General features: G+C 41.8%; 2 protein-coding genes across 2 annotated transcripts; one reads left to right on the top strand and one right to left on the bottom strand.

Moving 5' to 3' along the window:
* Positions 1–38,202: 38,202 nt before the first annotated feature.
* Positions 38,203–55,336, top strand: LOC307023312 (uncharacterized protein). Its single transcript, XM_079656517.1, has 10 exons — positions 38,203–38,264; positions 44,473–44,560; positions 44,925–45,028; positions 49,737–50,009; positions 50,090–50,183; positions 52,118–52,185; positions 52,296–52,442; positions 54,397–54,480; positions 54,581–54,710; positions 55,252–55,336. The coding sequence occupies exons 2-9, from the start codon at positions 44,473–44,475 to the stop codon at positions 54,674–54,676; spliced, it is 954 nt and encodes a 317-aa protein (XP_079512643.1). The 5' UTR covers positions 38,203–38,264; the 3' UTR covers positions 54,677–54,710; positions 55,252–55,336.
* LOC307023384 (general transcription factor II-I repeat domain-containing protein 2-like) lies at positions 38,917–41,587 on the bottom strand. The gene is made up of 2 exons (XM_079656613.1): positions 39,519–41,587; positions 38,917–39,322 (listed from the first exon to the last, which is right to left on the bottom strand). Exon 1 carries the CDS (start codon positions 41,480–41,482, stop codon positions 39,542–39,544), a length of 1,941 nt encoding a protein of 646 aa, XP_079512739.1. The 5' UTR covers positions 41,483–41,587; the 3' UTR covers positions 38,917–39,322; positions 39,519–39,541.
* Positions 55,337–72,089: the final 16,753 nt, after the last annotated feature.

The raw sequence follows: 72,089 nt of genomic DNA, 5'->3' as shown, positions 1-72,089 counted from the left end.
ATTTAAAAAAAATGTAAGGAACGTCCGGTGGCTGCAGAATCAACCCCCGGTGGCACCAGCAGTGAAACTTCGACCAGCACCACTGAGGAGCCCTTCCACTTTGATGCTGAGCCCTACACTCCCCTGGCAGAATCCACCATCTGCACCACACCAGCACCGCTCGGAGAGAGGCCAAGCACACTCAGCACTTGAAGGCTTCCGGCGAAGCGCAGGATGATGCAGGATTCGCAGGAGGAGTCCGCCGTTGAGGCGTCAAAAACATTGCTGGAGGAGATCAAAATAAGACTGGCACAGTTGGCCCCGAGTGGACTTGAGGATGATATCGCGGCCCAATCCAAAGTGTTTGAGCACAGACTGTGGCTGTTGCCACCACATCAGATGCGACGCTTACTGAATCAGGTTCAAAATAGCTTCTTCGATTGCTTAGAGGAAAATGAAACCTCAAGTCATTTCACTTGCCCTGTTTTTTTGTACATAAAGTTCACTCATTTTTAAAGATGTGGCTAATTTTTTTTTTGCAGACAGTTGTGGCAATAAAAAAGTTTATTGTATTGTATTTTTATTTAATGTTTACTTTTTGTATTATTATTGTTTATTTGGATAATAAACCACTTTTTACCGATATTGCAAAATGCAAAACTTTATTTCGTACCTTCATACATTCATACTTCCATACTGTGGTGACACGTTATTGGACATAATTCACCTCTCGTATTGTGTTACCACACGGACCCTTTAGTGGGAACACCTGTAGCTTCAGCTGTCATTCCTGTTAGCCCATCAAGCAGAGCAGTCATGTGTTAATCTCTCTGTTATTAATGGCTAATAAAGATTGGAACTCCATTCTGAATACACCGCCTCCGACTCCCTTTTCACGGCACTACACTGGTGACCCTGACGTTTCCGAGAAAGTTTCCGGGAAATTAACGAGCATGGCTGAACGCGATGTGTTCGTAAAGCTGCCGGAATTCTGGGAGCACGCCGCGGAGGCATGGTTCGCCTGCCGACAGGTCTGTGACGGGGACCTGAGATACTACCATGTGGTGGCAGTTCTGGGAAGCTCCGCGTCGTCCAGGTTGGTGGGATTTATCGCAGCCCACCCGCACCATGGCAAATATGAGGCGATTAAGGCCCTTCTCCTTAAGACATTTAGCTTATCTGCTAAGGAGAGGGCCCGCCAGATACTTGACATTCAAGGCCTAGGAGACACCAAGCCATCTCAGCTAATGGAGAAAATGCTAAATCTGCTAGGGAGGGAGGATCCCCGGATTTTATTCACGGAGATTTTCCTGCGTCACTTACCTCCCCGGGTCCAGACGGCGCTGGCTAACATGCCTGTCACGGAGCCCCGTGCTTTGGCTGAGGAAGCGGATCGTTTTTTCCTGGCTACACAACAGCCAGGTGCAGAGACGTTAGCCGCGACGCTCAGCGGCCCATCTGCAGTCAAGAAAGCGTGGCGGAGGCCGGACACGGCTGTGTCGAGCCGGCGTGGAGACACCGGAGAGTGCGTTTACCATGCACGTTTCGGGACAAGGGCGAAGAGATGCATCGCTCCGTGCAGCTACAAACCCCCGGGACACAGAGGTGCCGGCGTTCAGTAGTGGCCGTGAGTGTCGGCGGCACGTGCAGGCTCCTCTTCGTTAGCGACAATGTTTCGGGGAACCTGTTTCTGTGTGACACGGGCGCTCAACGGAGCGTGGTTCCAGCGTCGAGTGAAGACGTGGTGGGCAAGGCCCGCGATTAACGACGGCTAACGGCGGTCCCATTCGCATGTACGGCGTGTGGCCTATGTGTTTGTGCATCGGAGGACAGTGTTTCAGCTGGGATTTCGTGACAGCGGACATTTCTTTTCTCCTCCTCGGAGCGGATCTTTTGTGTGCTCATGGACTCTTGGTGGACGTTAAGAATAGGCGTTTGGTTGATGCCTTAACGTTTTCTTCCCTCGTGTGCACACTTGGCAGCGCAGCGTACGACGGGCTGTCGGGCTCGATGTCGGGGGAAGACACGTTTCTCAGACTGTTGGCCGAGTTTCCGGACCTGTCGCTACCCACCTTCTCTGCGCTTACCACTAAGCATGGCGTGGAACACCACGTCACTACCGAGGGGCCTCCTGTCTACGCCAGGGCCCGGCGGTTGAACCCTTCTAAGCTGGCGGTAGCGAGGGCGGAGTTCGCAGCCATGGAGCGCCTGGGCATTGTCCGCCGCTCCGACAGTCCTTGGGCTTCCCCCCTGCACGTCTACTTCTCGTTCCCAAGCCGAACGGCGGGTTACCGCCGACTCAACGACACCACTACGCCTGACCGCTATCCGGTGCCGCACATTCAGGACTTTTCGGCGCATCTGGCCGGTACGGGGGTGTTTTCGAAAGGTGGACCTGGTGCGTGGATACCACCAGGGTGCCACCAGGTTGCGGCTTTTCCTCGCCCGCTCACAGCACGGTCGCTCCGTGAATTTCTGGGGATGGTGAACTTCTACCACGGTTTCATCGACCGGGCCGCACACATCATGCGGCCGCTGTATGAAGCGTTGAAAGGCAAGACCCCCGTCCAGGCAATCGACTGGACAGCAGAGGCGGACGTCGCTTTTGCTGAGGTCAAGACTGCGTTGGCTGAGGCGGCTTTGCTGGCTCACCCATCATCTACGGCTCCCATCTCCATCACCACGGACGCGTCGGACTACACGGTCGGCGCAGTGTACGAGTAGTGGGTGGAGGGAGCTTGGCAGCCGCTCGCCTTTTTCAGCCGCCAGCTGACGCCTAGGGAACGCAAGTACAGCGCCTTTGACCGGGAGCTCCTCTGGCTTTATTTGGGCGTGCGGCACTTCCGTTTCATGCTGGAAGGCCGTGAATTTACGGCGTTTGTCGACCACAAGCCGCTCACCTTCGCCATGTCAAAAGTGGCTGAGCCTTGGTCGGCACGCCAGCAGCGGCAGCTCTCCTACATATCGGAGTTCACTACGGACATTAAGCACGTGGCTGGCAAGTCGAACCTGGTTGCTGATTGCCTCTCCAGGGTCGTCATCGGTGCCGTCCAGTTGGGCTTGGACTATGCTCGCATGGCGGCGGACCAGGTCACGGATCCCGGCGTCCAGGCTCTGGAGGTGGAAGGCGCGTGGCTGCGCTGGGAGGACTAGGTGTTCGGCGACGCAGGCATTACTCTCCTTTGTGACGTCTCTAAGGGCCTGGCGCGGCCTGTCTTCCCTGCCAGCTGGAGGCGTCCTGTGTTCGAGGCTGTGCACCTGCCTGAGAGGAGGTTTGATCACGTCAACATTGACCTAGTTGGCCCATTTTCTTCCTCTCAGGGGTTTTCCTACCTCCTCACCATGGTGGACAGAATGACCCGTTGGCCGGAGGCGGTTCCGCTGGTTTCGACATCCGCCGCAGACGTTGCCCGGGCCTTCATTGCAACGTGGGTGTGTCATTTTGCCACCCCGTCTGACATTTCCTCAGACAGGGGCTCTCAGTTCACGTCCGAGCTCTGGAACGCTGTGGCAGGCGGTTTGGGGGTTAAGCTGCACAGGAATACCGCTTACCTCCCTCAGGCTAACGGCCTCTGCGAGCGCTTCCATCGCTCCATGAAGGCGTCTCTCAAGGCCGGCCTTACGGACGGTAACTGGGTCGACAAGCTGCCCTGGGTGATGCCGGGCCTGAGGACCGCAACTAAGGAGGATCTGCAGTGTTCTACAGCGGAGATGGTCTACGGTCAGCCGCTGAGAGTTCCGGGGGATTTCCTCCCAAATACATCAGCTCCCTGGTCTGCCACGGCCCAGCGAGTATTTCTGCGAGACGCAGCGGAGGCTTTCGCTCCAGTCCCGACTACTCAGCACGGTGCGCCGGGGTCTCAAGTTCCCGCGGAGCTGCGCTCGGCTGGGCACGTTTTCATACGTCACGACGCACACAGAGGCCCCCTGCAGCCCCCTTACGATGGACCTTTCCGGGTTTTGGAACACGGTGACAAACACCTGGTGGTCGATAGGGCTGAGCACGTCTCGCTGCTCACTTGGACGTGGACCGGCCGGTGGTGCTGGCTCGGCCGCCGAGACGGGGCCGACCCCCGGCTTCGATTCCTGTCAGGGAGTGTGGGCCTGTTGTTCCGGTCCCTCCTCTGTCGGGGGCCGCACAGGCGGAGGTCACTGCACCGACTCCGGTGCGCAGGTCTTGTGGGGGCAGGCGGGTTGTTCCTCCCCGCCATACGGATTTTGTTTACACGTGAATTCTGGGGGGGCTTGTGTGGTGACACGTTATTGGACATAATTCACCTCTCGTATTGTGAGACACGGACCCTTTAGTGGGAACACCTGTAGCTTCAGCTGTCATTCCTGCTAGCTCGTCAAGCAGAGCAGTCATGTGTTAACCTCTCTGTTGTTAATGGTTAATAAAGATTGGAACTCCATTCTGAATACACCGCCTCCGACTCCCTTTTCACGCCACTACAATACATTCAATTTAGCAAGAAGTGTCCATTATTCAGATGGGTGTTTCTGCAGGATAGGCAATGCAAAACTTTATTTCGTACCTACTACAGCTATTACATAACACAACATAGAATTATTTATTTCTGCTTCAGAGAGCTGAAGTGGAGGAGCTGATTTAAATTACATTATATGAAATTCACCATGGGATCAATAACATTTGATCTTAACCTATAATAATACATGATAAAATATGTCTTATATTTTGTAGTGTTCTGAATCTTCAAAGTTGACTGAAGTTATCAAATAAATGTAGCGCGGTATAAAGTACACTGAATGGGAGTGGATCAGTAATATAAAGTTGCAGGATTAGTCTCAAGTACCTCAACATTGTCCTTAAGTCCAGTGTCTAACTAAATGAGATACTGTCTACTGCTGTTCATTGTTCAAGATTGAAATGCGCAAGCCAGGTTTCTGCCCCTCTATTCACATATAGCCTTTCATACGTGATGGTTTCTTCATTCTCGAACTGTTGTGGAGCAGAACTATAAAGTTGCAGGATTAGTCTCAAGTACCTCAATATAATTATAGTATGTTTGCACTTATGTGCTCATTTCATCATTCATGTATTTTATATTCTACTAAAACAAACCATAAACAAGGTATATATATATATATATATATATATATATATTATCCCACTTTATGCTTTGCTCTTGCTGCTTATTTTACACTTTACATTTGATATCTTATTTCTTACTGATGTAAAGCACTTTGAATCCCTTGTAGGAAAGGTGCGATACAAATAAAGTTATTATTATTCATATGGATGTTTCTGCCCCTCTGTTCATTCTCCCATAATCTTCCTCAATCTGCCTAGAAGTATTTTAATGTTGTAGCTGTTACTCAGAGCTCTCAAGTCTCACTCATTTGGCGTGAGACACACGCATTTCACTCCATTCACACGCTCACACGCCACACCTTGTATTTCTCACGCAGAGATTTCTTTCCCACCAAGTTGCGATTGCAATTTTGTACTAGGCTTGTTTGAGACGTGTGCACTCCACTAGCACCCCCCCCCCCCCCCCGGTGACATTTGCGATACAGAGGGCTTCATACTCCACTAGCACCCCCCCGTTGACATTCGCGCGGTACAGAGGGCTTCATGGGAACTTTGAGGGGAGCCAGAAGTTGGAGTACCAACCACCGCTGCCAAAATCTCACTCTGAACTCTGTTCAAAACTTGAGAGCCCTGCTGTTACTATAACCAATACTAATGCTAGGGCTGCAACTGACAGTTATGTAGGCAGATTGTTAATGTTTCTTATCGCTAACCCCTCTTATGGCTGATAGCTCCAGTGCCGCACGAGACATGTTTTCGATGGACGAGAGGGAAAATGGAACGCACGCGCTATTTGTTGTTTGTTTATATCATACAGTCTGTTCTTCTTCTCTGTCTTCCGGTTGTTGCCTCTTTTGAATGACGAATACACACTACCGCCGCCTGCTGGTAAGGAGAGTTATTGCCACTCACGCACTGAAGTCTTTGCGGTGTGTTCCCGTGCGACACATGGCCAAGACGTAGGAGTACACGGCGACGCAACAGTCGGCGTCGGCTTCGGCGAGTCCTCTGGTGTGTGCTTGGTGTGTCAGGGCCTTAAGGCATACTTGCCAACCCTCCCGATTTTCGCGGGAGGCTCCCGATTTTACCGAACCGGCCTTGGAACCGCGTTGGTGTAAAAGGGGCATTAGTGTGTGTGTTGCTCCGCTCACCGGTCCGTCACAGCGGGCGGAGCTGCAGGATTTCTGCTTCACAAATGTTGCATACAGCTATTTTATTGTCATTTTCGGACACCTTAAAATACTGCCAGATTGGTTAAGCCATTTTGGTGAGCTTGTTTTACCGCGCACAGAGAAAAGTGTCATGTATTTTACGTCATGTGATCGGCTCTCCCGATCGGCCTTAATAGAGAGCACCGATCGATGGGCAGAGAGTGAATATCGGCCGATATCGATCGGAGCATCCCCATAGCCGCGGGAAGTAGGGGTGCTGGGGGTGCTGCAGCACCCCCTGTTGGCGAGTGGTGTACATTTGAAAAACTGAGTGACCACCTAAATAACAATGATTAAACTACATAAAATAGTTATGATTTTACTTAAAATAAAATTAGCTGTATACAGTAGCATATAATAGTCATAGTACATATTTGTATCAGTCAGGTGGCTTGAATTTATTTTCCAAATAAATAAAATCCGAGTCATCTAGGTCGTAGGTCGTGGGAGAGTGACGTAATTGACGCGACACACACACTGCAGAGTGACAACTTTCTAGAAAGGCGCAAAAAAGGATTTTGCATTTTTTTTCTCCAACAAACAACCCAATAAAAAGAGTGGACCACCAGCTACTCCTCAGCCCACCACCTCTACAACTAGAGTAATATGACACAGAAGAGACTGACACATCTGACTTTGATGCATGTCCTGTTGAGGCAGAACCTCTGCTCCGCGCGTTCCTCTATGAGTTTGTTTTACAAGAAGGAAAAGTCAAAGCACCAGGATAAGGGTTAAACAATAATCTGCTTTAATGGTGGAACATACAATACATCACAAAACAATTCAAAAGGGGCCCCCCTTCGGGTGCCCCTGCTCTGGTCCTCTCCTAGGAGAGGTCTTACCCCTCGGCCGTATGAAGAAAAGAAGAGAGCGAACCAAAGGAAAACACAGGCTTTCATAATAAAAAAACAGGAGGAGGTGTGTGAATGCTTCCCCCAGAGGTCATCTCATTGGGAGAGACCAACACATAGCCTGTCGTACCCAATCAGCGCTACACAGCAGAAGAAACCCGGAAACAAAAAGTCTCTTTCAGTTTGACGAAAACCAGATACCTTTTGGCGTCTGGAACGAACCTGCTCTAAATAACAAGTTTCCTTATCTTATTTCACATCTTGCAGCCAGCATACACACATATTCCTTTATGGCTCTTTGTCTCTGTGGCCATCTTCCCCCCCTCAGTTGTTAAAGCACCTTTCGTTTCACCTACTCTTGGCATCTTTTAAGATATAATTGGATTAAACAAATATCACATGTGAGTTACCTTAATATCCACAATACCGAGGAAAACATTACTGCTATTCTTGATACAAAGTAAGGAAACAGGAAAGAACAAAACAAAGAAATCAAATAAAACACACACCCTTATCGTTTCTTAACTAATGCATGCTGGACATGAATCACTAATTAACAGGACTTTAACTGCATTATCTGAAAATGTATATGGGAATTCCCCTGTTAATTGCAAGGACTATTGATAATTAACAGAGAGACCCTAGGGGCCTCTTCTTGGTATCTGCTAGGCAGAAGTCACTCAATGCAGAAATCACAAGTTTAACACACATTCTATATAAGGTGACATTAAAATGAATATACCAGATTGAACTTTCCTGCCATAACACGTTACTTTAATCGTTCAAATAATTCAAATAATACTTCAGTCCATAGTAACATTTTGGACAATGTGTATGTATCTGCTCTAATGAGGGTCTTCATTAGTGCCACCCCAGGCTACATTTGGAGTTTTGTGAAGCCCCAACACAAGGTAAGACGATATTTTTCCTTTAATGCTGCTGCCGCTGTGCAGTGTTTTGCCTTGTCAATCAGTTAAAATTGAATTCATAGTTTTATTAATATTGTAAATAATATTTTCTGACTATTTGTAATGTTATGTAGGTTTGTAAGACCCATAGTTAGCATGTGAGCATGTGCAGCTGTTGCTAAGTGATGTAGGTCTATAATGATTTATTAAGCCTAACAGTTAAGGCGAGACACCCCAGGTGAATAGGGTAATTTTTTTAACTTAAAGATATCAGCTAGAAATTTCTCCAGTTAAATACCTACAATAAGGCAATTGTTTCTTGTATTACAAGTTTTCTGAGTATGCAAATGAGCCATTATCTCATAAAATGTGTGCATATTTTTAACACATTTCAGGAACCGAAATCTGAACTTTGGATAAAGCCAGGTTAAAAATTCTCGTTTAATTTTGTAGTCATATTAGCATCCAAGGCTTTTACAGAAGGGATTTTGTATATCTCTTTTTATCACTCCATAAATCAGAAAATACTGTCAACAGCCCTAAAATATCAATTTTCGCCACGTTTCTAGGTATACAATCTTCCATAATTCAGGCTATGAATGACATATGAACAAACCCTTCTGTAAAAGCCTTCAAAAATATTGATAGGAATATAACTTGAAGGTTTGGTGTATGTAAGTGCAACTGAAGTGGACATTTCGGACTCAAGAGTAGGAGAAACAACTCATTTTGAGAAAACAACCTTTAAAGATTGCAGTGTGGCGCTAGCTAAACCCTCCTGTTCTTTGGATGACAGCTTGCGCCTCGACGCACTCCGTGAAGGTATTTCATGTTCGGGGTCATTTGTTTTTTGTATAATCTTGCTTCGTGCAAGTGACAATTGTTGTTGTCTTCTCTGTGAATGTTTTTTTCGCCATTCTTTTGCCATTTTGAGATTTACATTTCTAGCGGAAAGCTAACCAGGAAGTGTTTTACCACAACACGTGACGCATCTGAACGAATCACGTTGTCAGAAGTTGACACCAGCCAATGAGATTTCGTTTCTTGGTTTAAGACCCTTTTGTACTTTCACGATTGGTTGTTTATACAAAAGAAATGACCATATTTGGATCCAATGAGATTGTGCAGGAGAGACCAAGCTTTCCAACGATATCTCTGATGACATGGTGCAAACAGCGGTCGTGGTACTTTATGTTACGTTAGAATGCTAACTTTTGGTGAATTTAGGAGAAATATACAGACGGAAATAGACAAACTATAGTAAAATGAACACTTAAATGTGTATTTTGTACGTTTTACTTCCAAAAGCCTGAGAGAAAACATGTTATCGAATCAAAATAGCACAACATCTCAAAATTGACCAGTGCATGAAAAACGATGTTTTTGCCTGCCGTGTCTCGCCTTTAACAAACAATTTATGCGGCTCGTATCACTGACAGCCGGGCACCGCCTTTTTTCTTTTTTCTTTTAAGCGGCCCCCTCCCCACTTTTGGCAGCACCCCCTGAGCAAAATGACTTCCCGCGGCTATGAGCATCCCTATTACATATAGTAATAATTAAAAGTATGGTAAAAACACACAATTTGCCTGACTTAATACTGGCGGTTGGTGGAAAATATTTTTGGTGGGGCTATGGAAATGGTGACCAAAGCATAATAGGGCGGTCCAGGGGATCGTCCCCCAGAAGAAATGTTTGAGAAATGACCCTTAAATTATTACTTCTGGTGATGTTAGATGTGGGGGGAAAATCTGATTTACTCACGACTGTTTCCACTCGGACTTTAATACAGCTACACCATTGTTTGGTTTCCATGGTAGCGCATCTCTTTAGCAGCACGCGCAACTCAAAGTCTGAGAGAGTGAGGAAGATGAAAACTGAACAAGAATCAACAACTCGTCTCTCTGCTCATTCCTTTCCTGTAAAATGCACGTCCAGCCCACACATATGCTCCATGGTGCCACAGGCATTGCCCTTACGACGACAATAAGCATGTAAATGTTAATCTACAGCTCCGGCGATCCACTAGCACCGGAGTCTCCACCTGCAGACGCAGCCATCCTTGACAACTACTGTAGCGTCACCTTGGATACGAGTCTAAACAACTCAAAGACACACAGGCCAGGGCGCTGACAGGGCGCCCTTTGAGCATCAGATCTGACGACACTGATTGGCTGAAATTATGTTTCGGCGGCATAGTTTACAGATAGCAACAATCAGCTTGTTGGCTGCTGCTGCTCTGGCTAAGGGCTCCTTTCTTACCGCCCGGACGAGAGAGGTAATGAATACACGCTGCGGTACAAAGTAACGCGTTACTGTAACGCCGTTATTTTTGGCAGTAACTAGTACTCTAACGCATTATTTTTTAAATTCAGTAACTCAGTTACCGTTACTACATGGTGCGTTACTCCGTTATTTTTTATATAGTCTCGGCTCCCAGACGTTGGTGAGCGGCGCCAACAGCGAGGCGAACAGAGATGAGAACGGTGTGTGAGTAAATGTACTTAGATACTTCCTGTGTCACATGTGGAGACGCGCTGTGGGCGTGTTTGTGTTTACTAACAAGACTATCATGGCGGCGGAGGAGCTCAAGTCGAGTTTCTCCGCCTGGAGATATTCTCACTATTTTACTTTTGTCGAGCACAAAGAAAAGAACGTTTTAGTTAAATGTTAGTTGTGTCTTGGCGGGTCAAAGATCCTATCTACTGCCCAAAACAGCAATTCAAATCTGTTGAAACATCTGCAGAAACAACATGCTGGGACGAAGCTAGTAGCTAAGACCACAGACCCAGACTCATCCGACGCCACTCCACCTCCACCTAAGCAACAGCGGCTGTATTTTAATCGAGGGACTGCTAGCCAGGGAAAACTTGATAAAGCCATTGCACGGTATGTTGTAGAACACATGCAGGCTATTTCTACTATTTCTATTGCTATTTCTTGATCAACAGATTGTATTATTCTCCAATGCAATAACAGTACTGAAATGAAGGCTATAAGGGCATTAATGGGACCCTTTTTTTTAAGTAACTAATGCGTTACTGTTCACAGTAACGCATTAGTTTTGGGCGTAGGTAATCAGTAAAGTCACTGAGTTACTTTGGAAATGAAGTAACTAGTAATGGTAACTAGTTACTGGTTTTCAGTAACTAGCACAACACTGCTTATCAGTAACTTTAGACATCGTAAAACAGTTTTAAACAATATTTTATTGTAGATTATACATTTTACTGATACCAACTATATAATATTTACCTTGTTCATTAAAAATAAAAAATAAAATAACAAACAAATATTTTTTTAAATATTTTTTTTAATTTATTTTAAATTTTTAATGACAATCAAACATGTGGGAAGAGGGGGGTGGCGCCCCTAGCGCCCCTATGGGCCAGCCGCCACTGATATGTGTATGGTCGCTCTGCAATCTGAGCACCGCTGCTTGAAACAACTTTCTTCTCTTCCCCGTTCTCACCATGAACAGTGTTGGGTGTAACGCGTTACAAAAGTAACGGAGTTACAGTAATATATTACTTTTTGCTGTAACGAAGTAATGTAACGCATTACTAATGGAATTTGGGTAATATATTACCCGTTACAATTCTCAGTAACGCAGTTACTCAACACATTTGAACCCGAAATTAAATGGTGTTTTGTTTTTTAAGAATTTACAAATATCGCGAGACATTCCGACACCAGAGAAAAAATGTGCGGGTAGATTAATAAACCTGATGCATTGTTTACTATTGGGTTAAGATGGCGGGAGGAACTTTTGAGCGATGGGTGTTCTCACATTATTATCAGTTCATTAGAGAAAAAGATAAAAACATAATAGTCAAGTGCAATCTATGTTCGTCGGCAGCAAAGGAATTGTCTACATCAAGAAATAGCACTAGCAACTTAAAGAAACACCTGGACCGGTGCCACGCTAACACTAAGTTAGTCGAGAGATCTGCCGGCTCGGAGAAAATAAAATATACAGAAGACGTGAGTGCAGGCACGCCGAAGCAACACAAGTTAACATTCTCTCGGTCTTCTATGATTCTGGAACCCCGAGAAGTTAAGAGACTCGTGGCAGAGTATGTTGTGGAAGACATGCAATCTCTGTCAACTGTGGAGTCGCCGGTGTTACAGTATAAGTTGAGTCATGACAACTGGCGACATTCTATTATTTTCGTCATAGGAATCCGGGGCGTGTACATTGAGGACCCATTGTTGACTTACCAGGAAAGAAACATCGTTTGTCGTTTACGTTCATCTTTTGCTATATCTGCCTTCCTAAGATCACTTTGCTGCACATTCAGTACTCGTATGTGAGGTTGTGGGTGAGAGTCCGATATCGTGACGCTTACAGGGAGGTATCGAACATTACAAAGTAGGTGACTGTGTGGATGCCTGTTCAAAACATTGCAAACTTCAATAAATCATTTAAATTATATATTTGTGTCCGACTTTCATTTGTTCATCGTTCTTAATGTGATGTATAGTAGCTTTGATAGCTGTCCATACCTTCAGACAGCCTAAAAGTAAAACACAAGTTGTTTATTCACAGCCCGAACGCTCATCGAGATGACTGGATCAGTCATGAAACTTGTGATCAGCTCCGATTAAATTGTGATATCAATTCTGTAGCTAACCTCCAGGGAGCACGTTTATTTTATGAAATACCTGTATCCCTCTCATCACAACAAGACTCTACACTGTGCAGGAAAAACAATTACATACATGAAAATAACCTTGATGCATGGGAATTAAACACACAAACTATCTTCCGTGGCTATACTGATATGTCACAGTAACGGTAAACGACAGAAAAGTAAGTCCAGCGGGGCACAAGTTGAATACATATAATACGGTAGTTCTATTATGCCTTTAAGCCTATACGTTTAACGTTTATTTCATAAAATAAACGTGCTCCCTGGAGGTTAGCTACAGAATTGATATCACAATTTAATCGGAGCTGATCACAAGTTGTCATGACTGATCCAGTCATCTCGATGAGCGTTCGGGCTGTGAATAAACAACTTGTGTTTTACTTTTAGGCTGTCTGAAGGTATGGACAGCTATCAAAGCTACTATACATCACATTAAGAACGATGAACAAAGGAAAGTCGGACACAAATATATAATTTAAATGATTTATTGAAGTTTGCAATGTTTTGAACAGGCATCCACACAGTCACCTACTTTGTAATGTTCGATACCTCCCTGTAAGCGTCACGATATCGGACTCTCACCCACAACCTCACATACGAGTACTGAATGTGCAGCAAAGTGATCTTAGGAAGGCAGATATAGCAAAAGATGAACGTAAACGACAAACGATGTTTCTTTCCTGGTAAGTCAACAATGGGTCCTCAATGTACACGCCCCGGATTCCTATGACGAAAATAATAGAATGTCGCCAGTTGTCATAACTCAACTTATACTGTAACACCGGCATTTAGAAAACTTGTCAGCAAAATCCCTGTCAACACCACCAATGACAAGGTAAGCTAACGTTGCAATAGAGACTTTTTAATACAGTAGATTATTGGGCCATACCGAGGCTGTACTACCATGTTAGCGACCAGCGACGTAATTGTAATGTTGTTATTTTGTGTGTTTGTGTTTGTGTGTGTGTTTGTGTGTGTGTGTGTGTGTGTGTGTGTGTGTGTGTGTGTGTGTGTGTGTGTGGACTCGCATCTTATTCCACTCGCTTTGTACATGGTTAGCTTAAATGTTATACTGCTGCCTGGTGGTAAAAAGATGCATTGCCTATACATAAGCACCTATCATTACAGTAATATTACCGGTATTTAAATATTATTTAGCCCAGTTATAAATGGAGCATTAGTTTATTATCTAGCATGACTTTAATATCTCTATCTTCTTAATTTTCAGCAAGTGTTGCCAGATAGAAAGACATTTGCCAAAGAGTTGGATAAAGAATATGCTATCATGGAAAAGGAGCTGAGGAAAACTATCGATGCCCAGGATTATGTGTCAACAACGGCAGACATATGGAGTGCTAACAACAAAAGTTTATTGGGGGTGACTGTGCATTGGATCGATGCAGATACCTTGAAACGAAAGAAGGCTGCGATCGCTTGTAGAAGATTTAGGGGTCGACACACGTACGACGCAATAGCAACAGAGCTGGAGGACATTTTCTCTCAATATGGACTTACCAACGATAAAGTGACTGCATGTGTGACGGACAACGGGAGTAACTTTGTGAAGGCGTTCAAGGAGCATCAGCAGCGGCAAGTGGAGTCCGATGAGGAGGAAGATGAGGTGGATGGCGATGGTGAGGCAGACTTTACAGATCTTCACAGTGTGCTTGCCGCCGCCAAAGATGATAATGCCCAGGACGGGCTATGTGTACTGCCTCCCCATCATAGATGCGCAGCCCATACACTTAATCTAATTGCGAACAATGAGGTTGATAAATGGCTGTCATCTAACGTAGAATCTAGAGCTGTGTATCGTAGTGCTACAGCCAAATGTTCAGCGTTGTGGACGAAGGCCAGCCGCTCCACAGTCGCATCAGAGTTCCTAGAAGAGGTCAGTGGTAGAAAATTGATTGTTCCCACAGTAACAAGGTGGAACTCATACTTTGACGCCTATTCTCGGATGACAGAAATTCCCCTCACTGACATCAATAATATCTGCACACAATTTCAAATGAAATGTATGAACGACAGGGAATACCAATTTCTCAAGGAATACTGTTCCATTATGAAGCCTTTCACAGTTGCACTGGATATCTTACAGGGTGAGGACACTTGTTTTTATGGAACGCTTCAACCAACACTAGAAGTTCTCATGGGAAAAATCTGAGCAATGAAAACTGGCCTATCAGCAATGACCACTGGGCTGCCTGAAGTTATTGTGGGAGCAATCAAAACTCGATTTGCCGCAATAATTGACTCCAAGGAAGCGCTGCTTGCCGCTGTCTCACTGCCTAAGTTTAAGCTGCGTTGGGTAAAAGAAGAAGCCAGAAGAGACTATATCAAGATACTCCTCATGTCAGAGTGTCGTTCCCTAACAACACAAGAGCCTGCAGCCCTCATGCCCGATGTCCCTCAACCTGCTGCTGTTGCCTCCAGCGAGGAGGATTTTTTTGCCTTTGACTTACAGCCCGTTACCACAGCTGATGCGCCCATCTCTGTGGAAACAGAGGTAATGTCTTATTTTAATTCTGCCCCTACGATGGAAAGTCTGCACCAGTTTCCAAGAATTAAAAAAATCGCACTCCGCTGTAATGCCCCAACGCCATCCAGTGCACCAGTAGAAAGACTTTTCAGTCTTGGAAATCTTGTGCTCACCCCAAAACGCAACCGTCTCGGTGATGGACGCTTTCAACGCCTTCTCCTGATGCGCTTCAACCGTCATTTCAGTCAAGGCGGTAATGGAATAGGCCAGCCCCCCACCATAGAAAAATAAGTAGGCTATAGGTCAAGGCTTTAAAGGCTTTCATACTTAAATGTATTTTACGAGCATTAATCGGCTGTATTCTACCTCTGTTTTGGCAGTAACAGGTTTCCTGTTTATTTGTTTTATTTTCAATATTCCAATGTGTGTGTTAAATATAGTGGAGCTTCATTTGTTCTGTGAAGTATTTCCTACGAGGCCTTTTTTGTATTTAGATTTGACCAGACTTTGTTTGGTAGCCTATGTTCTAGGCGTTGTTTGGCAAATAGCAGGGCTCCTATTTTTGGCCTACGTTGCATTTAGTAGCAATTTTAAGCAATGTTTGGCTTACATGTTAATAGTGTTGAACTGAAAATGGCTGAGCCGTAAGCTATTCCTTGAGGCATAATCCTTTTCGTATTTTTGATAAAGCTTCTTCTTTGTCCACTAAATACATTCAAACTTCTTGTGCTTGGAACTTGAATTAAATAAAAGAAAGTAACAAAAAGAAAAATATATTGCACACCTTTTCATTTCATAATGTTATAGATTTCATTATAGTGAGCTTTAGCTCTATTTTATTTAATATATATATAGGCCTAGACTTATAAATATTTACAGTATCTCTACTATAATTGACCAGACTTTGATCCTTTGTCTGCTTTAAACGTTTATAAGTTCTTAGTAGCCTTAAGGGCCTACACAGTTGTTATGCTATACCACATTGCCCTTCACTGGATGTATATTGAGCTGCACTAAACTAAATTTTAGCATTTAAAATAACTAGCCATTCTTTTGCGGTTATTTTGGTGAAAGTAACTAAAAAAGTAACTAAAGTAGTGTAACTCATTACATTTCAGAGACAGTAATATTGTAATGTAACTTATTACTTTCAAAAGAGAGTAATAAGTAATATGTAATATATTACATTTTGGAAGTAACTTGCCCAACACTGACCATGAACTGTTATTGTTTAGGTTAATCTAACCCAGTCTCCGATGTAGCCATCTGACGTATCTGGTTCTACAATATTTAATTTTACATTCTTTTTTTGTTTATATCATATTCTATTTACATGTTTATAGACTTCTTGCACAATTTTGTATTTGTATTTTTGTATTTTATTATATATGTTGCATCGTATGGAGGAGCTCGGGTCATAAGATTTTCATTCCCATTTCTACACTTTAGATTATGTGCATATACAATAAAACCTTTGAATTTGAATTTAGTGAGGTGGAGAGGTGGTCAAACTCATGGGGATTCAAGAAAAAACTGATTTTGAGGTATGTGGTTAGATGAGAAATGTACAGGAATGAAGATATTTCTAAGATAAACACTAAGTGTAAAAATATATTGAATGTAATGAGATGTTTGACCGGATCAGAATGGGGAACTGGCAGATCTGCTGTTAAAAACATGTGTCATTGATTAGATCAGTCTTAGATTACGGATGTATTGCATATAGCTCAGCTGCAAAAACCTCATTAAAAAGTTGGATGTAGTACAAGCGCAAGCTTTGAAACTTTGCTGTGGTGCTTTCAAAACAACACCTGTCAGCTCTCCAGGTTGAAGAAGGTGAAATACCTTTACACATTAGATGTAAGCAGTTAAGGATACCTTACCTTCAAGGGCATTCAGAAGATCGGCATCCAACTACCAAAGTACTTCTCCCATGTTCGGAGAGAGGAAAAGGCCAACAGGAATGTTTTGCATGATTAGTGAGAGAGAAGCCAAAGACATGTCATTAAACCAAAAAATATTTAAACATACAGTTCCATTAACAGTGACGCCACCCTGGCACAGATTTGTATTTTCGGGAGAAAATTAAGGGGCAAAAAGGTCTTGGCAATATTACAGCTTCCGTTGAGGAACGATCACAAACAGTATACCAGTCATATGGCACAGTATATACTGATGGTTCAAAGGATCCTAACACAGGGAACACAGAATGCAAATTTACTATACCAACATTTAACATTGCAATTAAACAGACAACTTCAGATCATTATCGGTATTTACAGTTGAGAAGATGGCAATTGCAACATCATGCAGTGGATAGAAGAGATGCAAATCGTTCAGACTCATGTTCAGCAATAATTGTTTGTAGCCTTTATTTTATTTAACCAGGTAAAATCCCATTGAGATCAACGATCTCTTTTTCAAGTGAGACCTGCAGCACATTGGTTACACATAAAAACAACAGAAAACCAAAAGGACATCATACAACATAATTACAGGGGTACAAATTACAAACTTATTCACAATGACAGGTATCAAATAACATTTCATCTATCCGAGCTTTAAAATGATGCAGGGGAACCAAAATGCTCAGTTTAAAAAAAAAAAATGCATAGTGTTCCAAGCTAGAGGAGCTGCACACATAAAAGCTTTTGTACCTAAAACAGTCCTATCACTTGGCACATCTAATAAAAACACGTCCTGGGATCTCAGGCAATAGCTACTTGCCACTCTCTGTGAGATCAAAGATATAAGTTGGTAGTTTACCCAACATGGCTTATAGATAAACATGTACCAATGACTGAGCCTCCGTACAGTTAGTGAAGGCAAACCTGCCTTGGCATACAGGGTACAGTGATGAGTAAGTGCTTTACAGTTAGTAACAAATCTCAGAGCACTGTGATAGGCGGCATCTAACTTGATCAGGTAATGTGCAGGTGCATTCAGATCAGATCCCCATAGTCCAGCACAGGTAGAAAGGTCACAGAGACTTTTGGCCTCAGGTGAGAAACAGGACTTGTTTCTGAAAAAGAAACCTAGCTTCACTCTTAGCTTTCTAAGCAGATTATTGACCTGAAGTTTAAAAAAGAAGCAATCATCAAGCCAGATACCAAGGTATTTATAACAGACAACCACTTCAATTATTTTTCCTTGCATTGTAATATCCAAAGTCGTCTCCGGTTTCTTTTTTCTGCTTTTGAAAATAGCAAAATATAATGTCACTTTAGTCATAATACATCCCATAGTAGACAGGATATTGTAAATGAGATGTATGAAACACTTTACAGTTGAAGGAGTACAAATATTGAGATTACATTTATGTGGATACAAGCTCAAAGAGGAATTTAGATAAATGAAACAGTAGAAAAATTAGCCAAGCAGTCTCTCAAACATGAAGAAATAATGGAAATTGTAATGTCTTCAAGGAGTTGCAACACAATTGGGACACAGGAAACACAGGACGACACCTTTATGCATCGCACCCACACAAAGTCAGGACAGTCAAAAGGAGCACCAAGGAAGAAAAAGTATTAACCAGACTAAGATTAGGACATACAAGACTGAACAAAACACTAGATATAGTAGGAAAACATCCATCAGGATTATTTGAACACTGCCAGGTCGAAGAATCAGTAGAACATGTAATTCTGTGAAAAATACAGACAAGAAAGAAAAACTCTAAAGACAGAAATCAGGAAGCTTGGAGTGGAACAACCAACACTAAAATAGATATATTTCATATTATCTAAGACTAACTGAATTAATAAAGAGAATTTAAGATTTTATTTTATTTCTTTTTATCTGTCTTTCTTTTATTTTTATTTTTTGGGTAGATAATTCTCGTCCACACTCCAATCCTGTAGGTGGCGGTAGTGCACCTATAACGCTGGTTGCCACCCGCCATAGATGAGAGTAACATCTACGTCACTTCCGGGCAAAAATTACGGCCCCGCCCACTTTTGGGGGAAAACAACACTGTCATTTGAATGGCGGTCAATACAAATTCTGAAGTTTTTGCCCATCCGATCAATTTTTGGGGAAAACCGTGGATTTTTGGATCTTAAAAGAGCTCGATTACGATGGCCAGTCAGGCAAACAATTACATTCGATCATTGGTAATCGACAATCGGTCTTGATATATGGTTGAATTAAAATCAGTAGGCGAGGCTGTAATTTCTCCAGCTGTTACTCTCATGAGTGAGGCGGAACCATAGACTGTATAGAGAACCGCAGTGACGCGTCGTAAAACCCGGAAGTAAACTTCTTCCGGTTCCTTCGCGAAAAACCAATGCAAATTCTCCATAGGATTTTGGAAAATAGCTTGAAATAAGGTCTGTGGTTGACACACATTTAAGAGAGGGATCACGTTTTGTTCAGCCGGATAATCTCCACATGTCAACTGTTAACTGTGTTCGTTATTCTCCCGACCAGGAGAGAAGCTTTAAAAGGAGACTAAATGGAGTCTCTGTGAAAGTTCAATTGGGTACTTTAATTAAAAAAGGCGCGGGTTGGTCACAAGCATGATATTGTTCAGTCAGACAAACAGCTGTGATCCGCTCCTCGATAGGGAAGAGAAGAGCATGGTTATGGCTAGAAAGGATCCGTCTTATGTAAAACTCTCGCGAGAGTTTGGCTGAATGTCACGTGGCTGAATGTTTACGTTTGGCAGGCAGCCTTTCAGTTACGATCATTAACATCAGCTGGCCACAGCAAATGATAATGAGAAGCTAAACTATCTATTAATTATGTCAATTACAGGGAGTGTGATTGTTGAAATAGGGTGTTAGCGGTCTTGCTGGTGTTCAAAGAAGAATGACAACACTGTAGATCACCAACACTATGGTTTATTTTTTATTCATAGGCAAATCAACGTTGTCACAGTAAAAGTCCCAAGATAGTTCCTGGTGCAATAAAATGTTCCCTTGCAGTGTTTTACTATTATGTCTGATGTTTCTCTATTAATATTGCTGCTGCATTAACGTGTATGTTGCATCATGTTACTTCTGTAGATGTGTTTCCGAGCCGCTCCGATTACAACGAGAGTTACAACGAGAACGTGACGTCATATTTACACTAGACGGATCCTTTCTAGCCATAACCGAAGAGCATGGATCTCTCCTCCGGTGCTGTTATATATCCTCTGCTGGCTCCTCCCCGCCAGCCGGCTCGACTCGTCTCCAATGTCCGTTATTGCATTTAAACAGAGGATAGGTTCTTTTCACATTCAATATATGCTTAACACGCCGTTTCTCCTCATATTCTCTTTCATCACTTTTCATTTAACACATTCTAAACGCTGTAATCAATACTCTAAACAATACTTCTCGGCTCGTTTGGTTTCCGGTCATTCCGGATGTTGTCACATGCTACTCTCGTCTGTAAACAATAATGTATTCAAATAAACTGTACCTTCATTTAATATTCAGCATGGTAGTATCTCGACATCTATAGTTGTAGTGTTAAATCAGTAGGCTTCGGTTTGCACCACTCCATATCATTTCGCTACTAAATTCACCTCTTCAGGAAATCGTATATTAGCCACATGCTAAATGCTAACCGTAGATGAAGGATTTTCAGAATAAAAGCTTAACTGCTTGTGCACAAGAATTTCTGGTTTTTCAGTATAAAAGAGCATTAAAACTGACGGCATGTTTAAACTACATTTCTCCATTAAAACATTGATTTTAATTTCTAACAGTCCCTCCTTACACACCTAAAAGGTGTGTATAATACTGAAATCAATGAGTTCTTCATCTGAACTTTGCATATTACATATCTCATATTAACAAACATAGGCCTACAATCAAATGGAATGGTTTTACAGCCGGCTTTACAAAAATACAAAATAAATTCTTGTCTGTGTTCAAACATAAAAGTTTTCCCTTGTGCATAACTTCTAGTGTTTACATTCAATATCATTCTTCAAAATAGCAGCAATGGCTTGGTATCAGAACATTTCCTCGTCCCTCCTTTCACAGAAACCGTTTCTCATACCACGCTCAGTGTTAAGGCACTTGTTTTTACAAAGTGAAAAGAAATAAACCATTTTAGAATAGCAATGATTTTTACAACATGAGATCCACCATATTTGAATAGTATAAAGTAATAAAGAATAAAATAAAATATCTTGGATTGGCAAAGTAAATTGAAAAATAAAAATAAACTATCTTGGAATAGTGTAAAGTAAATTGAAATGGATTCACTCCATTTTAGCATTTTATTTTGCTCACTTCTTCACATGATTTCATAATGTAAAGAATCACATCAGCTGGACATTCATGGATCAATCTCATCTCCGAACATCCATATCATTTAAACTAACTCATCATTGTCATCAACATCTGAATACGGGGGTTGGTCGTCTTGTTCTGCTAGCATTTGTAATTATCTCCTCATGAGAAATTTACCCTCCCTCCTTTCATACCATTTAAGATATGAAAGTAATATGTTCTCTAGAAGGGGCCGTCGTGATCAATCGGTACGTTCTACCGTGATAATTCTACGTGATAATTACTCCCTCCTTTAACAAGAACTTTAAAACAGAAGTCATTTCATTAATGGTTTGCAGTTCAATTCAGGAATTTACACCTATGGCAGGTATGTTTCTCCTTTAAATAACATCTCTAAAAGTCAGGTCATCACTGATTGAATGGATGACCTTTAGGAGCTGGTGGCGCTTGTCTTTTAAAACTCATACTCTGGTGCCGTGCACTCCCTCTGAAGCTGCAAGTAAGATTTAAAACATCTGCAGGGTGGATCGAGCGACCCCTTCTCCCTGAACGATATTTGTTGTAAAATATGCACCATCACAATGAGTGATCCAAGGCCCCCCATGTATTACTCCCAATTATATTAGTTTTTTTTTAATTAAAATGTGCAATCTCTCTTTTGTCTTTTTAAAACTCTACATCTTGGACAAAAAACAACTGTTATTTCCACCTTAATCTTCCCTCCTGAGGTAATAACCATGCTACAATGGAGATATCAATACTCTAGATTGGAATACTATCTTTGGCTTGGTACTAGCTCTACCTTTAACATTTTCCATACAAATAAAGATTTGTCTGCTTTTATAGAGTGGTTACTAAAACCATCCCTTTAAACTGTAGGTCTATACTGTAACAAATTAAATCTTACCCAAATTCACACATGAATAAAAAAACTCTTAAAGAATAATTTGTTCATATGATGAAAAGATTGAATAATATGTTCTACCCTCAGTGTGTTTTTAGGGTTATTTAATAGTTTCCTCTTTCTTACTTTATAAATTCACCAATTGATTAATTCATGGCTAATAAACCTTTTTCTTTACGTATTGAATAAGTGTGTTTATGTGTAAACTCACTCACTCCCGTTTTCCTTCTCTCCCCCTCTGGTTGTCAAGCCACGACCCCCTCACGTTCTGCCGGACCATGCCAACTCCTCCGGCCTGTCTTCTCCTCCGTTCACCTTCTCCTCAGTCCATCTGCGCTTGGATCCTTCCGCTGTAACTCTTTTCAGTGTCCCATCTGCTTTGCTTCTCATCTCCTCCTTTACAGTCTCTACTTTGTTGCATGGAGGGCATATTCTGCTCTCATGTCCCACACTCTGCTCTTGTGTCCAAATCTTGTGGCTCAGCTTGGAACTTCATGTCCTGTGGGGGACCGATGAGAGTGTGCCTTTTATGTCACCTGTAGTTCTGGATTCCTCAGGTGGAGATGGTTCTGGATAAAGTCTTGTCATTGTTGGTTCAGCTCTGCTTCTCTGTCTGTTCGATGGAGGAGGAGGAGTCTTCCGTGGTGAGGTCTTTTGTCTGCTTGGAAGTTGGGGTCGTAGCGTTCTGACAGGCGGAGATAGAGAGCGAGAGATCTCGGGACGCATTATCTATAGTTAACATACTGAGGTAAAATAAATCCAATCTTTCCCACTCTATTTTACTATCTTTCTTTGATGTTAAATGTCATCTAAGCCCAGTTAATGTTTTCTAATAATTGTACCATATCCCAAAACATTGTTTTCACCCACTGTAACATGTTTACTCCAATTAACTCTTTCAGGAAACCACTTTCTTCCATACATTTAAATACCTAGATGCTTCAAGCACCACATATTTCACACACTATAAAGGAACGTCTCCATATTTTCTCCATCACTTTAAATCTCACTGTTATTTAGAACATAAGTAACTTTGGTGACTGGACATATCTGCAATGTCGCCACTGTCTGCTAGGAAATTTGGTTCATAGAGTTTGTACGTACAAAGCTGTACTTTTGGGTTAGTAGCCTGTTTCAACTGTAATCATTTTCAATAATTCTACTCAGGTCACCGGTCGGTTGTTCATAAACTTAAAAGGGGGTGTTTCTGGTACAGACTAAAACATGGATCCAGTGTATTTAGAGATTCCCCTAATCTGTAAATCCCCATCACTTACATATCCCGATCACTTAAACCCATCTCATCATTTGATACAAGAACTGCATATAGGGGGGTGAATCATCTTGATTATAACCGCCTCTTGTTTGGGACCGAGTATTTCTAACTCCTCCTCTTGTTGCTCAGCTGATCTTTTGGCTCTGAGGATAAGTGAAAGTCTGTGAAACACAGCTGGAGTCTTGTTAGTGATGTGGGCATTCTCTATGAGTGAACTAATGGTTCCATGTTTTACTTGATATTGTACTCCCCATCCAACCAACAAGGTGCCAAGTGTAATGAGCCCAATCAACAATGCTATTCCGACTCTTATCCCTAGGGGACCCCACAATTGGTTTGGCTTTGTTCTCGTCATCATCTCTATTTTATCCCTGGTTGTGTCCGTTACAGAATTTAAATAATGAGTCCAAAAATAACATACAAAAAATTAGACTCTTTTTCAGATGTAAAACAAAAAAATAGGTTTTCACATTAATGTACAATCTATAAAAATCTATAGACAATTTTTCTTTTGAGCTGTTTCTATCTTTATCTTATTTCTATTTATTGTTTTGTTCCAGCTCTGCCAAATCAGTCCTAACTCCCAATAATGTTCTGGAAGTCGCCAGTGAAGGGTGACAATGTGTGAGGTGGTGTCAATTTGCTCCTTTTTCTTTACCTTTAAACCGGAGCGCGTGTGAAGTTTGTTACAACCTTTCACGCTTCCGTCCACCGGGGATGAGCCCACTGTCTTTTGTGAACCTTCACCCTCACCCAATCACCTGGCCGAACAGGAGTCTCTTCTGGTGTCTCGTCTGGTATCTCTGTAGTTTTCCTAGCCTGCTGTGTTGACAAAACTTGCATAATATTACTCAGAGTTCTGACATATTCATCCACTTCTATTTGTCTAATATCTAAAACTGGACCACTCCCTCCTTGGAGAAGGCCCAAGCTTTGGCATACCTCTTGTTGTTATGAGACCTATTGTCAACTACATGTTATTATTTATTAACTACGTCACTGAAATCAACATATCTGTATAATCATGACACTCCCTCCTTTGAGCATAAAATGCTCAATTAATATTGCAATGATTACCCTATTATGAACAGGACATGTAAAACCCATAACGTTGCATTAAATAAATATAAATTCTCTGTGTACCCACAAGGCATACAAAAGTATCATATGATGTATGGCTTTCTGATGGCATAAATGCATATTCACAAAACATTTCCCATTAGCACTTCTAATAGTTTACTTGTTCAATAATGGCTTTTGTCATGGTATTATGCATCATCGTTGCTGCGAAAAACAATAACCCTGGTGTCGCTAATGAGTCTCAATAACTCTAGGATTAGAGGATTGGTTGACACTGCTGAACTAATATATGATAAAATAATCATTCTCCAAACTGGAGGGAAATATGAACTATTCTCACAGAGGGTGACCTGCATGAAGGGCTGGTGCCCCTCACTCAAATGAGATATTGCCTTACGCACTACACTATAAATCAGTAAAGTTACTCAAGAATAAATAAATAAAGACTGATTCTTGAAACTGTTGTAAAAACCCTACAACTTCTTCATCAGTGTTATGTTATTTAATCTGCGGCTCATGCCTTAAAACAGACACTTCAGACCGATTATAAAATTGTGTTTATGAGAAAAATGTAATCTGACTCCATAAATCACATAATTGTTTGATTAAAAACTGCACTTCTGGCTAAGAATAAATGAAGTTCCCCTTTAAACACAGCCCCGCTCTTCTGACGGGGTCTATCTATGTACTGGCTGGAAAATGTTGGCCAGTCTCTGTCGCTCCGTCACAGTTCTCCCACTAACAGTCACTCTCTAGTTCTGCTGGGTTCTTGTTGACCTCTTCACTGGTTTGAGACAAGCGACCCTATCGGACACCTCCCTTTGTAGCCAGACTTCACCACAGCAGAATCGAGTTTCTGTTTTCAGGTCTGGACAGCTTCACGTCAGGTGTATCGCCGCCCCTTGCATATTTTGGGTGGAAGCCCGTCTTCTTGACCTCACTAGTTGTGTGGACACAATAGTTTTCTGTGTGGGGGAACAACATCACTTGTAATTTGTATCCTTCTCATAATTACAAAAATAGTCTGCTAAATGTTCTACTCTGCTACTTCTAATTGGTGGATGCTCTGTGTAAATGCAAATTCAAAGCAAAAGGAGCAAATTGAATTTGCATTTCATGAAATGGCGATTGCCCTGTCTTTGTTTTTCCACATGTGGGGTGTAAACAAGATGGCACCCGATTATTTCGCACTCTGACCTGTAGACAAAGAGATTTGTCCATGCGGCTCTCAGGTGGGAGTTTAAACAATGGCGAGGTGATCTTTAAACGAACCGTAACAAAGTAAACCACTGGTGTGGTATTATAAACCCTGAAATCCAAGCCAAAACAACGCTTAGTTTAAAATAACAACATTTCTATCTAGTTTACTATGAAAAAATGGGCTTTATCTTATTGATATCATCACTTAAAGTTAGGGACCCTTACGCACTAGCTATAAACCTGTTCACGTAATATTTGACTTTATAGTCGACTATGGGCTTTATCTTATTGATATCATCACTTAAAGTTAGGAACCCTTACGCACTAGCTATAAACCTGTTCACGTAATATTTGACTTTATAGTCGACTATGGTTAACTGTTGCTATTTGGACACGCCAAACCGGGACCAATATGGAGACCTATCAGCCACTGATAATAGACCGTCGTCTTATTACTGCACTGCTGTTGTAATTCCGATTACCGTAACCCACCCGCAATATCTTTTTTTAAACAGAACAGTTTTAACCACTGATAAAGGCTTAGACCTTAACCAAGCCTTTCTTGAAAAGGACTTTCTTTAAAGCACTGACTTCGGTCTTAACCCTGAGTTGATTCACTATGCCCTGCTGGTTTTCCCTTACTCGGCCCTTAACCGATTCGCTATGTCTCCAGATCTTAACAAAAATCGTCAAATGGGCTATATACCCTTACGTCATAGGCTAACTAACTATTAACATAACAAGAGACACCTATGTGAAAGCAGCAAGGCACCTATCCGAAGTACAATGTCCACACACTATATATTTAAAATTCAACACCCACACGTGGTTAATAGCATGCAGGGTTAATGGAACAAAAGAAAGTGTGAACTCACCCTGCTTGTGACAAAACAACGGCTCGTGGTTTTAGAGTGATTATTTTATCAATTTGGGTTGTTTTAACATTAAAATGCACAGCTATTTTCAGGATCAGCCGGCTGCCGTCAAACACACAAATCTAACTTTGCCTAGTTTAACTAGTGAAGAATCTTTGTCATAACAGGCATCTTCTTACCGATTGATTTGAGCTCTTGTGTGTCGAATGGCTGCAAGCGTCTCCAGGAAACAGCCGGTTGGTTTTCTCTCCTCGGTCAGCGGGATCACGTCAGGGTCACCAGATTGTTAACTGTGTTCATTATTCTCCCGACCAGGAGAGAAGCTTTAAAAGGAGACTAAATGGAGTCCCTGTGAAAGTTCAATTGGGTACTTTAATTAAAAAAGGCGCGGGTTGGTCACAAGCATGATATTGTTCAGTCAGACAAACAGCTGTGATCCGCTCCTCGATAGGGAAGAGAAGAGCATGGATCTCTGCTCCGGTGCTGTTATATATCCTCTGCTGGCTCCTCCCCGCCAGCCGGCTCGACTCATCTCCAATGTCCGTTATTGCATTTAAACAGAGGATAGGTTCTTTTCACATTCAATATATGCTTAACACGCCGTTTCTCCTCATATTCTCTTTCATCACTTTTCATTTAACACATTCTAAACGCTGTAATCAATACTCTAAACCAGGGGTGTCCAAACTTTTTTTCCTGAGGGCCACATACAGAAAAATATACGAAGGACTGGGCCACTCACTAGACGTGAAGTATACTGCCTCACTTCTAATGCACTAATATTGGTAAAATCAATCAAATGCAGATAAATTACGTTTGATAATTGAACATGTTTGAAGAAAAAAAGCCTCCATCACAGCTCTCCATTAGTAGATTTTAATTTTTTTTCTACAAATAAATAAATAATTGGGCTTGTTAACACATCAACTAATGTTTGTTAAAAAATTCAACTTTAATTGACTGAATTTATTAAGTATTTGGGATTATTAACACATGAAAACTGTGTGTATATTTTTAACTCACCAGTAATGGGAAGAATGTTGCACTCAGTGGGAGCAGTGATGCTGCGCTTTGGTCTGAAGGATAGCTGGCAGGTCAGGAGTAAGTTTGGTGGTTGAGATGCGAAGGACGTCACAGAGATGGCTGTCGGTCATTCTGGTTCTCAATCTGCTTTTGTTCAGCGTTAACAGAGAAAATGTCTGCTCACAGATGTATGTTGAGCCAAACAGACTCATCATTCGTTTTGCGTGGCGTCTCATCAGAGGAAACTTGGCCTTTTCCAAGCTCCGGTAGAAGTCAGGTAGGGAGAGAAGCTGATGTTGATTCTTCAGAGAATCATCACACTGCATTTCAATCAGTTCTAATTGCAGACTCTCTTCCACTTCTTCTGCATCCATTGAAAACGGAGCCGCAAACAGTGTGATTTTCTTCTCAATGACAGAAAAATCTTGAAAGCGCCGACTGAACTCTGTAATGAGAGATGTGATCACAGACACATATTCTCCCATTTTAGCAGAGAGGGCATCTGGAAACGCGCATTTGATTTCGGTCAGCGTGGGGAAGTGCGCTACATTGAAGTTGCGCAGTTGTGACTCGAAGAGACGGAGCTTCGCACGGAATGCTTTCATGTGCGCATACAGCTGTGATACCAGCTGCTCTTTGCCTTGTAGTCTCTTGTTCAGGGTGTTGAGATGATCAGTGAGATCAACTAAAAAAGCCAGGTCTGCCAACCATAAAGGGTCACTGAGCTCATGCAGAGGTCTGCCCTTTTCTTTCAAAAACGTGTCGATATTTGATCTCAGGGAATAAAACCGCTGCAGCACAGAGCCACGGCTAAGCCAGCGCACATCAGAATGGTAGAGTAGGTCCCCGTATTCAGCATCGACATCAGAGAGGAACGCTTGAAATTCTCTGTGGTAGAGCCCTCGTGCCCGAATTATATTGACAGTTTTCACAACTGTGTTCATCACATCGCCAAGCTGGACTGACTTGGCACAGAGGGCTTCTTGGTGGATGATGCAGTGCATTTTGACAGCCTCCCCTCCGCTCTCTCGCACCTTGGCGCATACCATAGATGCCATTCCTTTGCGCTCGCCTGTCATTGCTGGAGCCCCATCCGTTGTTAGTCCACACAGCTTGTCCCATTTAAGTCCAATCGAGTCAATTGCATCTGACACAGCTTCAAAAATGTCCTTACCAGTTGTTGTCCCCTTTAGACTCCGAAGATCAAGCAGTTCCTCCGTAATGCAAAAATTATCATCAACTCCCCGCAAAAAGATTAACAGCTGTGCAGTGTCCGTGGCATCTGTACTCTCATCACATGCAATCGAGTAAAAATCACAAGCACAAGCTTTATCTGACACTTGCTGCTTTAAGTTAGCCGACAAGTCTTCAATTCGCCGCACAACCGTATTTCTAGACATGCTAACGTTGTTAAAATCCTGCATTTTCTCCGGGCACATTATTCCCACGACTTTAGTGAGGCACTGTTTGATGAAGTCACCGTCTGAGAAAGATTTCCCATGTAGGGCAATGAGTTGAGCTACTTCATAACTGGCTATTGTAGCATTTTCTTGAGCTTTGTTTGCACGGAAAAAAAACTGTTGCTGGGTTAGCAGGCTAGCTGTCATTTGCTTCACCTTCTCTTCCCGCTCGGCGCCAGTGTAGGACGTGAAGGTCTGATGTTTCGTCTCGTAATGTCGTCGTACATTGTACTCTTTCATAACGGCAACCGTTTCATTGCAAATCAAACACACACACTTCCCCTTGGTTTCTATGAAAAAATATTCATTTTTCCACCGAGTCTGAAATTTTCTGCACTCACTTGCGATCTTGCGTCTTTTTGGTTCCGCCATTTCTGGTGACCCTGAGCAAATTTTTTCTTTGATTGCTTGCTTTGTAGGGACGCTGCCTTGTTAAAGACAGTAGCTCCATCTAGTGTTGAAACTAAGAAGTACAATACAGTTAAACGCAAATATTGTGTGTGGGCCATAGTCCATTATACTTTTAGACTTTGAAACGGGCCAATTAAAAATGGTTGGCGGGCCGCAGTTGGCCCGCGGGCCGTAGTTTGGACACCCCTGCTCTAAACAATACTTCTCGGCTCGTTTGGTTTCCGGTCATTCCGGATGTTGTCACATGCTACTCTCGTCTGTAAAAAATAATGTATTCAAATAAACTGTACCTTCATTTAATATTCAGCATGGTAGTATCTCGACATCTATAGTTGTAGTGTTAAATCAGTAGGCTTCGGTTTGCACCACTCCATATCATTTCGCTACTAAATTCACCTCTTCAGGAAATCGTATATTAGCCACATGCTAAATGCTAACCGTAGAGGAAGGATTTTCAGAATAAAAGCTTAACTGCTTGTGCACAAGAATTTCTGGTTTTTCAGTATAAAAGAGCATTAAAACTGACGGCATGTTTAAACTACATTTCTCCATTAAAACATTGATTTTAATTTCTAACACAACCCTACATTTATAATTTTTGAATCATAAATCTAGTCGCCAAAAGCGAAATGCTAACGTTATGCTATAAACGAACTACAAGCCAGTACAGCAGCAGGGTCGCACGACTTCAACGTCACCCCAACTTAAGATCGTTTCAACTGACTTGCACTGAAACTGCACTTTGAACACTTTAAATATATTAACATTTTAAACTGTATATCCCGGTTATCTAGGCCCGTTTTGTTTAATGTATACCACGTTTATCTAGGCCCTTTTTGTTTTATGTATACATGTCACACTGTGGGAAACGATATTTCGATATTTCTGGATGTATAACACATGTAGAATTTTTGACAATAAAGCTGAATTTGACTTTCGCGTGCTTGCATATTTCAACAGAGCTTTTCATTTTAGCCACACTGAATTTAACTAGAAGTCATGGCTGTGTCAATTACCAGTCTGATATCGTTTTACAAAGATGACAAGAAGAGTGTAGATAGAGGAGAGAACCACTACAAGTCAGGACACGTAACAGTGCAGCCTAGATGAAGGTGTGCTTACCGGTGTTGTCAGGGCTAGCATGAGGGACAAGGTTTATAGTGTCGGTGAGTAGTGATAGCAAGAGTACCGTTAACCTTTTAAGACCGAGTTAATTTATTCACATTAATTCCCATCAACAAATCAATTGTATGTGTCACATGAAATCTTTATTAGGCAAGGCAAGTTTATTTATATAAGCACTTTTCAACACAAGGCAATTCAAAGTGCTTTACAAAAAATGAAAGACATTAAGAAAATGGCATTTAAAATCAGTCATTAAAAAGAAAAGCTAATAAAATAAACATTAAAAGAAAAAATACATGGATAAAAGTTACAGTGCAGTCTAAGATATGAATAGTTCAATTAAAAGCAGCGACAAAAAGAAAAGTCCTCAGCCTGGATTTAAAAGTAGTAAGTTGCAGCGGACCTGCAGGTTTCTGGGAGTTTGCTCCAGATATTTGGAGCATAATAACTGTACGCTGCTTTACCATGTTTAGTTCTGACTCTGGGGACAGAAAGCTGACCCGTCCCTGAAGACCTGAGAGATCTGGATGGTTCATAATTTAGCAGGAGGTCAGAAATGCATTTTGGTCCTAAACCATTCAGTGCTTTATAAACAGCAGCAGTATTTTGAAATCTATTCTTTGACACACAGGAAGCCAGTGTAAAGACTTCAGAACTGGAGCGATCTGATCCACTTTCTTAGTGTCAGTGAGGAACCAGTGTAAAGACTTCAGAACAGGAGTGATGTGATCCACTTTCTTAGTGTTAGTGAGGACTCGAGCAGCGTTGTTCGAATCAGCTGCAGCTTTCTAATAGATTTTTTAGTGAGACCTGTGAAGACACCATTGCAGTAGTCCAGTCTACTGAAGATAAAAGCATGGACACATTTTTCCAAATCCTGCTTTGACATCAGTCTTTTAACCCTAGATATGTTCTTTAGGTGATAGTAAGCTGATTTAGTAACTGTTTTAATGTGACTGTTGAAACCAATAACAAATTTAATCCGCTGACAAGAGAGCCCACCTCCGAAGATCGTGACTGGCTGAGGGAGAGACTCGGGGGCAGGTTCTCAGGAATTTCTTGGCTTCTCTCCCCGAGCCAGAAGAGGAACACTACAGCTTGGAAACACTTACTGTTCCTGAAATTATCAAATCTGTTGGGCATCAGGGACCTGAGGCAATTGTGGCAAGCATGGCATTGTCTGAGGAGCAACAGAGGGCAATTCAGGTGGCTACCACTGGTCAGCGAACCAACCCAAACTGGCATTTGTTCAGGAAAGGAAGGTTGACTGCCAGCAACTTTGGAGCTGTCCTGAGGTCAAAGCGTGTGACTGCTTCCTTTATTGCCAGGGTGCTAGGGCAACAACAGGCGCTTGATGGTGTTTTGTCTGTCCAGTGGGGGACTATGAATGAATGTGAGGGCGTCAGGGCATTCACCACTGCAACTCAGATGCAGGTCCATGAGTCAGATTTGTGGCTCTCCCTATCAGGATTGTTGGGGGCATCTCCGGATGGTCAGGTAGGGTCTTCCGCTGTGCTGGAGGTAAAGTGTCCCTACGGAGCCAGGGAAATGACAATTAGTGAATCATTGCAAATCAAGGGCTTCTGTGTCAGTAAGGAAGGAGAAACATTCAGCCTGCGTGAGGAACATCCTTACTGGCACCAAGTGCAAGGTCAGCTTCACCTCACTGCAAGGAAGAAGAAATAAAAAAATTGTGAATTGTTTTTAATTTACATTTACTCGCCTTTGCAATGTTTTGGTTGTTAGAGTGTTAGGTTTCCTGTCAGCTCATCTGTTGGGAAGATATAAAATATAGTTTCATGGAAGTCACACCGTCACATATACTGTAAGAGCATTAAGAGATACAGTACATAGGCTAAAACAAAACATCTAAAGATATAACCTTGCACTTTGATAAGTCTCGTGAACATTTTCACTATTTTGACATTTTTATAGATGAAAATTGAACTAAAGAAATAAATGGTAGATTAATCCATATTGAAAATAGGTGTCAGCTGCTACACTAATTATAATAGTTATATTTCTTAATTAATTAAGATAAGATATTACTGTATTGATCCCAATTTGGGAAATGTTTGTGTTGCAGCAGCATAACAAGAAAAACAAAATATAAGTTATTATATATACAAAAGTATGTGAGGGATGGAATATTAAATTGAATATAAATGTAAAATGTACATGTGATTTTACGTCCAAGAGAAGTTATGGAGCAGAGAGTTCTCTGCCAGCCAGAGGTGATTTGTTATTAGTTCAATATGTCAAACTGATTTCCCTGACTACAATCTTGAGTTACATGGTGAAACGTTATGCTGCTTGTACTAATAAGACTTATCATATAAGCCACACAGGTTTTAATAGGATGTATTCATTATCTTTACTTATGTTGCGGTCTTTTCAGCAGTGCCATCTCTATAACGGCGATACAGTCACTACCCATTATTTACATTTTACCGTGACATGGACAAAAATGTAACGTCAGCTTACCTCATGGCACGAATCCAGACTCTCCTTTGGAAAACATTGGCCGGGAAACGATAGAACAAGCACGTTTCATGCGAAGACCTGTGGCTGCAACCCGGAGCAAAGCAACAAACCATTGCGTAGCTAACTAGTAGCGCTAGCTTTAGCTAACGTTAGCCAACGAAACGAACTGCCAAGTAAAATTGGAAAACACTGGTAATTAATTATTCTATAATTTGTAAAACTACGGTGTTAAAAACGACAATTTCAAAAATACAGATTCTAATGGTCAGATATAGATATACAGATACTAAAGATAGGCAGGTACTTGCTTTCAAGCACAACACAGGGGAAAACAAACTTAGCGGGAGTGTTTACGTGTTCGGCGTAATGACGTACAACGGCCTCGACAATTTCTGTAGTCCTATTCAGCCATTCGGTAACAACCATCGTTTTTCAGACACGTAAACTCTTCAAAAATCCCCAGTGGGGTCACTGCTGATGTATTTAATGTCGTAGAACAAAACGTCAATTACCTCTTAAATTTGTGTCAACCACAGACCTTATTTCGAGCTATTTTCCAAAACCCTATGGAAAAAATGCATTGCTTTTTGAGGAAGGAACAAGAAGTGCTAAAAATGCTAACTTACTTCCGGGTTTTAAGACGCGTCACTGCGGTTCTCTATAGAGAGCCGCAGTGACGCGTCCTTAAACCCGGAAGTAAACTTCTTCCGGTTCCTTCGTCTAAAACGCAATGCAATTTCTCCATAGGATTTTGGAAAATAGCTCGAAATAAGGTCTGTGGTTGACACATATTTAAGAGATGGATCACGTTTTGTTCAGCCGGATAATATCCACATGTCAACCCTACTTTTATAATTTTTGAATCATTAATCTAGTCGGCAGAAGCAAAATGCTAACGTTATGCTATAAACGAACTACAAGCCAGTACAGCAGCAGGGTCGCAAGACTTCAACATCACGCCAACTTAAGATCGTTTCAACTGACTCGCACTGAAACTGCACTTTGAAAACTTTAAATATATTAACATTTTAAACTGTATACCCCGGTTATCTAGGCCCGTTTTGTTTAATGTATACCACGTTTATCTAGGCCCTTTTTGTTTTATGTATACATGTCACACTGTGGGAAACGATATTTCGATATTTCTGGATGTACAGTATAACACATGTCGAATTTTTGACAATAAAGCTGAATTTGACTTTCGCGTGCTTGCATATTTTAACAAAGCTTTTCATTTTAGCCACACTGAATTTAACTAGAAGTCATGGCTGTGTCAATTACCAGTCTGATATAGTTTTACAAAGATGACAAGAAGAGTGTAGATAGAGGAGAGAACCACTACAAGTCAGGACACGTTACAGTGCAGCCTAGATGAAGGTGTGCTTACCGGTGTTGTCAGGGCTAGCATGAGGGACAAGGTTTATAGTGTCGGTGAGTAGTGATAGCAAGAGTACCGTTAACCTAGAGTTAATTTATTCACATTAATTCCCATCAACAAATCAATTTTATGTGTCACATTAAATCTTTATTAGGCAAGGCAAGTTTATTTATATAGCACTTTTCAACACAAGGCAATTCAAAGTGCTTTACAAAAAATGAAAGACATTAAGAAAATGGAATTTAAAATCTGTCATTAAAAAGAAAAGCTAATAAAATAAACATTAAAAGAAAAAATACATGGATAAAAGTTACAGTGCAGTCTAAGATATTAATAGTTCAATTAAGAGCAGCGACAAAAAGAAAAGTCCTCAGCCTGGATTTAAAAGTAGTAAGTTGCAGCGGATCTGCAGGTTTCTGGGAGTTTGTTCCAGATATTTGGAGCATAATAACTGTACGCTGCTTTACCATGTTTAGTTCTGACTCTGGGGACAGAAAGCTGACCAGTCCCTGAAGACCTGAGAGATCTGGATGGTTCATCATTTAGCAGGTGGTCAGAAATGCATTTTGGTCCTAAACCATTCAGTGCTTTATAAACAGCAGCAGTATTTTGAAATCTATTCTTTGACATACAGGAAGCCAGTGTAAAGACTTCAGAACAGGAGTGATGTGATCCACTTTCTTAGTGTTAGTGAGGACTCGAGCAGCGGTGTTCTGAATCAGCTGCAGCTTTCTAAATAGATTTTTTAGTGAGACCTGTGAAGACACCATTGCAGTAGTCCAGTCTACTGAAGATAAAAGCATGGACACGTTTGTCCAAATCCTGCTGTGACTTTAGTCTTTTAATCCTAGATATGTTCTTTAGGTGATAGTAAGCTGATTTAGTAACTGTTTTAATGTGACTGTTGAAACCAATAACTAATTTAACCCGCTGACAAGAGAGCCTACCTCCGAAGATCGTGACTGGCTGAGGGACAGACTCGGGGGCAGGTTCTCAGGAATTTCTTGGCTTCTCTCCCCCGAGCCAGAAGAGGAACACTACAGCTTGGAAACACTTACTGTTCCTGAAATTATCAAATCTGTTGGGCATCAGGGACCTGAGGCAATTGTGGCAAGCATGGCATTGTCTGAAGAGCAACAGAGGGCAATTCAGGTGGCTACCACTGGTCAGCGAACCAACCCAAACTGGCATTTGTTCAGGAAAGGAAGGTTGACTGCCAGCAACTTTGGAGCTGTCCTGAGGTCAAAGCGTGTGACTGCTTCCTTTATTGCCAGGGTGCTAAGGCAACAAAAGGCCCTTGATGGTGTTTTGTCTGTACAGTGGGGGACTATGAATGAATGTGAGGGCGTCAGGGCATTCACCACTGCAACTCAGATGCAGGTCCATGAGTCAGATTTGTGGCTCTCCCAATCAGGATTGTTGGGGGCATCTCCAGATGGTCTGGTAGGGTCTTCCGCTGTGCTTGAGGTAAAGTGTCCCTACGGAGCAAGGGAAATGACAATTAGTGAAGCATTGCAAATCAAGGGCTTCTTTGTCAGTAAGGAAGGAGAAACATTCAGCCTGCGTGAGGAACATCCTTACTGGCACCAAGTGCAAGGTCAGCTTCACCTCACTGCAAGAAAGAAGAAGAAATAATAAAATTGTGAATTGTTTTTAATTTACATTTACTCGCCTTTGCAATGTTGTGGTTGTTAGAGTGTTAGGTTTTCTGTCAGCTCGTCTGTTGGGAAGATATAAAATATAGTTTCATGGAAGTCACACCGTCACATATACTGTAAGAGCATTAAGACATACAGTACATAGGCTAAAACAAAACATCTAAAGATATAACCTTGCACTTTGATAAGTCTCGTGAACATTTTCACTATTTTTACATTTTTATAGATGAAAATTGAACTAAAGAAATAAATGGTAGATTAATCCATATTGAAAATAGGTGTCAGCTGCTACACTAATTATAATAGTTATATTTCTTAATTAATTAAGATAAAATATTACTGTATTGATCCCAATTTGGGAAATGTTTGTGTTGCAGCAGCATAACAAGAAAAACAAAATATAAGTTATTATATATACAAAAGTATGTGAGGGATGGAATATTAAATTGAATATAAATGTAAAATGTACATGTGATTTTACGTCCAAGAGAAGCTATGGAGCAGAGAGTTCTCTGCCAGCCAGAGGTGATTTGTTATTAGTTCAATATGTCAAACTGATTTCCCTGACTACAATCTTTAGTTACATGGTGAAACGTTATGCTGCTTGTACTAATAAGACTTATCATATAAGCCACACAGGTTTTAATAGGATGTATTCATTATCTTTACTTGTGTTGCGGTCTTTTCAGCAGCGCCATCTCTATAACGGCGATACAGTCACTACCCATTATTTACATTTCACCGTGACATGGACAAAAATGTAACGTCAGCTTACCTCATGGCACGAATCCAGACTCTCCTTTGGAAAACATTGGCCGGGAAACGATAGAACAAGCACGTTTCATGCGAAGACCTGTGGCTGCAACCCGGAGCAAAGCAACAAACCATTGCGAAGCTAACTAGTAGCGCTAGCTTTAGCTAACGTTAGCCAACGAAACGAACTGCCGAGTAAAATTGGAAAACACTGGTAATTAATTATTCTATAATTTGTAAAACTACGGTGTTAAAAACGACAATTTCAAAAATACAGATTCTAATGGTCAGATATAGATATACAGATACTAAAGATAGGCAGGTACTTGCTTTTAAGCAGAACACAGGGGAAAACAAACTTAGCGGGAGTGTTTACGTGTTCGGCGTAATGACGTACAACGGCCTCGACAATTTCTGTAGTCCTATTCAGCCATTCGGTAACAACCATCGTTTTTCAGACACGTAAACTCTTCAAAAATCCCCAGTGGGGTCACTGCTGATGTATTTAATGCCGTAGAACAAAACGTCAATTACCTCTTAAATTTGTGTCAACCACAGACCTTATTTCGAGCTATTTTCCAAAACCCTATGGAAAAAATGCATTGCTTTTTGAGGAAGGAACCGGAAGTGCTAAAAATGCTAATTTACTTCCGGGTTTTACGACGTGTCACTGCGGCTCTCTATAGGGCGGAACATAATAGTTTTATCATGCCAAAAAGCTGCTGTGTCGTTTATTGCACCTCAAACATTAAAACAAATCCAGAGTTACGTGTTTCTGTACTTCCTCTAAGAAGAAAGGACAGTAACAGAAGATCTCTGTGGCTTCAGGCTCGATCGCCATTCAAATGACAGCCGTTGTTTCCCCCAAAAGTGGGCGGGGCCGTAAAGTGACGTAGATGTTACTCTCATCTATGAAAATCGATAGCCTACTGCTATATTTAACCATATATCGAGCCCGATCATCTATTTCTAATGGCTTAATGCAATTGTTTGCCTGTCTGGCCATTGGAATCGGGCTCTTTGAAGATCCAAAAATCTCCGGTTTTCTTACATTTCTGATCGGATTGGCAAAAACTTCAGAATTTGTATTGACCGCAGTTCAACTGACAGCATTGATTTCCCCCAAAAGTGGGCGGAGCCGTTATTTTTGCCCGGAGGTGACGCATTTGTTACTCTCATCTATAGGACCGTAAATAGACGAAGAAGAACTTACCTTCGTGTCTCACCAATCAACACCCGACTCCACCCATGGACCCCAATCTTTGCTTCTCGAGGTAAGTTTTTCTGATAGTGTTTTAATTTAGAAACAGTTGACAAACATGTATTAAAAGTAATGCCTCTATATAATATTAGCAGAGGAGCAACCGGAGTTTGAAACGGTCCCGGTGTTGTTTGAAATGATGCACCCCCATCATGAAATGCACCCTTTGTTACGGGAACGCGCCTTTGTAAATGAAACGTTAAGACCTTAAAACGATGGTTAAAACGAAAACTAAAAGTCCAGGTTTGTAATGGTAATTTACAGAGTCGCTTAGTGGTAGCTCATATACTTTTGATTCTTGTGGTTAAACTTTACGCTCCGTATTTAGATGGTAGTGGTGTCGAATCCTGGATTTTTCATTCATTCGTCACTTCTTTTACGTTCCCACAGAACTAAGCTGCATTCTCAATTACGTTTAGCGAGAAACATATTTTCTCCCAAGTTATCTTAAATACGTTTATTTTCTACATATCTTTGCCATTTATTGTCTTGCATATTTGTCATATACTAAAGAAAATATATTTTTACAAATGTTACATAGTCTATGTCAGCATATTTTTGCCACGTTATGCATCCCTTGCTATCTTACAAAATAAAAGTCTCACATTCATGAAACTTGCTCCATTCATTGGTACTAGTCCTACAACCATACCCTAAACCAGGGGTGTCCAAACTTTTTTCACTGAGGGCCACATACAGAAAAATATGCGAAAGGTTGGGCCACTCACTAAAGTTAAGGTATATCGCCTCACCTCTAGTGTATTAACAGTAATAAAAATCAATCAATCAAATGTAGGTAAATCATTCTTGATAATTTATTATACTTAAAGAAAAAACTTTATACATCACATCTTTCTATGTATGGGTATTCATTTATCTATTTTCAAATAAAATCAATCAAATGTAGGTAAATTATTCTTGATAATTTATTATACTTAAAGAAAAAACTTTATACATCACATCTTTCTATGTATGGGTTTTAATTTTTTTTACAAAAAGGGTTGGCAGCTCATTCTCAAAACTGCAGCCTCAGATTGCTTCTTTGTCAGGATGGGGACCCCCTTCACAGCCCTGTATAAAGAGGGAAAAATAAAAGGACAAGGGAAAGGGTGGGCTTTATTTAACCTAGTTATGCAAATAATTTATTGCGGTTGTTAACAAATCAGCTAACGTTTTTTAGAAAAAGGTTATCAACTTTAATTGACTGAATTTATTAAGTAATTGGGCTTTTGAACACATGAATACTGTGCAATATATTTTAACTCACCTACAATGGGAACAGCGTTGCACTTAATGGGAGCAGTGATGCTGCGCTCTGGACTGAAGGATGGCTGGCAGGTCAGGAGTAAGTTTGGTGGTTGAGATGCGAAGGACATCACCGAGATGGCTGTCGGTCATTTTGGTTCTCAATCTGCTGTTGTTCAGAGTTAACAGAGAAAATGTTTGCTCGCATATGTATGTTGTGCCAAACAGACTCGTCATTCTTTTTGCGTGGCGTCGCATCAGAGGAAACTTGGCCTTTTCCAAGCTCTGGTAGAAGTCGGGTAGGGAGAGGAGCTGATGTTGATTCTTCAGAGAATCATCACACTGCATTTCGATGAGTTCTAATTGCAGACTCTCTTCCACTTCTTCTGCATCCATCAGGAAGGGAGTTGAGAACAGCTTGATTTCTTTCTCAATGACAGAAAAATCTTGGAAGCGCTGATTGAATTCTGTCATAAGAGTTGTGATCACAGACACATATTTCCCTTTTTTAGCAGAGAGGTCGGCCTTTGGATGAGCACATTTGATTTCGGACAGCGTAGGGAAGTGCGCAAGGTTGAAGTTGCGTAGTTGTGTCTCAAAAAGACGAAGCTTCGCACAGAATGCTTTCATGTGTGCATAAAGTTGTGGTACAAGCTGGTCTTTGCCTTGTAGGCTCTTGTTCAGTGAGTTAAGATGACCAGTAAGATCAACTAGAAAGGCCAGGTCTGCCAACCATAGAGGATCACTCAGTTCATGAAGAGGTCGGTCCTTCTCTTTCAAAAACTGGTCAATTTCTGATCTCAGGGAATAAAACCGCTTAAGCACGGAGCCGCGACTAAGCCAGCGCACATCACAATGATAGAGTACGTCCCCGTATTCAGCATCGACATCAGATAGGAAAGCTTGAAATTCTCTGTGGTAGAGCCCTCGTGCTCGAATTATGTTGACAGTTTTCACAACTGTGGTCATCACATCGCCAAGCTGGACTGTCTTGGCACAGAGAGCTTCTTGGTGGATGATACAGTGCAATTTTACAGCCTCGCCTCCACTCTCTCGCACCTTGGCGCACACCATAGATGCCATTCCTTTGCGCTCGCCTGTCATAGCGGGAGCCCCGTCCGTTGCAACTCCACACAGCTTGTCCCATTTAAGTTGCATCTTGTTAATTGCACCTGACACGGCTTCAAAAATGTCCTTACCCGTTGTTGTGCCCTTTAGACTCCGAAGATCAAGCAGCTCCTCCGTAATGCAAAAGTTATCGTCAACTCCCCGCAAAAAAATTAACAGTTGTGCGGTGTCTGTGGCATCTGTGCTTTCATCACATGCAATCGAGTAAAAATCAAAAGCACAAGCTTTATGTGACACTTGATTTTGTATGTTAGCTGACAAGTCTTCGATTCGCCGCACAATTGTGTTTCTGGACATGCTCACGTTGTTGAATTCCTGCATCTTTTCCGGGCACATTATTCCAGCGACTTTAATGAGGCACTGTTTAACGAAGTCACCGTCTGAGAAAGCTTTCCCGTGGCGCGCTATGAGTTGAGCTACCTCATAGCTAGCTATTGTAGCATTTTCTTGTGTTTTGTTAGCACGGTAAAAGTACTGTTGTTGAGCCTGCAGGTTAGCTATCATTTGCTTGACTTTCTCCTCTCGCTCAGCAGCAGTGTAGGACGTGAAGGTCGGATGCTTGGTTTCGTAGTGTCGTCGTACATTGTACTCTTTCATCACTGCAACCGTTTCATTGCAAATCAAACAGACACATTTCCCCCTGACTTCTTTGAAGAAATATTCATTTTCCCACTGTGTTTGACATTTTCTGCATTCACTTGCTATCTTGCGTTTCTTTGGTTCTGCCATTTTGTCGTCACGGATTTTTTTTATTTGAAACTTTTTTTTGTGGAGAAGCTGCATTAGGACTGCAGCTAGTGAGTAGCTCCACCTACTGGTCAAACTAAGAACTACAATAAAGTCAAGTGCAAGTTTCATGTGTGGGCCACATTCTATTCTATTTTTATAATTTGCTGCGGGCCAATAACAAATGGATCCCGGGCCGCAGTTGGCCCGCGGGCCGTACTTTGGACACCCCTGCCCTAAACAATGCTTGAGGGTGGTATGAATAGAAGCATCTTTTTGGGTGGGGTGCATTTTATGACAGGCCTGCTTATCACAATATGCACCCCCCTAAAAAATATGTTTCTATTCATCCCACCCTCAAGCATTTTTCAGGGTATAGTTGTAGGACTAATACCAATGAATGGAGCAAGTTTCATGAATGTGACCATTGTATTTTGTAAGATAGCAAGGGGGTGCATATTGTGATAAGCAGGCCTGTCATAAAATGCACCCCACCCAAAAAGATGGTTCTCTTATTCCCACCCTCAAGCATTTTTTAGGGTATGGTTGTAGGACTAGTACCAATGAATGGAGCAAGTATCATGAATGTGAGACTTTTATTTTGTAAGATAGCAAGGGGTGCATAACGTGACAAAAATATGCTGACAAAGACTATGTAACATTTGTAAGCATATATTTTGTTTATTATAGCCTATAACAAATATGCAAGACAATAAATGGCAAAAATATGTAGAAAATAAATGTATTTAGGATACGTTCATAACTAACGTAACGTTGGAGAAAATATTTTTCTAGAAGATATGTAAAAAATAAACGTATTTAAGATACGTTGATGACAAACTTAACGTGGGAGAAAATACGTTTCTAGCTAAACGTAATTGAGAATGCAGTTTAGTTCTGTGGGAACGTAAAAGAAGTGACGAATTAATGAAAAATCCAGGATTCAACACCACTACCATCAAAATACAGAGCGAAAAGTTTAACCACAAGAATCAAGACTATGAGCTGCCACTAAGAGACTCACAGTCAAAAGTACACGAAAACTGTAGGGGTTAGTAAAACTGGGGTACACGAAAATGTCTGCTACTATTTTGAGTATTATTATTTGTATAATGCGCTTTCTGACTTCCTGTCATCAGGAGTTAGAAATGTAATGGCTATGTAATAGATTAGATTAGAACCTTCATTGTCCTAAACTGCTGGGACATTTCCCTATAGCCAATACCTTTATATATTCTACTCTTAACTTAGGCCTACTTGTCAGCATAGGTCGGCATTGATGTACAGAGCCGACAAAATACCTTGTTTATATTGGCATCATATTGAGAGGTGCAGTGACGCGTCCTAAAACCAGGAAGTAAGCTGCTGGTTCCCTCGACAAAAAAGAAATGGGATTTCTCCACAGGGTTTTGGAAAATAGCTGGAAATAAGGTCTATGGAAAACAAACCTGTTTGATAAATGCAAATTTTGTTCAGCCGGATAATATCCACATGTCTACCCTACTTTTATTATTTTCGAATCATAAATCTAATCGATAGATTATAAAAAGGGTTTTAGGACGGTTTTAGAAGCCAACTCCATCGATCAAGCTGGCTGAAAGGTGCTCTCCCTCTTCTTCTCATACTCCCTGTCACTCTCCTTGAACTCCTCCGGTGACTTTCTTTTATTTGAAGATTGTTTTTTGCCCGGTGCTTGGCCGGTTGGCGCTTGACCGGTTACCGCTGGTATTAAAAACATTTTGGCGAATGGTTAGGTGGCGCGATAGTCTGTAGTGAACGAAGGAGGAGGAGGAGCCTGCTCGCGCTGCGCTCCGCAGCAAACAGCTGTTTGCTTTTCACCCAACAACGACAACCGACTCACGAAACGCTATGTTGTAGCGTTAATAAAAGAAACAATTTAACAAAATTGCTAGTCAAAATACCAATACCACAGAACAATTTTTAAAAAAAAAGCAATATATTTAGTGGCCCGAGCGGGCAAGTGGAAAGTACGTTATGCTGGGCCGGGTTGTCTAAATAGTGCTTCCGGGCCCGCGGGCCATTTATAATGTCGAGCCCTGAGAAGAGGAGGGGACCAAGAACAGAGCCCTGAGGGACCCCTGTAGTTAATTGACAAGGGTCAGACTCGGACCCACTCCAAGTTACCCTGTAGGTAAAGATCATAAATCTATCGATTTAGATTTATGTTTCAAAAATAATAAAAGTAGGGTAGATATGTGCATATTATCCGGCTGAACAAAACGTGCATTTATCTAACAGGTTCGTTTTCCACCGACCTTATTTCCAGCTATTTTCCAAAATCCTATGGAGAAATCCCATTGCTTTTTTGTCGAGGGAACCCGAGCGCAGCTTACTTCCGGGTTTTAGGACGCGTCAGTGCACCACTTGCATAGACTTCACAGCAGGCGGAACTTGTCATAAAGTCCGCGAAAATAAAGCCCACCCATTTAGAGGGAAGATATGATTAGTCAATTGTACTGTCATTTGACATTAATCTCTCATTGAGTTACTATAGCGGGCCCTCTGTGAATGTAAAGAGGGAACAACAAGCTCTCCCGTCTTCACATAACTCGCAGAGACGGCTAAAGGAGCTTCTTTCATATAACCCATCATATTCCAACAGAAACTGAACAGGCAGATTCAAAGGATTTTTTTTCTTTGGAAATGTTATTTTAAATACAATTAGATCAAGTTATTTTGGTAAACCTAATGAAAAATATATATTTTTTAATGTTTTCAAATATTATTTTTTAGAATATCTTAGGCCCTAGAGGGCCTTGACGGCTCGCCACTGGGTTTTCAGTTTTTTCAACGATTTAGAAAAAAAAATTAGTTCATATTAGTCAATATTTTAATTAAGGTAGAGTTCAGGAGGGAATATTTGGTTTTATAACTTTTTATAATTGTGGGAATAAACCTGATATACAATCACACCTTTCATATGTGTTGTTATTCTCTCCACCAGTTGAACATTTCACATTTTGTTGTCTCTTTTCATTTGTATGTATAGTTTTCAAGCCTTTATTGTTATAATAGCAGTGATATCAACATCCAATTATTGTTGGCTAAATGTATTTTGTAATGCGTGTCTGATTTAATAATTCTTTTGGTAATTCCTTAAGATGCCAAGACTTAAATCGTACCGTCGATCTCAGGCTGCTAAGAAGAATTGGGCCGTACAAAAGGCCCAACCAGCTGCCAGTTCAACATGTATGTAAACAGAAACGTGTTCCTTCTGATTTGTTTGCACAATTCCTGTTAACTGTAATTTTACATTAATGTCTTTTTACAATTTTTATTTAAATTTTTGATTTTTGATTTGCATTTAAAACAATTATTGAATTACAAGGCATACATACTGTAACCAAATAAACACAGATAGCTACCTAAATAAATGAGACATTCACACTCAGGCTTACATTCATTGACAGATCTTTCCACCTGGTCATTATCAATGTTTTGTGTTCTATAATTGACCCATTCTTCCAATCTTTCATCAACAGAATGAAATTGTTTTCTGATTCTCATGGTTATTTTCTCCATTCCATAAATGTTCTTTCTTCCGATAATGAAGGTTACGGTACAGGTTACCGTCATGAAGCGCGGACATGGCCGACATCCTCCTTGACTGATCATCCCCACCAGTTGGTCATTCCTGACAGATATCCAGGGGAAAAGGTAAAACCGTACTCAACTCAACTTCCTGCGTTTCACTTAATTTAAATTACCAAAGTATTGGCATCAAAACGTACTCAAAGTAACAGAAGTAATCGTTTTCTGTGATGCCTCATTTCAGAATCATATATGTTAAATAACTGGATTTTGATTATTGAAGTATTAATATGTTCATCACAGCTGGTAAAGGTGTCAATAATTTGAATAACTTGATATACTGCTGCTGGATGTCTTAACCAATACTTACATGTACATGTTTTTTTTATTAGTTGATTTATATTTTGTATTAGCAACTCATCTGAATCTTTCAAATCTGTCAGACAAATGTAGTGAATCATAAAATGAATGTAATCAGCTAGTATAAGTATAATAACATTTGTTGTTTATTCATTTGCGATTAATTGCGTGATAACTATGGACATAATTCATATTACGTCTGTCCCTCCGGTGCTAGAGCAACGCTGGCGTCTTGTCTGTTGACTGCCGCTTCTACCCCCGGACTGTTTCTGGATGTTTGTTTGTTTTGTCTACGGGTCTCTATGCTGGTTTTCGCCGATCCAAGGCTGCTCTTCACTCCGTTGTGCATCTCTCCAGCTCCGTTTCCATTCATAGGCTCCCTCACTACTGGACTGTATGCTACGTTAGCCATCAAAGCTAACAGCTGGCTCCACTCCGTCACCTTGATTACCCGGTCTGTATGCTACGTTAGCCACCGAAGCTAACAGCTGGCTCCCGTCACAATTGGACTACCTTATTACACCACTGGATTGTTTTTCCTGGCTCTGGGTGTGTTGATCGCTGCTCTGGACTCGGGTGAGTACGCTGTGTGTTTTGTGATGGTGATTGTGCCAACCTGGACCGACCTGTTGTGCGCCGTACATCAACAACAACAACACTCACTCTGTCTGGCTGCCCAGCCGGCGTTCTTGCGGGGAGCCTCCACTCCCCACCAGCTCGTCTACTGTTGGGTAGCTAGGTCCAGACATGGTGCCGCAGGGACGGTCTGGGGTAACCAACACCACACGCATCACTCACTCCAACACCTGGTCCACTGCTGCCTTCACATATCTCACTGCCTACCAACTCCTAGCCAATCAGTTAATAACCACTGCAAATACACTACCTTGGCTACTCTCATCTGCTGCTACCTTTCATCTGCTGCTTGGACTATCTCTCCCGCTGCTTCAGCCTACTACACCACCAACCTCTCGCCCTCTCATCTACACTGCTGCTGACCTCCACAGCCTCAACAACAACCATCGTCTCCCTGCTGCTACTGCCACCGCAGCTAGCGCCGCTGGGATCCTCCGCCGACGCCGCTACATCCACCGGGGCGCTGGCCTCCCCCGCAACCGACACCTCCCTGACGGTTCACCCATCCCCTCACTCTGGACTATCCCCCACCCCCCCGCCATCCCCATCCACCGCACTGCCAACCTCAACAACCTTTGTACCCCCTCCCCTGCTCCACCATCCATCTCCCTCGCACTCCTGAACTGCCGCTCCCTCTCCAACAAATCACCTGTTATACACGAACTGCTACTGGACAATAACATTGATCTGCTTCTCCTCTGTGAAACATGGCAACAGCCCCTGGACTTCTACGCTCTCAACCAAGCCACTCCCTCCAACTACAGTTTCACTGCCAGACCCCGCCTCTCCGGGCGCGGGGGTGGTCTCGCTGTTCTCCACAAACAATCCCTACACATCACTGAACTGAACCTCAACCTCCCACCTATCTCATCCTTTGAACACCTTGCTTTCTCCCTCCCCAACTCTATCACTACTGTTCTAATCTACCGTCCCCCGAAGCCACACCCCTCTTTCCTCTCTGAACTGTCTGAACTACTCACCATTGCATCCTCTCTATCTTCCCACCTCCTACTTACCGGCGACTTCAACATCCACATGGATCAGCCCAATGCCCCCCTGACATCTGACTTCCTCTCCCTCCTTGACTGCTTCCACCTCACCCAACACATTGACTTCCCCACCCATACCAAAGGCCACATTCTGGACTTAGTCTGCTCCTCCTTTCTACCATTATCTAACCCCCAGCCCCTCCCCTTCCCACTCTCTGATCATCTCTGCATCCTCTTCTCCGCCCCTCTACCCTCCCCCCACAACCCCAAAAAACGCACCATCTCCTACCGCAACATCAAGGCAGTCAACCCCCTCACGCTCTCCCAGCTCATATCCTCTGCCTTCCCGCCCGACTCTGCCCCCTCTTCCCCTGACGACTATGCCACCACACTCAACTCAATTCTCTCTGACTCCCTCGACTCTCTGGCCCCCTGGAAAACCTCCTCTGTTTCATTCACCAACCCCGCCCCCTGGTACACCCCGGAACTCCGTACCATGAAACAGACCGGCCGTCAACTTGAAAGATTGTTCAAACGAACCCACCTCACCGTCCACGCCGAAGCCTATAAAGTTCACATCTCCTCCTACCGTGATGCTCTCCAAGCCGCCAAATCTGCCCACTTCTCCACCCTCATCGACAGCACCAACCGGAACCCCCGCATCCTGTTTTCCACCATCAATAAATTGCTCCAGCCACCTGACATCAATCCACCCTCCTCCCCTGACCTATGCAACTCCTTCCTCCTCGCCTTCAACAACAAAGTTTCACAAATCAACAGCTCCCTAACTGCCATGACCACTATCTCCTCCAACCCCCACGCCCCCCCTCCTCTCCCAGTCCACCCGCCCTTCCCTCCCCTCACTGCCTTCTCTCCTGTTGACTCCTCCCACATCCTAGCCATCATCACCTCATCCAAAACAACCACCTGCTTTCTTGACCCCCTCCCTACGACCCTAACTAAGGCCTGCCTCCCTGTCCTCATCCCCCACCTCACCACCCTCTTCAACCAATCTCTATCCCTTGGTCTTGTTCCCTCCATCTACAAACTTGCCTCCATCACCCCCATCCTCAAAAAGCCCACCCTTGACCCAGCCAACCTCTCCAACTACCGCCCCATCTCCAACCTGCCATTCCTCTCCAAAACACTGGAGCGTATTGTCGCCACCCAGCTCCACACCCACCTCCAGTCCAACAACCTCTATGAACCCCTCCAGTCTGGTTTTCGCCCACTCCACAGCACTGAAACAGCCCTGGTCAAAGTAATCAACGATCTCCTCTCCTCTGCAGACTCCGGTGCCCTCAACATCCTGCTACTACTAGACCTCAGCGCAGCCTTTGACACTGTGAATCACTCAATCCTCCTACAAAGGCTGCGCCAACAGGGTGTTGAGGGCTCCGCTCTCGACTGGCTCACCTCCTACCTCACCGACAGGCAACAATTCATCTCCCTCTCTGGCCACACATCCGCCCTCTCCCCAGTCACACAGGGGGTCCCCCAGGGCTCAGTCCTCGGCCCCCTCCTCTTCATCTGCTATCTTTTCCCCCTTGGTCACATTATTCGCAACCTCAACCTTGATTTCCACTGTTACGCCGATGACACCCAGATCTACATCACCACCAAATCCCCTCACAACCCTCCCCTCACCCATATCGAAACCTGCATCTCTTCAATAAAAACATGGCTGACTCACAATTTCCTTAAACTCAACAGTGATAAAACAGAGCTACTCATCATAGGCACCAGATCAACCCTCAATAAAACAGGACCCATTTCACTCACCATTGAGAATTCGACCATCACCCCCTCCCCCCTGGCACGCAATCTTGGCGTTATCCTGGACCCCACCCTCTCCTTTGACCCCCATGTCAGCTCCATCATCAAGATCTCCTACTTCCACCTCCGCCGCATTGCCAAAATCAAACACTACCTCCCCCCCCGTGCTGCTGAATCCCTCATCCATGCCTTCATCACCTCCCGCCTCGACTATTGCAACGCCCTCCTCACTGGCATCTCCTCCCATTCCCTCCATAGACTCCAAATGGTACAAAACTCTGCTGCCCGCCTCCTCACCCACACCCGGACCCGTGAACACATCACTCCCGTTCTCCGCTCTCTTCACTGGCTCCCCATCAAACAACGCATCATCTTCAAAACACTCCTCCTCACCTATAAAGCCCTTCACCACCTAGCCCCCCCCTACCTCTCTGACCTCCTCATCCCCTACAACCCCCCCCGAGCCCTCCGATCCTCCTCCACTCTCTCCCTCACAGTACCACCATCAAGACTCAAAACATTTGGCAACAGAGCATTCTCCAGATCAGCACTCCGCCTCTGGAACTCCCTCCCCCAATCTGTCCGCCACTCTCCCACACTGTCTACCTTCAAAACCCAGCTGAAAACATACCTCTTCTCCCAAGCCTTCAACTTACCCTACCCCCCAACCCACTGACTTCACTCACACCCCACGCTGTATCTCTTATTCACCCCACGCTGCATCTCTTATTCATACATTCATCAACTTTTTCTTTCCTCTTTTCCATTATGTTGTCTTTTGCTCGTTGTCCTATGCTTGCTCCCCCCCTGTGTTGTCCTCTGCCTGTTCATGTAATGTTCATGTTCAATTTTCTTGTCCAATATGTTGTCTTCTGCCTGTTCACCCCCTTTCTGTACTTTTAATTTTTTTTGTAAGCGACTTTGGGTTATTGAAAAGCGCTATATAAATAAAAGTTATTATTATTATTATTATTATTATATCAAATACATCTGAAATATGAAGGCCCAATAAATAAAACATTGTTTGTGGAAACGTTTGTTTTCATCAACAAAATAAATGGTATGTTTTTCAGTTTGTGCTGCTGGTTGGAGACTCTCATCTCAGATCCGTCGTGGATGGATTTGTGGAGATGCCTCGGGGGGGACTTTCCTTCGGACTCATGGCGACACCAGGGGGGGGCGCACAGGTTCTGAAGAGCGAGTTTGAGGGAGCTGTTCTGCCTTCGACCCCCGATGCTGTCTGTGTTCTGGCCCCCGGCATTAACTTGGGAAAGAGCCGGACCCCCGGAGCGGCTGGTGCCGATTTTGTCTCTCTCCTGACCAGAGTCCTGCTCAGCTGCCCCAACGTAAGCATGTTGTTCATGTTTTCAATGTGAATGACATTTAATATTGAGAGTGTTACAATATTAATTGTCCTTTTGTAAAGGTGCTTGTCGTGGACTTCCCTCCACGTCTGGACATTGCAGCAGAAGACCAGAATGCCTTGCGGCAGGAGTTTCGCCTTGTAGCTGCCAGGATAGGTATGTATTATGATTTATTTTCAGTACACTAAACTATATATAAAGGTTTATTTATTTTTATGAAACAGATCAATTGTGTTCTTTCCACAACAGTCATTATATATGTTGAGGACACGGTGTGTGTGACTGACGGATGCTGAAGAACGTCTGTTCCAACATGTACAAACTTCATTGACTTTCCAGGTTATAAAATTGAACAGTGAAAAGTTGTGTGTTGTATCTGAAATGCAAAGACAAAGTAAAACATCTATATACATGTATAGTAATGGGATGGCAAGTAGCAATACACACAATAAATCTGATATATAAAGAAAGGCACAATTAGCTGGCCTATGCTGCCCTCTATGGGCCAAAAGCCGACACAGCATAGCGCTGGACATGTAAGATTTGTTATTCAAGATTCAAGGCTTTATCATCATCTGCACATTAGCTACGGTGTAAATATGGCAAGGAGAAACTTAAGTCACCGGCTCCTCCAACAATGCAACATGAATATATTAAGGACATACAACGGATAAAACCAATGTTTTGAGATGTGCAAGTAAATACAAATCAAATAGAAATAGTGCAATAAGAGTCCATATACAAGTAAATGCAATATGATATATTGGATAAATAATTAGCAAGATGCAAACAGATTAATTGTTTATTGAAAAGGTTCAGGTGTTTAACAGTATTATGGCCTGTGGGATGAAACTTTCCCCGAGTCTGGTGGTTTTAGTCCGGATGCTGCGGTAACACCTGCCAGACGGCAGCAGACTGAACAGTTTGTGGCTGGGGTGATGGGGGTCTTTATAATCCTGAGGGCTTTTTTCCTGAGCCGCTGGGAGTAAAGGTCCTCCATGGATGGCAGCTCCGTCCTGGTGATGTGCTGTGCAGTTTTCACCACCCTCTGTAAAGCCTTACGATTGAGGGCGGAGAAGCTGCCGTACCAGGCCGTGATGCAGCTATGGTGCACCTGTAGAAGGTCAGGATACTCTCTATGGTGCACCTGTAGAAGGTCAGGATGCTCTCTATGGTGCACCTGTAGAAGGTCAGGATGCTCTCTATGGTGCACCTGTAGAAGGTCAGTATCCTCTCTGTGGTGCACCTGTAGAAGGTCAGGATGCTCTCTATGGTGCACCTGTAGAAGGTCAGGATCCTCTCTGTGGTGCACCTGTAGAAGGTCAGGATACTCTCTATGGTGCACCTGTAGAAGGTCAGGATGCTCTCTATGGTGCACCTGTAGAAGGTCAGGATGCTCTCTATGGTGCACCTGTAGAAGGTCAGGATCCTCTCTGTGGTGCACCTGTAGAAGGTCAGGATCCTCTCTATGGTGCACCTGTAGAAGGTCAGGATCCTCTCTATGGTGCACCTGTAGAAGGTCAGGATCCTCTCTAGGGTGCACCTGTAGAAGGTCAGGATCCTCTCTATGGTGCACCTGTAGAAGGTCAGGATCCTCTCTAGGGTGCACCTGTAGAAGGTCAGGATGCTCTCTAGGGTGCACCTGTAGAAGGTCAGGATCCTCTTTATGGAGCACCTGTAGAAGGTCAGTATCCTCTCTTGGAGCTGCTGCCGAGCTGTTTTGGTCATTTACTCACATAAATAAACACACAAAATCGAATGAACATTATAGTCTGCGCCTAACTTGGCGGTACATTTAGGCAAGTAAAGAAATATGCAGATGTGGAAAAAGTACTCAGATCTGGTACTTAGATAACAGTAGAAGTACCAGAGTGTAGGAATACTCTGTAACAACTAAAAATACTGCATTTAAAAAAAAAAAAAAGGAAAGTAATATCATCAAAATATAGTTAAAGTAGTCATTGTGCAGATTGGTCCATTTCAGAATAATGAAAGGAAAGTAGCAACAACAACAAGGGGTTTTATACAATATGTTTTTTAATTAATAAGTAAGAAAATGCTCTGACGTTTCTATGTATATTTTTTTGAAGGTCTGCAATACTTTTCCATTCATAATCACTTTCCTTCAAACTGCCATGACCTGTGGGCCAAAGATGGGGTAAGTTATCTGTGGAGGGGAAATGTCGATTCACGTTTCTGCAGGTTATGGCCGAGGTTTTGTGAGTAAAACGTCTGCTGAAATGTTTTTGTAATTGCCTATGTGTGCAGATTCATTTGAGTGACGATGCGGGGATGCCCCTCCTGCTGCAGCTGATCTGGACTGCCACCTCTCTGTACCTGGGGTCACCACCGCCCCCCCAGGGACCTGCTCCGGGGCCCGATGTGAAGGCAGAGCCTGAACGACAGAGCTGGCAGGTAATGGCCTTCACACTGTAGGGGTTAAGATATTTATGGGAAAAGCTTTTCTTAAGGAATTTACATTTGAATGATCAGGGAGCGTTGTTGTTTTTTCTTAATTTTATTCATTTAGTAATTATGCTGAACAGAGCACAGGAAAATGTGTACATACAAACAATTACAGTAGCGTTCGCAAATCATTAGCAATACAGTTTTACTACAACTAATAATAATATATTATTATAGTACACGTAATATGCACTTAAACATACACCCACAATTATATACAGAGTTCCCACGAGGTCTTAAAAAGTCTTACATTTAATAATCTGAATTTAAGGCCTTAAAAAGGTTTTAAATATGACCAAAAAAATAAGAAATGTCTTAAATATGATTTAGAAGGTCTTAAAAATGATCAGATTTGAAAGGTACTTCTGTGTTGTGATAGCGTCTAAATGTGTTTTTGGGGGAAATGTCCGGGCTGCAAAGTAACCAGTACAGTAATAGCCTTTCAGTTCCCCCCAACAATTTGTATCAACATGGAACCAGTCATCACTAACTTTGTTTCCCCCGGCCCCTTATTGGAGAACACCCAGCTAGTAACCTAGCAACCAAGCTTCAGCTAGCGGCAGTCAGAAACAGATGTATCTTCGAATCTACTTACAAATTAATATGGGGAAGTGTCAGTTAAACCGTATTTGGTTGGAAAACATCGAATTTAGTGCTTGGTTGAAACTTGTGGAGGGGAACGTGTTTGAAGCCCGCTGCACCTTTTGCAAAATAAATTAGCATTTGTTTAGCTAATGTAGCGTTAGCTAGTGCAGCAGCTCCCGGAACAACACCGGGGGACTTCCGGGCGACGTTTGGGTCTACGTCAACCCTAAAAGCGGAGGTGCTGTAGACTCTCTCTCTCTCTCTCTCTCTCTCTCTCTCTCTCTCTCTCTCTCTCTCTCTCTCTCTCTCTCTCTCTCTCTCTCTCTCTCTCTCTCTCTCTCTCTCTCTCTCTCTCTCTCTCTCTCTCTCACACACACACACACACGGGCTGCTCGATTATGGAAATAATCACGATTATATTGGTCAATAATTAATATCATGATTATTAAATACGATTATTCATTGACTTTGAAAACATCCATTTATTGAACTTTAAAACAAATAATAATTTGAACAGTATCTTTTTAACTGTTGATTACCCTGAACGTATAATTCAATTGAAATAAATGATACATTTAAATAAATAATATCAAAATAATAAATACCAATAGACAAGATCAACAAATATTTTGGAGCGTACTTCCACAAGCTACTTAACATATATAAATATGATAAATAAATTAGACTAAAATTAATTAGAACAAATATGTTGTAGAGCAAAATAATCGTTTTTTTTCGATTATGTTGTTTTCGTAATTGTGCAGGCCAAAATCGTAATTGCGATTTAAAATACGATTAATTGCACAGCCCTAACACACACACACACTCAAGCACACACAGACACACACACATACAAACACACTTGTTGTCTAACACACTAACACAGTTCTGTACTGTTATGCTGTTATATTCAGTCATTGTTCTTATGTTGAACATGAATACATTTACTTTGTAAGTAATTATGGGACATATTTCTGCTTTCATAGCAATTTTCCTTCATACTTTCTTGCCGTGAAATAGGCCTTAAATTCTATTCAAGTGGTCTTAAAAAGGTCTTAAAAAGTCTTAAATTTGAGTTGGCGAAACCTGCAGGAACCCTGTATATACTTAATGAGAAAATAAAAATAACTATATAAATAATACTACGGTAATTATATTAAATATAAGGACACACATCACTGAGGCAGGGGCTAGTTGGCTACATGAGTGTTGTCCCTATACTGGACCAACGGTACCGTCCCTATCCCCAAAACGACACATCCAGAATGTCATTTCATGGATATTGGCAGCCCAGGAACCCGTTTGTCTTATCTTACAGCTGAGGCACCCTGAGGGAGAGGGGCACCCTGAGGGGCCTCAACAGTCCGTGGAGACGAACAGAAAGAGGAGGGTTCACCCGCAGGTTTGTTATGCTTCCGGTATACTTCAATGTTTACATATAGATTTGTTTATTGATGTTGATACGTGCATTGTTTGCCTGTTTACTATGTTAATTTCCACAGGTTATGAAAGAGTGTTTCATCCCCCTGAAACGTGTGAGGATCAGCACTGAAGATCTGGCAAAAGTAATAAAAAGTGGTTCCATCACATCCTCCTGAGGACCCAACAGCAACGGTTCCTAAACCCAGACAGGTACTGAGGTCTGTCCCTTTATCTGTCAGCAGAGACAGTATTATAAAATGTGTCCTAATTAAAGTACTTTATTATATTTTATTTATTTACCTACGTAGCCAAAGTCAGGAAACTGTCAGTTACCGCAGCAGATTTGTAGTTGTTTTCATGGTGAATCCATATTTACTGAATTTGAAGGAGTTATGCAATTTGGGTCAAAATCTTCCATAGATTAAACATATGCAGTCTGAATGGAGCATGCAAATATGTCGTTAACGCAGTGTACATTAGTGATGAGAAATGAAATGTTGGTTTCATTGCATTGGTGTGTGTCACTTGTTTGTCATATACACATGGACGATGGACTGCCTCAATATGTGACGGCTGAACCAAATGGTACATAAATTAGCTTTGAGTGTTCTTTTGACACTCAAGAATCAAGAACCGTGTATATTTTTATTGTAAAAGTTTGAGCAGAGTTGAAATAGTTGGGCAGCATTTGTAGTGGTTTAATTAAGTAAAAAGCATTTTTCTAGTCTTTCAACAAAATGTGTGCTTTCAGGGCGAAGTCTTACAAAGTGGGCAGGAGTCAGCAAGTCCTCCTGGGGATTGCGTGTGCAGCACAGAGTGTTTTTTCACATTCCCTGGTAAGACTGCTGTTGATTGTATTGCTTCTGTTTGTTTGGATAAGAGGCATGTTGCTGTTGTTGCCTGGACTGATCTTTAAAAGAAAAGTTTTGCTTGTGATCCAGATAATGAGATGTAGTGTTGTGGCTGCCATCAAACATACACTGTGTGCACAATTATTAGGCAAGTGAGATGGATGGGCCATGGCTGGATCAGTACCGGGCCCAGAGCTCCACTTCGACTCAGACGCCATGCAAGGTGGAGGTAGGTTCTGGTATGGGCTGGTACTATTAAGGAGGAGCTAGTTGGACCTCTTCAGGTTGAAGATGGACTCAAAATCAACTCCTGAACCTACTGCCAGTTTTTAGAAGACACTTTCTTCCATCAGTGGACCTAACCCTAACAGGAAACGGTCTGCATCTTCAGGAGGACCATGATTTTATGAAGTACACTGCTCCATCGCATGATTCAAAGTACTCCACTGTGTGGTTAACCAGTAAAGGCCTTAAAGAGGAAAGAATAATGACATGGCCTCCTTCCTCACCTGAGCTAACCCTTCCTCATCTGACCTAAACCCTTCCTCACCTGACCTTAACCCTTCCTCACCTGACCTTAACCTTCCTCACCTGACCTTCACCCTTCCTCACCTGACCTTAACCCTTCCTCACTTCCTCATCTGACCTTAACCCTTCCTCACCTGACCTTAACCCTTCCTCACCTGACCTTAACCCTTCCTCATCTGACTAAACCCTTCCTCACCTGACCTTAACCCTTCCTCACCTGACCTTAACCCTTCCTCACCTGACCTTAACCCTTCCTCACCTGACCTTAACCCTTCCTCACCTGACCTTAACCCTTCCTCACCTGACCTTAACCCTTCCTCACCTGACCTTAACCCTTCCTCAACCTGACCTTAACCCTTCCTCATCTGACCTAAACCCTTCCTCACCTGACCTTAACCCTTCCTCACCTGACCTTAACCCTTCCTCACCTGACCTTCACCCTTCCTCACCTGACCTTCACCCTTCCTCACCTGACCTTACCCTTCCTCACTTCCTCATCTGACCTTAACCCTTCTCACTTGACCTTAACCCTTCCTCACCTGACCTTAACCCTTCCTCACCTGACCTTAACCCTTCCTCACCTGACATTAACCCTTTCCTCACCTGACATTAACCCTTCCTCACCTGACCGAAACCCTTCCTCATCTGATCTTAACCCTTTCTCAACTGACCTTAACCCTTAAGATAAGATAGATAAGATAAGACTTTATTCATCCCGAAGGAAATTGTTGTGCCAGAGTAACAAAATACAATAAGTTTACAATGAACACAGCAGCAAAACTGTAAACTAAAAGTGCAGCAAAAAGAGCAATTAAACATCCACAGACAACATGAAACGTAGAAACATAGATGGTCACACAATCAATGCAATGATTATTAGCAGTATTTAGTAGTTGGTACTGCAAAAAATAAAACGTAGTGGCAGTTACGTAATTGTACGTTATCATAGCATTATTAATAATACTAATAATATAATATAATATTGCACATATTTATGTTATATATATATATATATATATATATATATATATATATATATATATATATATATATATATATAGCAGCGAGTGTATTGCAATGCAACACGTTCTCACTCCCAACCCGTCACATATTGACAGACGGTCAGGGCCCCTCCCCGCCACTCTATTACGTACAGGGTACCCCTTGGAAGTCAGTTTTCCAACGGGCAGGGCGTCCCTTCATAGACCTCCCATAGCGTTGATAATAGAGAACGCTCCCCACAAACTCTTCAACTACAACCCTAATTATATTTTAAAACATTTTTGAAGGCCTCACGAGATAAAGTTTAATGTACATTTAAATTTAAATGTGAAGGGATGTGTGTGATGTGGGGATTATTATTCACCCGCGGATCTATGGGTTGGGGTATTGTTGCGCACGGACATTATAGTTAACCGGACTTCCTGTTGATGTGAAATCCGAAAACATTACAAAAAAAATAAAATAATACTTTATTCCGAGTTTGCTTGCTTTTCTCTTTGAAGGTCATCACATAACGGCATTGTAATACACAGTTCGGCTGCATTAAATATTACATATCTGCCGTAGTTCGCTATTTATAGAGCCCTGATGAGAAGACTTCTAGACAAATAGGAGAACTGCCGCCGAAACTGAATGTGACGTGGATCATAAATATATCAGCAATCAATCAAAACCTTCAATTTCTCTTCACACAATACGTCTCCTTGCAGTATCAATACTAGTTAAGGCTGACTTTTATATTTGATCCAATTGGTATATGTACACCATAACGGTGCACAGCTGATAGAAAGGGACACCTGGTGGTTAAAACACGTTATTGAAATGTATTATGATTAGATATTAATAGGAGACACAGACAGACAAACTAATAAGGCTTTATTTAAACATTAAATAATACTTTAGGTTAAGGTCTTATTTTGAATAAGAAAAAAGCTTTTGGGGGTATAAATATTAAGCCTGACATAGTACTAATATATTGCTTTCCTGCTATGCTAACTACTGTATGTTTAAGCACTTATTTTAACTGATATTATACATATGTATTATACTCTTATGAGATGTATGTAGATAGTTTAAGAAATGTGCAGAATTTGACAGTTTAATGGTGGAGGTATACACACATATTGATAGATGTCTTGTAATGCACTGTTGAGGAACCTGCGACCCAGGTTTTTCATCTCCGACCTTGTCAGGTATTGAACAAACAATAAATAAAGAACACAGAATTATTAAATATAAAACACAGAATTTGTGTGATTATACTAAATGATTTACAAATAAACACCACTGCATATTTACAACTGTTACACATGCTGATGTAACGCAAATGTTTCCAACTTAGGATCAATAAAGTATATCTTTTCTCTTTCGACTCCACTTTGAGCGATATAATTACTAACAAAGCACTTATATACTAATAAAGGACTGGCTTATCTAAAGCCAGTTGAGTAGCACTTGAAATGTTTTCGCTCTATGAAACCTGATGTACTTATATGATTCTGTTTTCTTCAAGTTTGTATCTTGTTGGTGGGAAGCACTTATTGTAAGTCGCTTTGGATAAAAGCGTCGGCTGAATGCAATGTGTAATGTAAGATGATCGATGGCTATGCCATATTTGCCTCTGAACCTTGACAAGTGCATGTTTCAGGCTTATCAATTAACAACAGGAGGGGTCACAGACATAAGAACAGCTGCTAAATAAAGCTCTTCTGACCTTAGCTGTCATATAGATATTAATTCTGCCCATTATGGGCACAAGCAATTTTCACCCATTTATTAATTATATGTTTTAAATTTGAGTGTTTCCTATCCCCTAAACCTCCAGGGATGTACACAGTTTAATACTGGCAACTTCTTATTATGTGAAATATGAAAACGTCTTTTAAAACTACAATTCCCAGTGGAGACGTGCCATATCATGTTGCAAAACACACAATAGCCAGCATGTGTAGTTTTGGGGACGGAGGGGGGGACGTGGTGGACCCGTTCAAATACAGTTTTGGACAGTCTGCCGTGGTTCCATCCCATTTCAAAGTGTTATTCGACGGAAGGGCGTGAAGGGCGCACACTCAAATATCCAATCACAGAGCTTGAGGACTATCACGGGGTTTGTCCATGGATCAAGCGAAGTGGAGAGAACACTTGCTTCCGGGTGTAACATTCTCTAAACAACCTGACGGACTCCAACTTGTGTTTATTAATCAAACAAATAAATAAACGCAAGGATACATATGTGTTATTGTTGTTTACAGTGTGTGGTTTAGAAAAGAATACAAAATTAGAAGGAAAAAACTATGAAACAATACAGATTTCAGTATTCTGAGCCCCTACTCTCCCCATAACTGATAGCAACAAAAGTCTTACATTATTCAACTAAAATAAAGAAGTAAAAGCAATAAGTGTGGTTTGATATTGAGTAAGAAAAAGGTTGATAAACGCTGTGAGAATGGATCTGCGGAGAGCATTTCGCCGCGATCCCAACTCCTCTATTACAAACAGGGAGCTCTATGCAAGTAAATGGGACGCCCTGCCCGTTGAAAACTGACTTCCAAGGGGTACCCTGTATGTAATAGAGTGACGGGGAGGGGCCCTTACCGTCCGTCAACATGTGACGGGTTGGGAGTGAGAACTTGTTGTGCAATGGTGTTAATTATATTGATATGTACAGTGGGGCAAAAAAGTATTTAGTCAGCCACCAATTGTGCAAGTTCTCCCATTTAAAAAGATGAGAGGCCTGTCATTTTCATCCTAGGTATACCTCAACTATGAGAGACAAAATGAGAAACAGAAAATCACATTGTCTGATTTTTAAAGAATTTATTTGCAAATTATGGTGGAAAATAAGTATTTGGTCACCTAAAAACAAACAAGATTTCTGGCTCTCACAGACCTGTAACTTCTTCTTTAAGAGCCTCCTCTGTCCTCCACTTGTTGACTGTATTAATGGCACCTGTTTGAACTCGTTATCAGTATAAAAGACACCTGTCCACAACCTCAAACAGTCACACTCCAAACTCCACTATGGCCAAGACCAAAGAGCTGTCAAAGGACACCAGAAACAAAATTGTATATCTGCACCAGGCTGGGAAGACTGAATCTGCAATAGGTAAGCAGCTTGGTGTGAAGAAATCAACTGTGGGAGCAATTATTAGAAAATGGAAGACATACAAGACCACTGATAATCTCCCTCGATCTGGGGCTCCACGCAAGATCTCACCCCGTGGGGTCAAAATGATCACAAGAACGGTGAGCAAAAATCCAAGAAGCACACGGGGGGACCTAGTCAATGACCTGCAGAGAGCTGGGACCAAAGTAACAAAGGCTACCATCATTAACAGTGACATTTTGAGTGACAACCTCCTTCCATCAGCAAGGGCATTTAAGATGAAACGTGGCTGGGTCTTTCAGCATGACAATGATCCCAAACACACCGCCCGGGCAATGAAGGAGTGGCTTCGTAAGAAGCATTTCAAGGTCCTGGAGTGACCTAGCCAGTCTCCAGAACTCAACCCCATAGAAAATCTTTGGAGGGAGTTGAAAGTCTGTGTTGCCCAGCAACAGCCCCAAAACATCACTGCTCTAGAGGAGATCTGCATGGAGGAATGGGCCAAAATACCAGCAACAGTGTGTGAAAACCTTGTGAAGACTTACAGAACACGTTTGACCTCTGTCATTGCCAACAAAGGGTATATAACAAAGTATTGAGATGAACTTTTGTTATTGACCAAATACTTATTTTCCACCATAATTTGCAAATAAATTCTTTAAAAATCAGACAATGTGATTTTCTGGATCTTTTTTTTTTCATTTTGTCTCTCATAGTTGAGGTATACCTAGGATGAAAATTACAGGCCTCTCATCTTTTTAAGTGGGAGAACCTGCACAATTGGTGGCTGACTAAATACTTTTTTGCCCCACTGTATATTGCACATAGTGTTGTTGTGGAAGTTCTCAGTGCCCTTTACTTAGGGGTGAAGAGTTAAAGAGTTTGATTGCCACTGGGAGGAAAGACCTCCTGTGTCGCTCTGTGATGGTTATCGGTGATATCAGTCTATGGCAAATGCTCCGGTAGGAAACCAGTGTGGCATGCAGAGGGTGAGACCCGTTGTCCTCACCCGAGCTGGTGTTTTCGTATTGCATATATTTTGAAATGTCAGAAATGTTTATTTTGAGTTGTTAGTTTACTATACTCACTTTAACAGATGAAAATAAATCAGATGGGAAATGTTTTGATTTTCCTTTAGTTGCATAATAATTCTGCACACTAATAGTTGCCCAATAATTGTGAACACATATATATTCTCCTAAGAAAGCTGAAACCTCACTTTTACTTTCTAATATATTTAGGTTTATTAACATGTTGGATGGCCGAGAGCACTCTAGTTAAATAATTAAAAGAATCCTCAAAAATACAACCTGCCTAATAATTGTTCCTGCAGTGTATGGCTGCTCTGCGGTGCATGGCAAGGGGAAGAGATTCCTGTAGAAGGCAGTTGAACACATTAGGAAGTTTAAACCAGGGTCACAAACCTTTTGAGCCTGAGAGCTGTAGGATAATGAATAATGTGGAGGGCTACTTCAAATATATATTATACACTACAGTGTAGTAATGACAAAATTGGGTCACAGGCTCCTCAACAATGCAATATAAATATATACAAGATATAAAAATATTTAAATAAAAACAATACAAATAGTTACAGAAAAGCCTTGCTCAAACCCAAACAAGAACACCCAAAATATAATTGTTTATAAATCAGCAACTTTTGGTAAATGTTTAGGCCTTCACAAATTCAATTCATTTGGCCATCGGAAAGTAATTCGACTCAGTATTCGGGCACTATTTAATCAAACTACCCTGTAAGTTCAATCATTGCACAAATGTAAAAAGCATATTCTATATTATTCTATATTCGAGCATAAACTCCTGAACAATTTCTTAAGACTGGGGGAAAACTTACAAGAGTTCACATTTCCAGTGTATGATAACCAGGCTGTTGGTAGAGCTGCAAAATGAAAAAAGAAGAAACGGGAGCCAGCGACCAAAAATAGAGAGCAGGCAATTTATTGCAAGTTGAATTTAGACTCAAACAGGCTGTTCATCAAAATTGAACTCAACAGTAAATGAGTTGAGGCATGTTTGATGAGAGAGTTGCCGTCTTATGGTTATTGGGCTGCAGTCAGCATCCAGAACAGCCTTCATTTGGGTCGATGATTGGCTTGTGTCTTTACGGACAAGCCCATAGGATCCTCCGGCTCAGCGCAGGTGACATTCTTTTGGGTCTACCACTTGACTTTTGAAATGTAAATGAGCGTCTGACTGCGAGAGGCCTTTTGTACCTCAATAATCCTGCCACGTTCAAAGACAGAAGGCCTTTTGGCCTTTGCCCTCAGGAGGTCATGACCGTGTACTGCCTGAATGAACATGACATGAAAGACAGATTGTAATAGAGAAGCAAACGAAGCATATCTGAAAGTACAAGCCTTGACGGCAAAACTTTATACCCAGTATATTGCCATAAATATGATGGTGGATTATCTGTAAAAAATTCTACGTGACATAAAGACATTGGATTAACCTTGAACGGCGTTTTTATTCCGTTGAACACAACTTTTGATCACAAATCAAAAAAGGTAAGACGTAATTATTGTAATATTTTTGAAACCGGATGTTGTTTACTTTCTCTTTTCTGGCTGATAGCTCCAGAATTTGGGGTCGTACAGTGATGACATTACATGTGTGGAATCTGTGGAGTCTCAGCTTTAATCGGATATCTTGTTTGTGCAGTGACGATAAGTAATAAGGGCATTGCTACCGTGAGTGCTGTGCAAAAATCCGTTGGCATTAGTTAGCATTTTTTTCAGCTCCATGCTAATTCAAAGGCTTGGTATTACTCTTGTGTTTCTTTTAGCTACAAATGGTTCATATTGTCAGTTAGCTGAGTTTCTTATCGTTAAAAGGGTATGGAACATTAATAGTTTCATAAATGTTAAGAAGCCCTGAGACATAGTCTCGTAAAAAAACGGTGGGAGGGGTCCACTGGGGGGACCCTCGGGCTTAAGAGGTTAAGACTTTGTTCAGCAGTGTATATTTTGTATGTACTACTTTTGTAAGTAATCATTAACTGAAGTTACCATATGAATGTAGTCAAAAGTACAATATTTCCATCTGAATTGTATCAAATCAAATCAAGTTTTATTTATATAGCACGTTTAAAAGTGATTTTTGGTCGAGCCAAAGTGCTGTATATGTAATAAAAACACATTACTAAAATCACAACAAAAGACAATAATTTACAACAGAAATATAAAAAAACTAAAACACAGGGAATAGTCAGGTGTCATACTCCGCTCTAGACTAGAAGGCCAGAGAGAAAATGTGTGTTTTTTAGTGAGGATTTATAAACCCCTAGTGTCTGGGCCGACCTCACATGGAGGGGCAGAGTGTTCCAGAGCCTGGGGCCAGCTGCTGCGAAGACTCGGTGCCAGCGTTTCCGCCAGGGGGGCGTCTTGCCGTCATTTGAGGCCCTTATTCAGCTCGGGACGCCCTGAACTCGAGCCGAGGGCGTCCAAAAATATTAATAATTCGAGAGAAGATCGAGAGTTTTTATGGCTTAGAATAACGACAAGGAAAAAGGACAAGGACATCCCGCTGTTGGAGGGGCAAATGAGTCTGGTGGGATTCTTATCGGAGTATTGAAGATCGTTTCCCCGACATCGGCGGTGCCTGCTACAGGACAACAAGGAACGTGCGCGATTTGGACGCGATGAACGGTGCTAGTTGAGCAAGCGCATGAGCTGCGAGCACCAGAGCCTCACAGCGGTGAAACTGAGGCTCCGTGGTAAACTGTGGTAACATGAAGAGCCGTTTGGGAGCCAAGAGAGCCGAGCCAAATGATCCGGCTCATTAACGTAATAAAGACAGTATCTATAAGGGACGGCTCAAGTAACATTTAAAAGCGCTAGTGAAGGTCACTCCAAGGTTAATGACAGAGGGGAGCATGTGTTCATTGAGAGAGCCCAGAGTATCAACCGGAGAGGCTGGAGGTTGGGGTCCAAAAAAGATGACCTCGGTCTTGCTCTCGTTGAGGTTATGGACGTTTTTGCTCAGCCAGGATTTGATCTCTATCAAGCAGTCCATCAAATGCTGTAGTGAGTGTTTGACATTTGCTTTGAGAGGCAGATAGATCTGTACATCGTCGGCGTAGCAGTGGAAGGGAATATTGTGTTTAGTGAGAATTGAACCTAGGGGCAGTATGTACAGTAAAAAGAGGATGGGGCCCAGGATAGAGCCTTGGGGAACCCCACAGGTAAGAGGGGCTTTAGCAGAAGAGAAGGCACCTAGCTGCACTGAGAAGCTACGGTCTGTCAGGTAGGACCCTGAACCATGCAAGGGCATATGGTATAGGAGTGTAAAGTAGCATAAAATATCAAACATAGGTGCGAGTACCTTTTTATTTAAACTAATTACATTTCCTGTATAAATGTATGTTACTTGATAACTTTCTATCACTGCAGACTAAAATAACTTAGTGGAGGACCCACTGTTCAACACGGTAATCTCATCTGCTGGTTTAGTTGTCCTACAATGTTAACTACTGACACAAATGTTAACAATAAAGTTACTTTAACGTTACCTCTACATATTATTATTTAGGGAGTCTCAAAATCACTATTTGCAACTGTTGTATGAAGTAACACGGGTAGCTTGGCTAACTATTGAGCCACATCTTGCACATTTATTTTACACAATATTTAACCATACATTTATATGATAAATAGTTGTTAACTAGAAAATGCATTTCCTGCAGAAAATGCTTGTGAATGCTATACACTGTGAACAATGCAGAAAAAGCTGAATATGTTATTAGCTGAATGGTAGCTGCTTTTAGCTACAAAAATGCAGAAAAAGCTTAATATTTAAAAGAAAAGGTTTAAAAACAGGTATAAACAACAACATGTACAGATGGAGCACTGAATTTCGGACTCCAGTTTACAGCTTCCTGCCTACCACCAGCCAAAGACCAGTATAGAGGAATGTTAAGCCCTCCCACTATTTTCCAAGAGGGCGTTGCCAGATTTTCAATTTCAGGTTTTAACCAGGAGATGGCGCTTCATTCACAAATACAGAAAGACAAGTTTCATAGACTTTCAGTTGTGTTTTGAAGAGCATTTTAACACATCAATATTTTAGATCAACTAAAGTATATCTAATCTTGTAATTCAATAATATATAGTCTTTATATATTAAATAATCATAATTATAATGTAAATGTTTACATTACACTTCTTTATTTGTTATGCTCATACTTTAACCTTTACAATCGTTTGCTTTAATATGCAGTATATTTTTGTGTTTGCTTCCTCCTGCTCCCTTTCGGACACATACTGTATGATTTATTATTATTATTAATATGAAGATATTATTAAGATAAGATAAGATGTTACTTTATTGTTTGAACATTTTAGTTTAAAATGTGCTGTCCCACGGTAATTCAGAAGGCTCACAGGTCACATTCCGACCATTATTTAAAACAATAGGTGCTTTCACACCTTCTACAGTTTGATTTGTATAGAAGGAGCTCTGTCAGTTTTCGAATCACCCATTTGATTTCGGGGAGCCCTATTTTTCAGAGCACATCCTGCTACTAAATATGTCACACGCACGCTCTGTTGACTGGCGCAGCAGCGCGGATGCGATCAATTGCTATAAAAAAAACTCTTCTACTAATACAGACGGTGTCACTATGCCGGCGGATGTGGCCGTTGTTGAAGCCTATTCAGGCTCCGCATCGGCAGGCCTCTCCCTCGGTGTGGAGCTGTCAAACTCGACCCTAACGCCGCTTACAGCCGGCCAACTAAAAGTTGTTTTCCGTTCACGTTGTCATTTTTAGACTCCTTCGCTTCTTTGCTTGTGAATCCAAAAGCTGTGACGCTTGGCTGTTTTCGTTTTGCCATATTTTTTTATTACACAGCCAGAGTTAAAAAAATATCAATATGAACATTTCAAATACCGCGCCGGCATCACCGCCATAATCATAGCAACGTAAGTAAGAATGCAGCGCCGCCACATACAGATGGCAACACCCGGACATATTCACAAATATAAAACAAATATTCAGAAACTGTAATGAACAATAACTATTATTTATTTCAAGAACTGTTATTTACAGAAACTCAACATTTCTAATCTGTGTGACACAAATATGCACGACTGTTTTGGGCTCCCCCTATTTATCTCAAAGTCAGCCTTCAGGGGAGCTCCCTCCCTCTTCGGGGGAGCCAAGCTCCTCCTAGCTCCCCCCCATTTCGAACAGTGTCTGTGGCTGAATGGCCAGCGATTAGGTGCGGCGCATTTGTCATAGGTGATCAGAGCTAACTGCCTGCCGTCAGATTTCATTTAAAAAACAGATCTGATTTTAAGACTATTTCTGCGCTCATAAAGAATGATAAGAATAAGAATAATGCGTATTGAACTGGTTTAATTAATTAGTGAGTTTATTTAATACTAGAACCGCCAATCGGGTCAATTTGTGTGATGTGTGTTGTGTGTGTACAATGTAACTTTTTTTCAATAAAATATTAAAGTCTCCCAGTCCCTGACTTTTCCTGAAAGTGTGTTATGTAGCACCCTATATTGTTAAAAATTGCATTCTAATAGCGGGATTTGACAGGTTTAGGTAGGCCTATACAAAAACCTCTGGCGGTTCTAGTGTTAAGGTAATTAGGTACAGTAGAAGCCCTTTTTTATCAGTAACGAATTTAGCAGTTGAACATAAAAGTCAACTAACTGAGGGTCACTTGCAATGATAGTGTTGTGTCTAACTGTAAGCTTGTCACTCCGAGTAACCTACCGTTAATTTAGCTGCTGGAGAAGAAAGTTCAAGGGGGGAGGGGGGGAGAGAGCTGTGGTTGATGGGCCATTAGTTGTGTAAATACACAGCTGAGAGCTGCCGTTTCATTCAGACTGTTTAAAAAACTGTAACAACGGACTATTTTTCTTAGCGGATGCATGTCAATTTAAATCAATACATACAACTATTTTTTAAATCAATACATACAACTATTTTTTAAATCAATAAAAACATTTTCTAAATCCATAAAAGCATTTCAATTAATATTGGGAGTAATGTCGTTACTTTGTTGAGAATGTGGCCGTGTAATAAGCGGGATAATTTGCAGCGACTTGTTCCTTATGGGGAAAATAACACCCGTCATGTGTGTGTAGAGGCGTGTGTGGTTAAAACACTTTCATGAAGTGAAGGAATTTCCTTCTATAAAACAGCTGTGGGCAGCAGTGAGTGTCACGGACATGAATTCATAGATCAAGGCAGACTGGTGCACACACTCTCCTGTCCTGCCAGGCGACACGCCCGTTCTAAGCCGTGTCCCTCACTCCTCACATCCCAAGCATCCCCGAAAAGTGTATTATGTTGTTACATCTCAGATGTTATGTTTCAGTTGTGCTCTGTCTATGTTCAGTGATGCAAACTTGTCACCTTTCGGCGAAATTCGCCGTTTTGAATCCAAAATAAGTCGTTTGTGTGATTCATGTAGATCTGCAATACAAATATTTTTGGGGTATGGGGGGGCTGGGACCCGGAGTAATCTGCGGCCGTGAGCTGTTTTGTGCCATCATGACACGCATGGTGTTCTTTTTTGATATATTATAATGAAGTACGAGCTGTGTGCTCGAGTCTTCCTGCCTGTCGGCTCTGCTCATGGATGTATAATAAGCCTCTGCTGCTCCGAGATGATGGTCTAGCTTCAGCAGCTACATTACCTACGGGTGCGTTCGTTAATATTAACTGTGCGTCCGGAGTCACTGTGGCACAGACTGGACTGCTGGTGAACAGCTGTTAGAACGGGCCGTTCAGGTGTTCAGAGCAGAGCTCCCTGCCGGAGCAGCAGAGCGTGATGTGAACTGAAAAGTTTTTCTGTGGCAATATTATTTAAGGAATCGTTGAGCTAGCTAGCTAGCATACATTGTCACTATCTGCTAACGTTAGCTTTAGCCTTCTATTTCTAATAGTTTTTTTCATAGGCTATAAACAGAGGTGGTATAAGTATATATATATTGTACTTGAGTAAAAGTAGAAGTACTCAGATCTTGTACTTGAGTAAAAGTAATAGTCCCAGAGTGTAGGAATACTCTGTTACAGTAAAAGTCCTGCATTCAAAATGTTCCTCAAGTAAAAGTAGAAAAGTATTATCATCAAAATATAGTGAAAGTAGCGACAGTAAAAGTAGTCATTGTGCGGATTGGTCCATTTCAGAATAATAAATATGATATGTTTTATAATGATTGATCATGAAAGTGTTCTCAAAGCTGCTAAAGGTGCAGCTAGTTTGAATGACTTTGTATACTGCAGGGTAGCTTGTGGATTTACTCCAGGTGGAACTAAAGTCTGATTTAACACTTGATTATATTTCACTTAATTAATCCAGATCTGTGAAGTAACTAAAGGTATTAAATACATGTAGTGGAGTCAAAGTACATCATGTACCTCTGAACTGTAGTGGAGTAGAAGAACAAAGTAGCAAAACATTGAAATACTTAAATGAAGTACAAGTATCTCAAAATTGTGCCCAAGTATAGTACTTGTTGAGTTTATGAACTTAGTTACTTTACACCATGTGGCTATAAAGATAAAAAGACTTAAGCCTTGCACATAGGCATGAAAATACATTTTCAAAATGCTCAACAGTGCTGCCAAAATTATAAACTGACTGCTCCACAATTTGAAATAAATGCTTTTATATATTTCTATTATGTGATTCTTTGGCGTTTCTGTTATTATTAACACTGCTGCTTTAGTTGTTCTGACTGCTAAAATCCTCTGTCATTCCGTGGGGTGGGGGAGCCGGGGGCTCGGATCCTTGTCACCTTTTTCATACCTGATGAGTTTGCATCCCTGTATGTTAAAAAGCCTCAGTCACCTTAATTCATGTAATAAAAACATCTCAGGTCAGTAACACTCAAAGCTAAATGTGCAATACCATGTTCAGCTATGTTACTATTTATAATGTTATTGTTGTTACATCAGAAGATGTACATATTGAAATGATTTCTTAACTTACAGTAGGCTATTTTTTACAATGTGTGTTGGAAAGATTTATTAAATTACAATGAATATTGTCATTGTTGAAGGCTTTTAGAGAAGGGGGAACTATCAGCCTGAATTACATACAATTTTATACCTAAAAACATAAAAGCCACAATAAATAAGTCACAATTATTGTAGTTATTTTTACCTCCCGTATTGCTTTCAACCCACCAGCTTTTATGGTGTTGTTACGTCACTAACTGTAAGCTTGTCACATACAGTCTATGGTCACTCAGAGTAACCTACTGTTAATTTAGCTGCTGGAGAAGAAAGATCAGGGGGGAGGGGGGGAGAGAGCTGTGGTTGATGGGCCATTAGTTGTGTAAATACACAGCTGAGAGCTGCCGTTTCATTCAGACTGTTTAAAAAACTGTAACAACGGACTAGTTTTCTTAGCGGATGCATGTGAATTTAAATCAATACATACAACTATTTTTTAAATCAATAAAAACATTTTCTAAATCCATAAAAGCATTTCAATTAATATTGGGAGTCATGTCGTTACTTTGTTGAGAATGTGGCCATGTAATAAGCGGGATAATTTGCAGCGACTTGTTCTTTATGGGGAAAATAACACCCTTCATCCTGATGAGGATCCCTCCGCTACACTTTGGGATCCTGATCGACCGACGAAACTCCATTAAAATATACATATTTTTGGTGAATTACTGAGTTTAGGCACGTTAATAACATTTTAATGAAGTTGAATACAGTATATTCATATGTGTCAGTGATTTCATGTCAATTCGGCGAACATAAACATAAATGATCGTGGTGAAGATGATGATTAAATTAGGATTAAAAATCGAGAGCCGGGCTGCATTTCCTCCCGTTCGTTTTTTTCGAATAACAAAATTATTTTGTTAAATAACAACATGTTGATGTTTTGTAAATGATTACATGTCTCTTATTTAGCACAGAGTATGATATCCGTGACATATGGATCTTAACAAAGTTCCGCTGTACATCCAGCGTACTGTATCTGACTTTATTTCACATGAGCTCCAGTGTGGAACCCCACTGCACCTCCTGGTGGATCAATGATCCATTGCAGCTGGCTTCATTATAAATACATTTATCTATCACGGGGGCGGTCTCAAGTCAAGCTGGAGGTTTTCCCTTGAGCGAGGGCAGATCACGTACCAATCACGGCCCTCGCGTTTCAAACTGTCCGAAATGAATCGCTCCATCTGTATAGCCTTGATGTCCTGCAATAGCTGAATAATGTAATTGTTGAATGGTTTCTGCAGCTGAAAATATGCAAATATCAGATGAAAGTAGTAGTGAATGAATTTGTATTAAGAAGAGAAAAGAAAGTAAAAAGGCTGGGAAAGCAGCAGAATATTTGAACTGCAAAGTTTTGAACTAACTTGATGGTGAATTATCTGTCGCCATGGCAACGGCATTTGATGACACCCCATAATACCCCATAATATGTGTTGATGGCTGCATCGTTACCAAACCTGTGAAGTTTTTGGCCATTTCGAGCATTTTCACTGAAGTTATGAGAACACCGTGTTTCATGGTGAGCATTGTGTTTCCATGGCAACGGCATTTGAAGAAATATCAAAACTGTCCTGTAGATGTCTTCACGGCTGGACTGTTAGCACTTTAGTTTGGGCACTTTTTGAACATACATTACAATAGGTTACATTACTCTCTCTCTCTCTCTTCTGTTGATCACCCTCTCTCTTCTCTTGATCAACCTCTCAACAAGATACAAACTTGAAGAAAACAGAATCATATAAGTACATCAGGTTTCATAGAGCTAAAAACATTTCAAATGCCACTCAACTGGTTTTTAGAGAAGCCAGCCCTTTATTAGTATATAAGTGCTTTGTTAGCAATTCTTTGTTCGTAATTCTATCGATCGAAGTGGAGTCGAAAGAGATGAGTTTTCAGTCTCCCCCGGAAGATGTGCAAGGTATCTCCAGTCTTGATTTCAATGGGGAGCTCATTCCACCATTTTGGAGCCAGGATAACAAACCCACGTTTTTTTTGCTGATGGGAACTTGGGTCCCCCTTGCAGTGCGGGTGCAGCGAGCTGTTTGGCTGATGCAGAGCAGAGTGCACGTGCTGGAGTGTACAGTTTAACCATGCCCTGGATGTAGGAAGGGACAGATCCATTCGCAGCATGGTACGCAAGTACCATTGTCTTGAAGTGGATTCTAGCAGTTACCGGAAGCCAGTGAAGTGAGCGGAGGAGCGGCGTGGTGTGGGAAAATGTAGGAAGGTTGAAGACCAGACGAGCCGCTGCATTCTGAATAAGCTGCAGAGGTCGGATGGCACATGCAGGTAGACCAGCCAGGAGGGAGTTGCAGTAGTCTAGGCGTGAGATGACGAGAGCCTGGGTCAGAACCTGCGTCTTTTTCTGGTTCAGGTGGGGACGTATCCTCCTGATGTTGTAAAGCGTGTATCTGCAGCAGCGGGTTGTAGCAGCGATGTTTGCAGTGAAGGACAGTTTGTTATCTAGGATCACACCCAGATTCCTTGCAGTCTGAGTCGGGGAAACAACAGAGGTGCCGATGTTGATTGTTAGGTCAAGAGTTGGACAATCTTTTCCCGGAAGGAATAACAGTTCAGTCTTGTCAAGGTTGAGCTTGAGGTGGTGAGCAGACATCCACTGAGAGATGTCCGCTAGACAAGCAGAGATGCGTGCGACGACCTGGGTCTCTGAGCGGGAAAAGGACAGAATTAATTGGGTGTCGTCAGCGTAGCAGTGGTATGAAAAACCATGCGGGCTAATGACTGATCCGAGCAAGTTTGTGTACAAGGAAAAGAGGAGGGGACCAAGAACAGAGCCCTGAGGGACCCCTGTAGTTAATTGACAAGGGTCGGACTCGGACCCTCTCCAAGTTACCCTGTAGGTACGGTCTTTGAGGTATGAGGTGAGGAAGGAAAGTGCAGAGCCTGAAACTCCAAGTTCTTGGAGAGTGCCAAGGAGGATCTGATGATTCACCGTGTCGAATGCAGCAGACAGGTCCAGAAGGATGATGACAGAGGAGAGGGAGGCTGCTTTAGCATTGTGCAGTTTATCAGAGACAGCAAGGAGGGCAGTTTCTGTTGAGTGACCTGCCTTGAAACCAGACTGGTGCGGATCC

The sequence above is a fragment of the Notothenia rossii genome (assembly GCF_949606895.1).
Source record: "Notothenia rossii genome assembly, chromosome: 10".
In the NCBI taxonomy this organism is placed as follows: domain Eukaryota; kingdom Metazoa; phylum Chordata; class Actinopteri; order Perciformes; family Nototheniidae; genus Notothenia; species Notothenia rossii.
The sequence above is the reverse complement of the archived record's forward strand: the minus strand, read 5'-3'. Positions and strand labels throughout refer to the sequence as shown.

Excerpts from the sequence above, each read along its gene's own strand:
- LOC307023384 (XM_079656613.1), bottom strand. The coding sequence starts at position 41,482 with ATGAAACTTGCACTTGACTTTATTGTAGTTCTTAGTTTGACCAGTAGG.
- LOC307023312 (XM_079656517.1), top strand. The coding sequence starts at position 44,473 with ATGCCAAGACTTAAATCGTACCGTCGATCTCAGGCTGCTAAGAAGAAT. Across the intron at positions 50,010-50,089 it reads TCCTGCTCAGCTGCCCCAAC|GTGCTTGTCGTGGACTTCCC; the intron begins GTAAGCATGTTG and ends CCTTTTGTAAAG. Across the intron at positions 52,443-54,396 it reads CTGAACGACAGAGCTGGCAG|CTGAGGCACCCTGAGGGAGA; the intron begins GTAATGGCCTTC and ends CTTATCTTACAG.